The 51,381-nt window shown below is 46.9% G+C and overlaps 1 protein-coding gene across 1 annotated transcript; it reads left to right on the plus strand.

Moving 5' to 3' along the window:
- The first annotated feature begins 17,182 nt into the window (after positions 1-17,182).
- On the plus strand, positions 17,183-46,615 carry LOC111638173 (netrin-1-like). The gene is made up of 7 exons (XM_023383838.1): positions 17,183-18,206; positions 36,319-36,507; positions 38,041-38,190; positions 38,282-38,326; positions 38,394-38,462; positions 43,926-44,114; positions 45,182-46,615. The coding sequence occupies exons 1-7, from the start codon at positions 17,201-17,203 to the stop codon at positions 45,316-45,318; spliced, it is 1,785 nt and encodes a 594-aa protein (XP_023239606.1). The 5' UTR covers positions 17,183-17,200; the 3' UTR covers positions 45,319-46,615.
- Positions 46,616-51,381: the final 4,766 nt, after the last annotated feature.

The following is a 51,381-nucleotide window of genomic DNA, read 5'->3' on the forward strand; positions in this document are numbered from 1 at the left end:
CTTCTACGATTCACGATACATTCGCAATCGTGTATGCCACTAATGTCAAATGGGACTATTTTGTACGGGTAACTACACCACCACCGCATTTTTTATTAATTTTTTTTTCACACAACTGAATTTTGATCTTTTAAATTGAAATACCTGATTAAAGGGTGGCCGAAATTTTTCTCCGCCCCGGGCGGCTAACACCCACGGTACGCCACTGCGCATCTGAACTCGTCTATCAAAAAATTGGCGCATGGTATGCAAAAGGTTGGCCACCCCTGTAGTACAGTATTCTATAAAAAGGCTCACTGTGTTTAAAATTTTCAGTGTATCTGTTGTTTGAAGGACATTAAACGCATTCCTTTATGACAGACATTTCACACAGCTGACTCGAGTTGACAAGGTTGCAGCAGGTGGCCATTTCACTGAATTATGTTCTCCCTGAGCTGTTCTGACTCGAGTGCAAAGAGGTTTTGGAAATAGTGGCTATATCAGGATGCACATACGTATCTTCTGGATAGCCAACAGGATGAAAGATCGCCTGATCTTAAGACAAGTACAGTATGAATAGCTGCCAGGATGTCTTTGTCTACTACTCTAGGTGAATGCTTTAAGAGAATAATCAGGTTCTATAGCACCATTAGCAGTCGACCAGCCTGCTAATGGTGCTATAGAACCTGATTATTATAGAACCTGAACCTGAGAGAACCTGCTATAGAACCTAATACTGAGGTAAATTTGCATGCGTGACGACTCAAGCACTCTTCATTAACGGTCCAATATCGTCGACTTCGTTGCTGCGCTGTCGCAGCAGAGAAGCGTGGACTATTACGGTTTGGCAGCATAGTGTCAGGCAAAGAATTCCGGTTTTGTTTCACCATCAGTGCGCCCAGTTTTGTTACTCGGCCACCGGTAGTGGCCGAGTGAATAAAATTGGATAAAGTGTATAAAGCCTCTGAACACTGGTTTAGGGTTTGCGGCTTTTCAACCAAGTGGATGCGTGGAATTATCCGGATTTACTTTACCTGTCTATCACCCAAATAGGGGTCAGTTTGAGAGAGCTCCCGCAGGCATTCTGTCAGCACAGTGTTTCTCAACCTCTAACGAATCGTCGCTTCCTTCACTACAACATTCCGATGCCGAGGGACAAGGCTAACGCCAAATTCGTACTGCATCGAATAGACTAGTGACTAGTATAATGTTGCTTGTTTCATTATTGTACGATATAACGAATAAAATATCTAATTATTCTTAATATAATATTTTACTATATCGCCCAGAAAATTGTTTTTCGCCCCCAAAATATAAATTGTTACTAATCGCCCCCCCTCAACATGGAAAAACGCCCACACGGGGGCGATATCGCCCCCGTTGAGAAACACTGTGTTAGCAGATAGATCGCGCGTTATGTGTTGCACTGCCATATCCCGTCAAACTAATCAACCTATCATTGCGGAATACCGGTCTTGGGAGCTATCTCGTAAGACATTGTCATCTCTAATAGAGGGACATAGAGAGCGCAGTATGTTCAGGAAATCCTGCGCTCTCGAGTTGCCTTTTATGACAGGTTGCAAAGTGCCATTTTCCAGCAAGATAACGCTCGGCCGCACACAGCTAGGATTTCTCAAGGATGGTCTGTTCACGTTGCCACACTTACTTGGTCCAGTCGTCTCCAGATTTATCCGTCGAGCATTTATCGAGCCAGATGGGACGCCAGCTTTGGCACTCTGCGAGTAAGAGATCCGAAGCAACAATTGCAACATATGTGGATAAATCTGTCTATATGTCTGCGTGACCGACCGTATCGCCGCGAGTAATTTCGTATCCGAGATAATTCGGGCATTTCACACTTTTCAGAAATTCATATTCTCAACCAAGAAAAAAGGGGTAGAACGCCAAACACGTGTTCTAAGTGAAATTTGCTCTTTCATACAGAAAATGTAGGCTTGACTGTAACTGCTCGAATTCTGGGGCCGTATTCTGGTCATCGTCTGTCGTCTCTCACAAGCCGATCGCTGATTGGTTAATCATTTGTTTACGTCTCGAAAGATCATCGCGATTCTGGACAACTTTTTCTCTCTCCGATTCTCTCGTTTATCAGAGACGAGCGGATAGTTGTCTTTAGGCCGTTCTTTCGTCTTTCGCCTCGATTTCGTTATATCCAATATGGACGATTGGATACTACTCGCGCTGTACAATCGTATTACAGAACGTTCTCTATCTCGGGAAAGAATATTTCGACAGAGAAAATCCCGATTTTTTCCAGCGCCTACTAGGAAACGTCACTGATTCCATTTTTTTTTTATTATCCTGCATCAATTACTGAACTGTCGAATATGATGTTAATCTTACTTAGATAGTTAAGAAGAAATTAGATGGCAATATTTCGAAAAATATCTAAGAACTCACGCTTTTCTAACTTAGATTATTAAAATTTTAATTTGTTAAAAGAGATAAATTGACATTACAATCTAAAAACGTTATAAGACATTTATAAAAAATAATTACTTCGTCGAAAAATTACTGTACGTGCATTATTTGAACACGCGCTTTTCTTGCCACGTGATCTATGATTACATACTCCGCACTTTCGAAAATTTTACAATTTCATTGGTTAAAATTCTATACCGTGTTGCGCGCGCAGATAACCCGAACATGTATAATCGACCGAATAGAATCGTGACGTCAACAACAAAGACGAGATCGTTACGAACGACCAGAATCGCCACTGTGTATGAGAGACGAATTTCGTCTCTCGCTTTGACGTCATTCGTCGGCGAAAGAAGAGACGAGAGATAAGTGACCAGAATACTCTCTATCTCTCTGTTGTCTTAGTTACTGCGAAGTATTCAACATTTTCGGTAACGTGTTCTTTTTTGAACGCGTTAAGGCATTAGGAAAACAGATTCCCTAAAGCTTTAGAGAGAGGTTTGTGTATTAGAAAGATTGATACTATTAAATTTTGATGGTTAAAAATCGAGGAGGTGGGGAGCTAGAGGGTAGTCACGTATCGTATTTCGAGTGGAATAGGACTTTACTCGTTTTAGCGTTTACATGGTTTTTTTTATTATTATAAAAGTCATCTCTACCCACAAAATTAATCTTTCTGCCATTTTATATTATAAAAAGTTTAGAAATAAAACATAATAGAAACCACCGCACAGTTTTAAATTCTTTTTCCGGAAAAGGTACACAACTCGTAGGAATTTTAAAGCCGGTTTCAGGTTAGAAACACGTACGCGTAACATACAGAGTGAATGCGGACTAAAACAAAAAATATTTGAGTTCATTCCTGGTGATTATGAAAGCGTCTCGGGCTATTTGATTCCGTACTCGTTAAGTCTCCGTCTTTGATAGGTTCTAATACGAGTTAATAACAATAACAAACTCCTCTGACGTCTCCCAGGCTCTGTCTCCGGCACGACATTTATTAGAAAAATTTCATGGTAGTGTCCAAATAACCAATTTTCCGGCTTTCTCAAGGTTCCACCTTAAAAATATTCTGCATTGCGTAAGTTTTAATACGATTCGTTCCTAATTGCTAGGTTTACGGAAGAGTTTTAAATCTTCAACAACTTCATACGGTGGGTTATTAAAACAAGTTTACTGACAGAATTTTAAGTTTCAAAAAACTTTTACTGAATAATAATTGCATTTTAAAATAAAACGTAAACCTCGTTGGGCTGCAATTTGAAAAAAATTGTAGACCCGTAAATTCCCACTGTCGTTCCGTCCGTTTGTCTTTCCTTAATCTCGACAACCGAGTTAGATAGATGAAAGACGAGACCAGTTACGGAAACCTCCGGGGCAGGAGGCCCCGATTAAACATATAAGGAGTTCGGATGCGAACCGGAAGTCGTGTTGTTTCGATTCAAAAATTTTGCTCGAAAGGTGTTAGATGACCGTGGCGATTCTATCGTTAAAGGAAAAGTACGATTTACAGGGGCAAGACACTTATTTTTACGAAGAATTATTAACAAGCTCTACTCGGAGATGACGAAAAGCCATTGAATAAAGGACTCCATTAAAATGTAAGGCTTTCGTATAAAGAGATTAATTTTAAACATACTGTGAATTTTTCTAGCAAAACTTAAATAAGCCAGTGTCTTTAAATTGCGTGTATTAGTCTTTGTGAAGAAATGATGCTCAACTGCCAGAAAGGAAATACTGAGAAACGTGTTACGAATTCGAAAACATTAACGTATTCGAACATTCTGCGGGACACGGGAAAAACTCCCGAATTTCTCATCGAACAATAGCCAAATTTAAGGAAAATATAAATAGATAAAACGAGTTTTGGATACAATCTCGGATGAGATTTATTATATGGAGTGCGCCGCGGTTGCGGATAAATTCACGTTTTAAGTGGCTTCTGACCGGTGAAGCGGCCAAGGCCGTTACGGGTTTTGAACAAATGCGTGCATCCGAACGAAAATTTGCGTATACAGGTTGTAATTTAACACAAAACATTACAATGGATTATAGTATTTTAATACTTGCAGATTGAAAGCGTGGCCGAAGAAGGAACAGACATTCGATTCAATTCGAAGTTCATTTCGTAAGATGTGAAAGAATTGTCTCCAAATAAAAGATTTGTAATCTGAATTTAAAGATTATTTTTGACATTTTTTTTTTCATTTAGACGTAGTGTTCTAATGTTTTACGACATCCGAAACAGATTTCCAAAGAAGAGTTTATTGCCAAAATTCACTTCTGTAGAACTTAGTTAGTTAACAGCGCCACAAGTTAACCGACTTCTTAATAATCTCCGTTCTTCATTTATACCCGTCCGGATCCATTCGCTAATTTAAACTTCCGATCCAACTCGGTTCCTCCTCGTTAGCGAAGTGGTTATTTTAAAATTTCGGCCACGCGGCGATTGCAGCGGTTGCGCCATCCAATAATTGCACCTAATCCGTGCAAACGGGCGACCGAATGGACGAGGAGGTAAAGGCATCGGTCTGCCGTTCCGAGGTCCTGGGTTTGGAATCTGGAATTTTGTTGGCAATCTGTCGCAGAAAACTGAGGCTTAGACTGAAAAATGTGCGAAAATTAATGGATATTTCAGAGATCGTAAGCGCAAAACGATGTAAGAAAACACACTTGCAAAATAATGTGAATTTAACTAGTGATAAAATATATAAATTTCGACGCTATTTTCCTTTTTCTATAACGGTTTGCAAATGGGTCAAAATGCGTAGGCCGACTTAGATCCCAGTTAATACAATGCGTGTAATAATTAAACGGAGCGATATTTTCAAGTACAGTATCTGAAATCAGGGACGGCTGGAGGCATAAGTGTGTAGGCAATAGCCCTGGGCATAATAAATGTGTAGGCCGTAGGAGGAAAGTTGAAAGATTTGTAGCGAAAAAAGAAAACATAATAGCCCACAGAGTTTTATTTCGAGAGCCAAACTCGTACTATTTAGATGAAGTATCAACCAATTGATTCGTGTTCCTTAGAAACGCGTTAGTTTCTGACTAAACCGTCTTCATTTATCTTGGTGACAGTGAATAATGACTCCGGGAATTTTTCGTGGGCGTTTTATCCCGGATATTCCGGGCCTCGTTCCTCATCACCCTGCCGTCGCGGGCCTTACCAAGCTGTAGTAAAGGGTACGATTAAATGTGGTTTTTGTGTTCGCATTGCAAAACATTGAAAAAATGAAAAGTTATAAACAAATCTATGAAAACCATAAGTGAAGACTGCAACTAATGAAGTCTTCCAAATAATGGAATTTTTGCATAATATTTAATTCCTTGTAAATGCGGGATAAATTTGTGCGTAATAGTCTAAGAGGCTATTAAGCGTAGTGGTACGGGAACGATAAAAATATTTATTTTTCAATTTTGGGGGACTCGGCATAACTTAAAATATTATTGGGGAGAAGGGGTTCCGGTCTATGACTAAGAATATCTAATATGTATGATTGTGATGAAATGAAAACTTTCTATAAATTATCAGAGGGATAATACAACTATAAGTATCTATTTTTAGACAGACAAAGTTTTCTGGTAACCTTCGTCGGCCTACGCCTAGAAAAGGGAGTTGACAGTCGAAGGTCGTGGGGGAGCGATTTATATTCGATTAAGGAGAATTACGTAGTTTTTAAATTACTTACACGAAGTAGACTATCGGAAGAAGAAGGCGATGCTCGTTTTCTACTCTTCTTTACGTCTTCGTACTACACCTACTATTGTATATCGATTTGTATATTCTAATCCGGCATACTTCTCAGCGGATCGTCTTCGCGCTTCCGTTTCCATGAAAATGTTAGTTACATCACCAGTGAGGCCCTGGAACTCCCAAAACAAAGAAAACACTAGTGAATTTTCTAAAATTCCTTTCCTAATTAAATTTAAATATATATATATATAGTGTCGTGCCTTCTATTTCTATATTACTTATGAATTAACGGCCACATAAGGTAGAGATTTTATTGAATTCGGATTAAAACTTTTTTATCCACTCAATTCGGCTCTCCCAAAATTTAATCTAGAATGCCCCACTATCCGTCACACATTGTTTTCCGTTTACTCGGATTTCTGTATAGAGTACAACGTGTCAGTCGCCTTCAAAAAGGATTAGTAACGGAGGACGATGGGGCCTGTACAATGAACGTACAGTACGGGCCACATCGTTCATTGTCTTTAGGCCCGTACATTCTCGGTAATCCGGTATTCTTGTTTATCATACTCCTAACGTGAGGAATGGTTTAGTGCAGTGTTTCTAACGAATCGTCTCCCCCTTCAATAAAACCGTTACGTAGTATCGCCCCCTTCGCTTCGATAACAATTTTGTTGGGTTTATTAGTTTAATTTTTTACAAAGTATATAATTATCAAATAAACATTTATTTACTGAGAATACGTATTAGATTTTGATATAATTAACAAAATTAAAATTAAGCATTATTCGCTGCCAATCCCCGCTGCAGGCTTCGAAATTCCGATGGCGAAGGCCGAGGCTAAGGCCAAATTCGTACCGCATCGAATAGAACTAGTCACTAGTATAATGTTATTTGTTTCATTATTGTACGATATAACCAATAAAATATCTAATTATTCTTAATATAATGTTTTACTATATCGCCCAGAAAATTGTTTTTCGCCCCTCAAAATAGGCCTAAAAGTTATTACTAATCGCCCCCAATATGAAAAACGCCCACACGGGGCGATATCGCCCAGTTGAGAAACACTGGTCTAGTGTCTAATACCTAATAGGGGCGAGTTTCCCACTAGAAAGTCCTTAGCAGTCGCCCGTGCGTTGAGTCGCCTTATCCCATCAATCCATCCATTTATCCATCTTAAAATCAATTAGAATGTCTCCTCGAAGAATTTCCGTAATTATAAAATGGCGCAAAAACAATAAGATAATTACAATATTTTGTCGTCGAAACACTCTCGGGTGTTTATTAAACGAGGCGTTTTACGTGTCAGTTTACTTTTCCGTTAACCGAGAATGGCCGCGCCGGTGATAAATAACTTATCTTTCGTCACGCGTAATTTACTCGCTCATTGCCGTTAATATGTTTTTTGCTGTCCATCAACAATTCGCTTACTTAGCGGAAATAACTGACACTCAAATCGATTAAGTCACTAGATTTATACCGTCGTACGAAACAATACGAACCAATTCAAATTGAAGCGACTATTGGCAGAGACTGGTCTATAGGGGGACTATAGGGGATCGCTCCCCTAAGATCCGCTACACGAATTAAAAATCGCTCCGTTAAGGATGGCCTAGTTTTATTCGCAGGTATACCGACACGAGGCGATTGATGGAAGGCGTAACAGTTAATATTACAGAATTTAAGAGTTTTCGATTCAAAAACATTTTCAGAAATAATTCGTATTATGGCACTTAGACTAAAAAGATTACTACGTACACTACTAAAGATCAAATATAAGAGAACAATTGTTTAAGAGACTGGCGCTAGGTCTGATTTATTTGGTTACGGCCACGCAATCCGCCGAGGGGATACCTCCCGGGAGGAATTTTATGGGAAACGCTCTATTTAGGTGTTACAAACACGAAGAAAACCGGAAAACTTCACGTGGCAAGCCGGTTGGCCAGGCGCCAACCCACGACTAACTACCAGCGTTCGGCGATTTTATTCACTCGGCCGCAGCCAGCTTCTAGATCGGTCACCGAGAAAGTTCACTCTAATTAGAATCCACAGAAAATAATTCCCGCCAGCACAAAAAGACGTCTTCTGTCAGGTATAAATTTTTAAGTAAATAATTAGTTGTCTACCACATGTAAAATTTGTTGATACCGAGTGAAGTATGTTAATCATTATTTTGTTTTATCATTTACTTACGATGTTATTGTCGACGGAAATATCACACGTTTCTTTCTATTTAATTTACAAACACCCGTAAACAATTATTATTTGCTGGTCTGATTACAGGTTGGTTTTTAGATATAATTAAACTCTATTTAAGGTATGTAGTGTCGAAGACACTAGCGCTACACCTTTCAGACATATATTATTGACTCAATATTTTATATAAATACAATCAAATTTTGTTGTTGTTATCGAAACCGTGTTGTTATTTATGTTTGTATACTGGCACAATGAAGCCACCTTCTTTATCAACACTTGGCGAGTTTTCAATCTTTATTCAGTTAGAACGCCGTGCTACACATTTGCGTTTGGGGTGTTCTCCCCTCTTCAGCTAACTCACTCCAATACAGACACCCAACTAGTACGTAGCGGAACTTTAGACTACTTAAAGGTTTTCGTGACGACTACCATAAATGCCTTCTTTTTACACTTTTTTACAGTGACACAATCGGTTTTCTTCATTTTTAACACTGTGGGCCATTTTTTGACCACTATCACTGATTATAGTGTTTGCATGATGTCCTGCCGTTTTTGTTTGTTCTTCCGAGGATGTCGTGTATGCTTTTTTTTCACTGTTTTCATTAGTGCTATTTTTGGATTGCTTTGTTTGCGTGTTAAAAATTAAGAAAACCGATTGTGTCACTGTAAAAAAGTGTAAAAAGAAGGCATTTATGGTAGTCGTCACGAAAACCTTTAAGTAGTCTAAAGTTCCGCTACGTACTAGTTGGGTGTCTGTATTGGAGTGAGTTAGCTGAAGAGGGGAGAACACCCCAAACGCAAATGTGTAGCACGGCGTTCTAACTGAATAAAGGTTGAAAAGTCGCCAAGTGTTGATAAAGAAGGTGGCTTCATTGTGCCAGTATACAAACAATCAAATTTGTCCGAAGACCTAACTTAGGGATTGGGAGAGGATTGACGGGATAAGGTAACGCGACACGAGTAGTCTGCCAAGGGAGAAATTGAACCCGAGACCAACTACCGGTATTCAATGGCTTTATACGCTCGGCAACTGGTGAGTCGAAAGCAAAAAGTGTTGGAAATGAGTTGGCAGCTTTGTTCACGTCTAAAAATCGGGAAATTATCGAAGCGGCATTTACGAACTTGTATTTCGTTGAATAAAAATTATAGATTAAGCTGGAACTTTTTTTTTCCGAATAAAATATCTTTTATTCGGTGACTCACCGGCGGCCGAGTGGATAAAATTTGCGGTGGATTCGCCCTCGACCGACGAGATGGTGCGTGGAGATTTCGCGAGTTTTCTTCACCTAAATAGAGGCCAGTTTTGCGTGGAAAATATCCTCCCTCCGGGCGGGTGGTCCGTGTATCGCCTTTCCTTATTTCTATCCTTTTAATCTTAAACGTGTTATTTAACTGTTTTAATTTTTCAAGTTTCTCGTAAACGATACGGTTTCTTAAATCTTGGTCGCTCGTTGTTCTCTACTACGCGTATTTTTTTAGCGCAACGTCGCCGTCGAGAACGTATCACGCGGGAACACTTTCGGAGGAAAAAGGTTGTTTTATCGGTGCGGACGGATACGCATTTCGGGCCGAAGAGGGGTACTAAGCCCGAAATGCGTACGTTCTCAACAGCGACATTGCGCTAAGAAAATAAATATAGTTTCTCTTTTATTTATTAAGGATTTGTAGCAACGGGGACGGAGTCTTTATATTTTAACCGTAAGGCTACTGTAATAAAACGATTGGTCAATAACTATAACTTATTAGTAGGTGGCGGAATCCTACAGTTCTATAGCATACTTCGTCTTCGACCGAATAGTAGGAAATGAAACGATTTAAAAAATATTCTTTAAAAAAATAAACGTGGTTAGATTACGAGTCACGAGATCGTATCGAAGTATTAAACGTAATTGGAAAAGCGGACGAAAGGGACAACCAATACCGGACAACTTTCCACGTAAATTCTGGGATTCAATCGAAAAGAATTGCCGATCGACCGTCCATCAACGAGGGTTTGAAATCGATGTCCGAGAGAGGATGGTGGAAAAAGCCAGAAAAAAAAATGTCTGATCAAAACCTTCGCACTCGTCGCTCCCTCCGAACAGACCCAGCAAATTTAAGTTCGAGCGATCGACCAAAATGGGTATCTACGCTGATTAGTTGGAGTCGTCCCAACACCCGCCGAATTGTCTTCCACTACAAAGAAAAGAGAAGGAAACGTCGTCCAGAACATTTCTTTGGCAACTCCGACCGACTTAGACGATTCGACGGCGCGGGTAAAGAAATCGAAACTTAAGCGGGATTTAAGTTTCTGCGTGTAGCGTCTAGCGCGTAACAAAATGACTTGGATTTTACTTAATATAAAGCTACGATATACAAAGCTCGATGATGTACGACGTCAAAGTAATATGGTTTGGCCGCGCGCTAGATGTTACCAGCGAGAACTTAAATCCAGCTTGACGGCGGCGCCAGCGGGTACAAAATACGCGGCAATGCCGGCAAAGAAACAAAAACATCCGGTAATACGGACCACACTGGACCCTTTGGAAGCCGGATTAACCGACTCGTATCCTATTTTTTAAAATTTATAAAGCGTCGATTGGTCAATTTTCTGTTAATCGCGCCGATACAAATATTACATTTACGCAGTTTTTTAAATTATTTTACGCGCTACAAAATCTTCGAGTAAGTTAAGTCGTAACAATACGGAAATTTGTACGGTTATGACTTAAATTAAAGGACTTAATTTATTTATTTGTTTTCCATCATTCAAATAATGTAGAAATTTCTGAAAAAAGATATAACCGGAACGGATTCGAGCTTTGCTTCGAGATATTCTAGACGTTTAGCCGGTAGCCACCTTCTATTATTCGACGCACGGCTTCGCATCGGTTTTGCTTCTCAACACTTTCTCGCTCTTTCCGCCCCGTAGGCATTAACGTCTTTTTCTTTGTCGCGGCCCGGCCGTTAATCCGCGGCGGAGTGGCAATCGGGCCACAATAGGGAAGGGCGGAGCTGGACGCGCTGGGGGCGGGACCCATTTCGCGCGAAAAATTCCCGAAATTGAAGGCGACGGTCGCATTCCCGGGAAAAGCTAGGCGCGCGCGACTCCGAAAATTACCTGGCTGGAAAATAGTCGTCGGCGGCCCCACCCGCCAGGAACGGGATTTTCTGAACGCATCGTTACGTCGTCGATGTCTCTCTTAACGCTAATAGAAGCGACCGACCGTCGCCATGGTCGGTGGCTTCTATTAGCAATTCCATCTCGTACGACGCGTCGTACGAGATGGAATTGGTCTACTACTGAGCGAACGAACGAAATCATTTAACGTCGGTAGTGGGTGGTGGGTTGGCGGCTGACTAACGGGCTGGCTGCGCCAAGTTTTCCGAGTTTTCTTGGCGCGTTTAACGCCTAAATAAGGATCGACTTTCCTAGAGAGTCTGCTCCCGGCTGGAGACTCCGTTGTCGCATTGCCCTGGCTTTACGTCGTCTTCGTCGGTCGATCCGTAAGAAATGACTAGTAAGCCGGCGATAGGGGCGGCAAAGGCGGGATGGAAGCGCTGGCCGGCCATTCTCCGTACAGTAACGCGGTGGTCCGTTTTCGTACGTAGCGGGATTGGCGGCCGAAGACTGCCACTCCGTAGCGGTCCGCGCTTCTCCGCCCCGACACCGTCCAAGACGAATTAGACGCGTTGGGGTACTAATGGCCAGACGCGTAGCGGCGCGCGTAAATTCGCTGGAGTAGTCGTCCGCCGATGGTTGTACGGAACTCCGGCCGTTGCGCCAGGCTTTCCACCCGGAAGTAGAAAAAGACTCCGTCGTAGTTGTTTTTACTTCTCCGACGATCCCGCCTCCCGTTTGTTTGTTGGCCTCCGTATTTATCTTCTCCACCGCCTCCGGCGGATCTTTACCGCGCCAAGGTCGTCGGACGGGGGTTAGAACGGGCCCGGCCCACCCAAATTGTTTGGCGGGACACTTCCATCGCGCGTAACGTTACGGCGGGCCGCGGTTTCGGCAAACGCGCTTTTAAAAAGGTAAAACAAATACGAAACGAATAAGATTTTATTGTTATACCGCCAGTCGGTACTGGCACCGGCGCGTTATAACAACGACTCGCGCAAATTTTCATTTATTTAATCGTTTCGGTATAAACTTAACGGGAGACAAAAGTTTTAATAGACGTAAAATATCGCTTAGCGGGCCGCGCAATTTAACGCGACGGGCCGCGGGTTAGAACGACGAAACGGCCATTCCGTTTGGCTGGGGCCGACGACGCTTCTTTGCCAAATTTCGTCAACCGCCAGTAACGTCTTGGACCGCCTAGCCCGTATTCCGAACACCGAGCTCCGGAGTGTCTGTAGCCACTGTCCGCTCCGCGCAATCGGACCGGAACGGTGATGGTTCGTATAATATTATCTACTCCTTACATACGAAATACGTAGCTGGAAGTCGTTACGAAAAATTTTAAAATATACGACGACAACGTAAAAAGGATTTTAATCGCCGGCGTAGATAAGAGGGAAGGCGGTCGACCCAGCCACGGCCAGTGAGCGCCGGACATCGGGCCGCAAAATAAGAGCCGAATAATAGACAAAATACAAACGTTTTTTATTTATTAAAATGGCCACTTTTTCGTATCGATCCCGGTAAATTTACATAGTATTTTTACCAGACCAGTTTAATTAAACGATTTTGTAACCAACAAATACATATTTCTAGGCCTTACGTACATTAAAACAAAAGATATACGAAATTCCAAGCAAAATTATTTTAAAACGACGCGCTCTTATACGCCAACTAACGCGTAATTAACTACGCTACGGTAGACCTACGTTGGAAATAACGCTGGTAACTCGTACTTTATATTTAGGCTATATTCTACCAATATTTACAAAAAATAAATAAAAAACATCCGCCCCATCGTAGGCCGGCTAAGCGGGCAAAATTTTCCGTGGTGAAGAGGGCGCCACGCGCCTTCTCGTCTACCCGGTAAGATCGGAGGACGTCTGGAAGCGGCCGCCAAAAATCCTAAAGGTTCTATCTGGAGACGTATCTGCCGGGTGGCGTTATCTTTGTTAGGGACGACGTCTCTACCGCGTACGCCACTTTTACGGACTCTCGTACATTCTCTATTTTCCACATCCTCGGCAACGATAGAGAGAAGACGAAAGCGCGGTGGCCATCGCCTGCGAAAAAGGGACGGAACTGGGGAGTAGCCAGTGTATATAATGCTAATGATGGAAAGCGATAGAACCTTACAAGTTTTAGTATTTCTTTTTGCAACGTATAAAGCACTTTCTATTTATTATTCGTATTTGTTAGAAAAATGAATCTTGGTGAAAATAGCGTTAGTTTACTTTTATCGACTTCTCGCCGTGTAAAAAGTAGACACTTTCTAGGCAATCGACGGATGACGCGCGAATGTAAAGGTACGGCTGTCTGTCGATCCGCTGGTTCCGCGATATCGACCTCCGGACTCCTCTAAGAGTGGAGGAAGCTCGACCTTCGAAGAAAAATCCCTTCGGATGCGGTCTTAAAAGTTCTCTCCCTTTGGTTACGGAAGAGGTCGGGCCAATTCCATTGGCGGAATTTTCGTTCGGTAACGGAAAGTCGGTGGCGCTTCTATTAATCGTTTGCGTAGAAAATATAACTCGGGCCGCGCCATTTCCATTTCCGGCAAAACCATCGGCCATCCGCCACCAAACCAGCGTTTTAAACGGGGTTCCAATCGATTTAAATACGGATAAGTCGCTAATTGGCGTAAGGGAGCGTGGCCCGGATCAGAATTACCCACCCGTCTACTATCCGTATCTTTAACGTAACGTTAAAGGAAAAGATAGGATAACGTAACGATACTCTATCGAAATAAGGCCGTGTCCGAACCGGCTCTTCTCGCGTTACGTTACGTCCGGCCCATCCAAGAAAGCGTTATTTGTAACGACCGGTTGGATTGGCCGGACGTAACGTAACGCGAGAAGAGCCCGTTTGAACGCGTGGTAAGCGTCCGTCCGATTACTTCGTTTATTTTAATTACGCCACCTAATTACCAGCGGATCATTTCTTAAGAACCTTAGCGTTTACGCGTAACGGACAGTAACGCGAATAAGGTAAAATGAACTCCGATAAAGTCGCTATCCGTAGGTCCTTTGCGCCATATCTACGCCTAATTAAATAAGAAAAAGCGGACTTACCGTACTAACAATTGACAAATCCTCTTACCCCCGGTCCGAGTCGCCGTCCTCCCCTTTGTCCAACTCGCTAGTCAAACCTATTTTCCGGGTAACGACGCTTAAAAATCCTTACAAGAATCGTTTCCGTAAAAGTCGTCTCTGGCTATCGCCATGGGAATAAGCCATTACGCGTCATTTTGCTTTTTATATTTGTTTATCGCCGGATTAAATACGTTAAATTTTAAGCCCAAGTTACTTATTTTTATTTTTCGGGCGATTTCCAGATAAGAGTGCGATCGAATCGGCGAGTGAGCGACGGACGTCCAGCGATTAGTCGGTTAATAACCGATACGAGATAAAGCGTTTCATTAATTTTCGGCAACGCCAACCAAGCTTAAGGCCGGAATAAATAAAATTATTTTCGTTTTTGTTATTACTCGAGAAACGAACGGTTTCATCGCCGATGGCCACCGCTTTCCCCCATTATTCTCCGTTACAGTTTTATTTTTAAAATCGCAAATTCGGTCCGCGCCAAACACGCTTAAAGTCGTGGCTGGGAAATCAAACCGGTTCAGACCGGCGGAATTCGAACCCGCGCCGTGGGAATTTTGCTTCGTCGCTAACTACGAACGATTCGCTGGCCGGCGCAGACGCCAAGCGAAAATATTTCGGTCCGGTGCGGCGACTTTATGGCTTTAATCGCCGACGCCAGATGGCGCGAAGAAGGCGCTTCCGGTCGGAACGTTTAACTTCCCCGGCTTGGATTACGTACTTCCTAAGCCGGCCGAGACCGGGATGGAAGCGGGCGCGGGTACGACGTAATTAAGCCGAGGAAGAGGGAAGAGGGAAAGGGAGAGACTCGACTCGGAATATTTATTTACGGTCGCGCTCTCTTGGAAATTCGGAAAATCTCGGGAGACGTTTACTTCACTTTATTCGAGAGGAATTTATACGATTCTTTATCGAAAAGTTCCATTAGGCGGGACGCCATACAGGAAAGACGACTTAGACTCGGCCCCGGGGACTCGAATTCTCTTCCTCTTTTATCCTAATCTGGCGGAAAACGTCGGCCGATCCGGGCCAAATTAATTACATGCGGCCAATAATCGTCGCGCCCGTCGTACGTTTTCCGCTCGAGCGGCGGTGACAAACGACCCCGAAGAAGGGGATCGACGCGGCACAAAGAGGATGGCCCGATTTGTAAAGGCCCCGTCTTCCGGGACGTCGACAATACGCGCGGGAATGAAGACATTTTTGCTCTAATCCACTTTATACCGGCCATCGACACACTCCCGGGCTCCGTCCGCGCCGCGGCCCCGGCTCGACGGATTATCCGCGCCTCGCCCCTCCTCGGCCTTCCCGACTTTATCGATTTCGCGGCCTTCTTTCTTTCCGAGTACGCGCTTAACGGATAAAAGGAGAAGCCGAGTCGGCGATTTCCCCCCCCCCTTCGCGCATTCCTAAAAGTGGTCTAGATTTCGGCGGAAAAGGAAGGCGAGCCAGCGAGAGAAAAGGGCGGAGGGAGTAACGATAAACAAAGGGGGCAGAAGAAAAAAGGTATAAAAGGCACCGTTGAAAGGAGAAAAGGGACAAAGGGGCGGCGTAAAAGATGAAAAGAGAAGTGAGTCACGAGTCGGACGGACGAAAAGTATCGCGGGGAAGAAGGAGGCACGCATCGCGCCCGGTCGCCCACTAAGCCTTTTCTACCGACGGAAATTCCGCCGCTTTTAAATACGAGTCCCGTAAGATCCGGCCACCGACCGGTCCCGGGGCAAATTTACGAACGCGCCGGGGACGGGCGGAGTCGGACTTTATCTCGGGAACGATCCGTTTGTGGGTCCGACGGCGGCAAGTTTATTGGCCGGGCGGAATTTTTTCCAAGTCCGATATTCATCTGAAAAATGGACAACCGCCGGGGAAGACTCTGTAACGGCGCCTTTTCCCACGCGGTCAATTCCGATTACGCCGGAAGTGCTCGGCCAAAGAAAAACAGCGAGAATTAAAGCGCTCTTCTGGGGGAGGGCTAATCCTTCAATTACATTCTGGACGAGTTGAACTTTCTCGCGCCCAAAGGAAGCGATTTATACGGCGTATTTTGGTCAAACGCACGTTTCTTCTATCGGCAAAAATATTTGCAAAATTCGTCGGTCTCTGCTTTATTTCCGCGCTTAAATTTCGCTAAAACTGCCGAGTAGCGGCCATAACGCTCTTCTTTTCCCCAAACCCACCCCTTTCCTCGTATTTACCGAGGAACACGCCGGTAGGAAGTGTGTCGTTTGCGGGGAAAAGCGGACGAACCGTGCGGTCGCGCCATATTTAGGACGGGCGCGACCTTCGAATGGTGGAACAAATCGGGACGCGGGCGGCCCGAAAGTCGGCCTTACGTCATCGTTGGACGCGGTCACGTCGACTCAACAGGTCCGGCGCGGCGGAGGCGGGATGCCGAACTCCGCCTTCGACGGGATCCCCGGCCCGATTAACCGGGAGGGTGGGAGTTCCCGGTCGGCGGCGACGCCAGCCGTGGCCGGTCGGAGGGTTATCCGCGCGTCCGGCCAAACACGTGCTTCCGCAATCGATCCGCCGCGGTGCAGGGGGAGGGAACGGTTGGACTGCACCCGTCGTGTGCCACAATTGGTGCGGGGCGAGGCGGGGGAAGTAGTTAGGCGGGTAGCGCGCGAGCCGTCACCCTCTCGGCTCATTCGGAACGGGACCGCCGCGCCGTCGACACGCAACATGTCGCCCGCCGTCGTGGCCGCGCTCGTCGGACTGTACCTGCCGCTGTGTTTGGCCAATTTCCTGGGGATGTTCGCCGTGCAGCAGAACCCGCCCGATCCCTGTTACGACGAAACCAACGAACCCCGCAGATGCATTCCCGACTTCGTCAACGCCGCCTTCGGAAAGGAAGTCAAGGCGTCGAGCGAGTGCGGCAACCCGCCCAGTCGCTACTGCGTCACGTCCGGCGACGACAAGGGAGAGATCGTGCGGAACTGCCAGATCTGCGACGCCGGCCACCCCAAGCGACGACACCCGGTGGCTTACCTGACCGACCTGAACAACCCCAACAACGTCACCTGCTGGATGTCGGAGCCTTTCGGGCAGTCGCTACACAACGTTTCTCTGACGTTGAGTTTGGGCAAGAAGTACGAACTGACCTACATCAGTCTGCAGTTCTGTAACCAGAAACCCGATTCGCTGGCCATTTATAAGAGCATGGATTACGGCAAGACGTGGCACCCCTTCCAGTACTACTCCAGCCAGTGCCGCAAGATGTACGGGCGCCAGAACAGGGCCATCATCACCAAGGCCAACGAGCAGGAGCCCCTTTGTACCGACGCCCAGTCCAACGTGGAGCCCGCCTCGGGGGCGCGCATCGCTTTCAGCACGCTGGAGGGAAGGCCGTCCGCCTACGACTTCGACAACAGCCCCGTGCTGCAGGACTGGGTCACCGCCACCGACGTCAAAGTGGTCTTCAACAGACTCAGCGGATGGACCCCCGAACCCACCGACAACGAGTCCTACGCGCAGCGCGAAAGCCACTACTACTCCGTCTCCGACTTGGCCGTCGGAGGCAGGTGCAAGTGCAACGGACACGCTTCCCGCTGCGTCCACAACCGCGACGGACTCCTGGTGTGCGACTGCAAGCACAACACCGCCGGACGAGACTGCGAGAAGTGCAAACCTTTCCACTTCGACCGACCCTGGGGCAGAGCCACCGCTCACGAGGCGCACGAATGCGTCGGTAAGTAGGCTATCTTACACTCCAACGGTCGCCACATCCCGCGCTTACCGTCGCCCCGCCCGCGACGCGATTCTCGCTTCCTCCGTCGCACCTTCCCCGACGGAAGGCATGGTCGAAGGTAACGTCCGACTCGCGAAAGAACCGCAGTCGCTCTTCGGTGGGGAGTCTCGTCTCTTCCCCTTTTCCGTTCAAATATTACGAAACCCGCAGCAAAATGCCACCGTCTAATACCTGGGCAAAATCGAGATTAAGGGGCCGCAAAAGGAGCCTTTAGCGTCCACGGATGGAGACTCGTATCGGCGGTCGAGCGACTAAGCGGCGGAGAAGGGGGCCCCTCCGCCGTGGCCGGTAAATGTAGTTGGCGGGGGGGAGAGATGCGCTTATTTAAAGGGGGAAGGCGACCTACTTTTTCCCAGGAAACGGGAGTTTGGCGAAACGACGCGTCGTCCGCTAGAGACGGGCCACCGAACGAAAGGCGTATTGTTCGTCGACCGGTTTACAGAGATTTCGGGAGAGGTCGTTCGCCGGACCTTTCCGGGAGGAGGAGGGTAAAACAAACGAGAGGAGGGAGAGTCGACTACAAAAGCTTTTAATACCCGCGGGTCCGGGAATTCCGAACATTTCGGTCGCGGCAGGAATTTGGGTACGGCGCCGCCCTCCGAAAGACCGGGAGGCGCGAACTCCGCGGGACGTCCCGCCACCGTTCGCGCCGCGCTCCCCCGCGCCCGGGAGCCGGGGCCGCGGGTAATTAGGCGATTATTCGCGCCGCGCCCGAAAAAAGCCGAAAGAGACGACTCGTTTGGACGAGAGGAGAGGAAAATTTCCGGGGGACGAAGGCGATGGTCGACACTCGTTGGCCGATGTTTAACTGGATAGAGGCGTCCCGAAGAAAGAATTTTGCGCACTTTCCGGAGGGAAGAAAGAAGTAATCGGTCGACGCATTTTACAGGAACGCCGCTTTGTTTACTTCCAGGTGTTCGAGCTTTGTTAGGGCGGATCCCCTCCGCGGCTACCCGGGAGCCTTCGTCCTCTCTTTCCCTTTTCTCGGTGGCCGCCATTTTGCTCTTCCGACGGGCAACCTGGCCGGCCCGCCTAACTCCTACCGAACCTTTCCGTCGCCGGTGCCCCGGGACCAAGATTTAACCGGAAGCCCGGTAAATCGGAGGCGGGGGTGCCACCGGCCGCGCCGACCGCCGACGACGCGGAGCGGACGGAAGATCTCCTCTCGGCCGGCGGTTTTTTTTTGTCTCCGAGATTTCGGTCACGCGACACCGGCCGAAGAATCCGTCAAAATTCGGGAGAAAAGTAGCGGCGTCGCCTTTCAAATGCGCGTCCGAGTGATCGATGGCTCTCGTATAAAATTACGCGTCCGCCTCCCCTGGGATCGGCTTCTTCCTCTCCTCCCCTCCTTCCCCGCCACCATTTTGTCGCCGTTAATTACTCGTTTATCGTTTCGGATGGGGAAGAGATTCCTCCCTCCTCTTCCCAACTCTCTCGATACTCGTCGTTTAATATTTGGGGCGGAGTCCGTCGAAATTCGACTGGGACCCGGTTCTAGACATTTTCCGCCCGCCTATCGTCCCCGGCTTCTTTCCGCTGTTGCGAATCGAGGGAGAGTGGGGCACCGCTTCGTCGGCGGACAACCCGTCCTACGATTACGGAGTTTCCACCCAAATTTTACTCGTTACGCTCAAACCCTTACCGAATTTCGTCCTTTGTCCTAAACCCGTTCATTTTGCCTTTCCTTCCGGGGTTACCTTGGGTTATCTTCCAAGTTTTACCTATCCGTTTATTTCTCTTTTCCAGCCGGGAAGGCGGCGAAAGGGGTAGACGACCAGTTTTAAAGTTCGGCCCAGTCGGGTAAACGGCTCTTTTCTGCCACGTCCGTCGTGGCTAAACTTTCGCCCCGAAAAGTATTCTTTTTCGGAATTTCCTTCCCGGGCCACGGTGCCCGCATTCCGCCCGTTTATCCGTCCATTGGCGGAGAAACAAACCCGGACGATTGTCCTGGTAAATCGAATGCGGAATGTCATCGAGATTAAAATTTTTCGGTTCCTTGTTATCCGGCTTTATTTCCGCGGAAAGGAAAAGATAAGAGAGATTTTCTTCCAACTATTCCTTTCCGCCAAGAAGGCGGATCCTCCTCTTCCCACCACCGAATTTTCCGATAATCCCGGCCCGGACCTTTCTTTCCGCGGCTTCTGGTCGCGTGCGAAAACGATACGGTGAAAAATGCGAGCGTGTAAAATGGCGGGGCAAAATTCGGGACGGAGAAGGATTTCGAAGGTTGCGGGTTGGACGAACCGTGGCTTTTCTACGGAGACGGGAATCCAGTTACGAAACCTTTCCATCTTAGAATTTTACATTTACCGCCATTCTTTGGTTTTGGAAGAGGAACCCAGTTCGCCTCCGTTAGTCGACAAAAATGCCGTTCGTCCCACCCACCTTTACCCCGACTTTTTTCGTCCGGTTCCATTAAGCGACGTTCGACTCGAATTCAGAGTCGAAATTAATTAAGGATTTCTTCCCTGTCGGACACTTTCCTCGGTTTTTGCGTCGTCTTCGGTGTTATTTTCGTACCTTTCGTCTCCGATAGGACGTGTTCGTTCGAGACTTAATTGTACAAATAGATAGAAAAGCGCTAATGGAGTCGGAATTTTCGTCTTTCCTAAACATTCTACTCGAAGAAATAAATGGAAATTCCATCTCCCCTCCATCTCTCGGCCGCTGCCTCTATGTTGTATTTATGTTTTAAAATCTTTTATTATTATTAAATTAATATTATTCGCCTGGTTTAATCGGTAGTTTTCGCCAGTTTCAATCCTGGTCTCATTACTTACGTTTTCCGTAGCCGAAGCTAACTTAACGAAACTCTCGTTTCGGGTGTGACAGGCGTGACGTGGGAGTCGTCCTCCGGTATGGCGATAAAAGGAAAACCTTCTCGTACGTATAGTTAGGTTAGAGCGGTGTTTCTCAACGGGGGCGATATCGCCCCCGTGTGGGCGTTTTTCCATCTTCAGGGGGCGATTAGTAACAATTTACATTTTGGGGGGCGAAAAACAATTTTCTGGGCGATATAGTAAAACATTATATTAAGAATAATTAGATATTTTATTGGTTATATCGTACAATAATTAAACAAATAACATTATACTAGTCACTAGTCTATTCGATGCGGTACGAATTTGGCGTTAGCCTCGCCCCTCGGCATGGGAATTTTGTTGCCAAGGGGACGATACTACGTAACGATTTTACTGAAGGGGGTGATATTACGTCGAAGGGGACGACGATTCGTTAGAGGTCGAGAAACACTGGGTTAGAGGATGCCGTTAATGTTGCGAGAAAAGGGAGCCGACGAGAAAACAAGCATTGGCCGTTCTTCAAATGTCATTTTTTCTCCTTCGTCTACTCGTTACGCGCGAATCTTCCGGACTCGATTTTCCCAGCCCGTAAATACGGTGCGGGAAAGCGTAAAGCTACTTCTTCGACCGTCTTTTCATTTTTTATTTCCAATTACGTTCCCTTCATTTCGGCGGTTCTTTCTTCGTAAGTAAACCGAGAAACCAGGCGTGGGCTTTCGTCACTTTTCCTTTCCCGCCCGTCTAGGGGATTATTAGCCCGCTTTTGGTTAAAAGGGGCGGGAGAACCTATTTTTCGGACCATTTGGCTTCCGTCGTTTCTCCCTCCTCTTTCGACGCTCCGCGCAATTTTGTGTTTTATGCCGGTTTTTCCGCCGGAAAACATTTCTCCCCGTTACAACGAATTTATTTAAATACTCGGACGAAAGGACCCATCGAGGGGACTTACGAAATCTCGTAGAGCGACGTTTCGTCCTTGGGAGGAATCCGGGTTCGAGTCCCGATTTAATAAATAAATACGTAAATTTAGTCGGAAGAGAAGAAACGGCCGTACTTTGAAATCTAATTTATCGTCGAAGAATATTCTTAGATATAAAGATTAACACGAATTAATATGGTTATCGACGTAATTCATTAAGCTACGCCGACTAATGGCTGCGGAATTATTTTCCGTCAGCAAATATTTGTATACCGATAGCCACGCGACTATTTTATTTAATTAAACTAGCGAAAGATCAATGGCTTGCCCAACGAAAGCGACTGACAATAATAACGTCGGCGCGAGTCGTTACCTTATGGCCAGTACCGTACGGTACGTAGAGAGTACGATCCCCGAGAGACGGCCAAATGCCTCCACCGACCGTCGCTAACTTTTATCTCCGCAATTACCCAAACCCCAGACTTTCTATTCACCGGTCATTCTATAAATTAGACGGCCGAGGGTGGAGTCGAAAGTTTCGGAGGCTTTTCTACGCGAATTTGGCTCCCGTTTAGGTTTTAGACGCGCGAAGAAAACTCTAAAGTTCGCTCGACCCACCAGTATTCGGCGCTTTGGCTTCGTATTACAAACTTTACTAAAGTTATAGTAAAAATGTCCGCGTGTCGTTCTACTCCCTGGGAAATTAGAGCTTCTCCTCTAGCCAACTTTTTTCCCAAATTAGTTACACCAAAATCTAACGACCAAGGTGAACTATTTTCGTTAATAATTATATCTGGAATTAGCCGCCGTACTTTATTTATTATAGCCAATCGCTTACCCCTCCTCCACATCCCGATTGTCTTCCCCGTTTACCGCACTCCGCCCTTCGGCTCGGACGGAAAACGGAAAACGGAATATTTTGCCGGCATCGACGTCATTTCGTTTTAAAGTTCAGTTTTATAAGGTTAACGCGCGAGTTTGTAAAGAAAGGGAATAAAAATAAAATCGGTCGTACGCCGAGATTTCTATAGAGTCTCGGTGATGTCTAGCCGAGTGTTTTCGCCAAACTTCTAGTAATAAAACACCAAAATTAATTAAAGAGTTAAAAAGTGGTTCGAAATACGATACATCTATTCGGCTTGGCTGTATTCAGTGGCGGCCTTAGGGGGTGGCCAGCGGGGCAATGGCCCGGGGCCTCGCTCTTGGAGGGGCCTGGCGCAACAACCGAGTAGAAAAAAGTTGATATTTAAAACTTTTTATTTTATCCTTGGCTATTAGTTATAACAATAAAATAAATTTAATTTATAGTACAATATATCGATATATTAATATTAATAAGTGCTTACTATTTCAATTCACATACTTTGCACAAAGGACAAGGGCCTGGCAAAGATCTGCCGCCCAGAGCCTGGCAATGGATAAGGCCGCCGCTGGCTGTATTATGTTACTTTACGTAAGCGCTACGCCGATTATAATACGCGATGCGCGCGGTCTTACGCTCGATTTCAAACACGGATCTCGGAACGGAACTCGATCGAAATCCCGGGATTACGCGTATTTGAGTAGATATTTTAAAGGGGACGAAGCCGGACGCCGTCTTTCCGCCATTTTATACAACTTATACTCCGTAAGAGTAAATTACGCGCCACCGTTGGAAGGTTCCGGCCAACGTGTTTTGAGTATACACGTAGGATTCTCCACCTCTCTAATCGCTGGCTATACTCCAAATTCGTGACCCGGACGGTCGTTCCTCTCCTGGCGCGACTATAACGCGCGGATAGTCTTTCGACACGCGTCTATGGAAACTGCTCCTCTTTGGCAAGAAATTTGAGTAACTTCTCTCCTCTTTCGAAATTTGGACTAACGACGGAGAAAATAATTTAAAATAATAGGAGGACACCGAAGGTTTTCTTTTCCGTACCTATCGCGGTCGGGCTAGGTAGCGACGCTCGGTGCCCGTCGGGAAAAATTCCTAGGCCCGCGTATCATTTTTATCTATATCTATATATATTACTAGCTGCAAGGACCCGCTTCACTGGGTTTTTATTTGTGGGCAAAAAGTAACGATAGTGAAGATTAAGATAATTACATTATAGCCAATCTTACCCGTTTTCACAAAATGCAAGAATTAGGTCCCCCATTTCTAATTAGAGATCTGGTCCCGATTCTATTTCTGAACGTCTCCTGTTCGCGTCCGGTCAAACGAACTATTTTCAACGTTTCTGGAACGTTTACAATCGTTCTGTAATCGAACCAATATTCGAATTTTATGTTCGAATTTAATTCGAATATTGTTCGAACAAATTCGAACAAAACATTTGTAATAGAAAGCCACTTTCAACCACTTTCAGCCCCATATCTCCCGCACCCTTATAGCTATCGAGACGCAACCACCATAGTGCACAAATGGAGACTCGGGGCTACCACCACATACAAACACCATTGACGTGCGATGTGTAGTTTTTGCGGAAAAGTGAAATATAGGGACATACATGTCCATTTATATATATATATAGATATAGATAGATATTATATTATATCTAAATATATAAAATTGCTTGTCCTGACTGACTGACTCACTCACTGATTCATCATCGCCCAGAGCAAACCACTGAACCTAGAGAGGTGAAAATTGGTACACAGTTAGGGTACGTCAGGAAAACGCACACTAAGAAGGGATTTTTTGAAATTCCTCCGCGGGGAGAGGGAGAGAATTAAGGCTTAACCGGAAAAACGGCTTCTACTGTACTATTTTAGATACGATTTTTTGTTACGTTTAGTCTTCATTAAGTGTATTAAATTAATAACATTTCAGACATTGTTATAAATATTTTTATATATTTTGATTTTTTAACCAAATGTTCGAACCTTTTGAAATTCGAATTTGTTATTGCATATTGGTTCGATAATAGAACGATTGTAAACGTTCCAGAAACGTTGAATATAGTTGGTTTGACTGGACGTAAAAATTCTCTAATTAGTCTAGAAACGGGGGACCTAATTCTTACATTCTGTGAAAACGGGTAAGATTAGCTATAATGTAATTATCTTAATCTTCACTATCGTTACTTTTTGTCCAGCCAAGCGGGTCCTCGCAGCTAGTTATAAATAAGATGGCTTAGAAAGTAAATCGTTACCAATCATTCGCCGTACGAACGAAGTAAGATACGTAATCTACCTTCCTACGTAGCAACCTACCGCCATCAACCACGGACCGTAAATATACACCTACGTAGTTGTATATCCGGACTACCCGAGGGTACGCCGATTATCCGAATCGATGAACTTAATAATCGATCGATACCGTCAGCCATTAAGAATCCGACATTTTACCGCGCTAAATTTGGATCGGACGCTCTCCCGTCGCTGGGTTTTAATGCCGCGTATATGGCCATATCCCCCGCTAATTTACGTAAAGTATTTTTTATCCGGTTACATTTATTAAACGTAGAAATTTAATTTTTGCACGTTCGGTACTTAGGCAGCGCCGGTTATCGTTTGGTAATAGCTTCTATCGAGACAATACTTATAAATCGCGCGTTTACCAAATTACAGAATTATCGACGTATAAACCGAGATATAAAAGTAGTATGGAATTACTTATTTTACAAATACCGACGCATTTTATCGACGAAGTGGTAGAAAAGAAATTTCTCTACCCCCGTAGTCTACACTCGATAAAACTAAAACCGTTCGACGGTTGAATAAATAGGCCGAATTTTTCATTTTCGGCCCTCCTCGGCTTTTTCTACGCCCGGCCTATGGTCGACCAACGAGTAGTCGATATATCCGTATTAACGTGGCGTCCGTACGGCACGGTCTTAGCTAGTTTGTCGGACGACGAAAGCACAATGGTAGCAAAGAATAAAATGATAGACTATGACGTAACTAATAACGACCGAGTTGGCTACGCCAGTCGTTCTCCCTCCGAGACGGGATTCCATTTTGTTAAATGCAGATTTTTTTTACACGGCGTTATCCATTTTATACGCTTACCGACGCTCGGCGTAAATCTTAGATAAATCGATTATCCCCCGGCGGGTGGGCAATCCCTCCCTTCTACACGGTAATTTGTATATTTTAATACGGAAGCGGCATTACGTAACCGCCTTTCGTTAGCCAAAGTCTATCCGTCTTTATACGTAATATAAAAGAAGATATTTCGTCCGAGTGAGAATTGGGGGCCGACGTTACCAATATAAATAAATAAGTGGAGTAAGCGCGGAAAAATAGTTTAAACCTTTAGCTTAGACCAATTGGGTTTTACAGGCGACGAAACGTCCGGACCATCCGCCACCTCCCAGCGTTTAGTAGGTAATCCTTTGGAACTGGACCCCGGGATTTTTGAAAATCTCGACGTTTCGAGACTGCCCGAAGCTAAAAAGTAAAAAGGAGAAACATTTGGAACGCGCGCGTCCGCCAGGAAACGGTAAACGGCTGGAGAATGGTTAATAATTCGACCAATTTACGCCAACGCGTCGAAATTACGGCGGGTAATTTGCCATTCGAATTCAATTTTTGTTACGGAAAACGTCTATTTTCCTCCGAGTGGAATAATAATTATTCGCGGCCAGTAAGAGCCGAATGTCAAATTTTTCCCTATCCTATCCAACGGTTAAACGCCGTAGTTTCTCGCTCGACCCACCGTTAACCACCCTCTGGTTCTTAGCGTACAACCGCTAATTGTTTCTACCGGATTATACTTAAACGTTTGACGTATAAGGTATGGCGGTCATTTTCATTTACTTTAAACCGTAAAAATCCCGTAATCCCGGAATATTCCCCACAACTTCCGCTTATCGATATTCCGTCCCGCTTTTATATTTCCGGTAATAGATAATCGGGGGTGTTTTAAAAATTATACGGAATAAAAAGCTATCGGCCACCACGGAACCCCCGAAATTTCGCCAAATCTACTGGGAGAAACTGCCGCCACCGGGTTCGTTTTATAGTCGTCTTACTGGTTAGCGGCCAAACGGGTGAGAATAACTCTACGTATAAGTTTACGGCCGGTCGGCTCTGGTTTCCGCCAAAGATTACGAGTGGCGGAGCGAATTAAACCGCTGGACGCCGGCGGAGGGTGGGCTCCCCGCCGGCCCACCGGCCACCGGGCGTTTTTGGGTTTTCTTCGGGCGCCTTACGCCGAAATAGGTACTAGTTTCCCATAGAAAATCCTCCCGGAAGGTACCGTACCTGGCTTTCGTCGGATGGCGAATGTTACGTCGACTTATTTCGTCCATGGAAATTTGCCAAACTTTCCGATAACGCCACGTAGCGTCGATCTTTACCACCCGTCCCTTAATTCCGTAATTTGTATGTAACTTAATAAATACTTTGGCAAAGATTTGAACAATTTTTGCAAAGTTTACGTCGTTTTCCGGTCCTTGGCTTAAATAGGGCGGGAACCGTAATGGCTTTACTTATAATTTCTACGTGGGAAAATGTGAAAAACCAAGAGTCGCCAACGATTTTCTAAGTCCGAAATACTTAGATTCCGCAGTTAACTTCCAGTTAGAATTAACGTCCCAACTTTTTTCCAAACTTGTACGAAAAATATGCGGATTAAAAGGTTTGGACGAAATTTGTCCACCGGTGGCCGAGGTAAGGCCGTATCCCAGCCATTTGCCGAAGGGAGTGTCTCCCGGGAGAACTTTCTACGCCGGGTGGGTCCGTTCGGACCAAGAAAATTCCCAGCCACCGGCCGGTGGGAAGGGCCCCAGCCTCCTACCGACTACCGGCGTTCGGAAGTTACGGGTTCGGCCAAATCCGTAATACGATATGGTGGCGCGGGGCTGGGCCGCAAATGACCGCAGACTTTCCATCTCGATCTTCTGCAAAAATAGACTTTTGTAACGGATGAATTCCTTTCCGCTAGAAGCGGGATAGCATTATAGGCGAATTTCCCTACGTTTATGGAATTTTCTAATTTTCCTTACCTCTCTTTCTATATTAAAAATGTTGGTATTGTTATAGAACCTTTAACTACTTCTACGCTAATTGATAGTTTTTCCGGACGATTATCGGAGTAAAAAGATATGGAGGTGGTAAGGAAAAAAAGTATACTTTATTTCGATATTCGTTCGAAAATGATCGACGGCTGGTAGGTGAAATCATTTATATGTTACGCCGTAGATGGCCGGGGAGTCGAAATATACCTAAAAGTAAAACGACTGCGAATAATAGGGCGGCGATTGGCAAAAATTCTTCCATCCATACGGTCGTCCGATATCCAAGCGCGATTATTCGGGCCAATAAATTTATAATCTTCTAAACGCCGTACTATTTTATATTATGATTTTCTAATCGTCTTACGACGTATTAAATTAATGGAAAAAGCCCGAAAATTAACGCGATTAATGATTTTTCCGTTACGTCCATTACCAATATACGTATGTAGAGAAAAGGGAATAATAATATATTTACATTATTCGGAGCGTTTCGTCTGTCGGTCGACATTCTCAGTTTCGACTCTTTTTGCGTCTACCAACGGGGCTAGACTTAGCGGGCGTGGCGGTTCTAAACTATAACGTATAACGGGCCCTTCCCTTCTATCGAATAATGGCGCGCGTACGGCGTAAGACCAAGCCGGTTTGGCCCGTGCGGCAAATCCGCCCCGGCAATGGCCGCGGAACGGGGGAGGAAGACTCCAATTCGCGGGCCAAACTTATCGGGGAAAATGTCTTTCGTCGAATTAACAAATAACAAGCGTTCGACGACGGGACTGGCGACGATTCCCGTCGACTCTGGCCTCATCCCGTAATAATGGGAGGTTGGATATTCGACGTTCTCGGGGCCGAGCCGCGGTAGGTCCACCGGCGGCCGAGTGGGTGGCGGGTTGGCGCTGGGTGGACCGGCCGGCCAGGCGGGGTTTTCCACATTTTCCATCGCTTTATTTCGGTCTTTGGGCAGGAATTTCTGACCTTTAAAGGAGAAAATTCTCCCTAACGGTACGCTAGAGAAATCGATGTTTACGGTACTATAATTATCGCAGTATTCTATTGTTTATAATCGAAGATCGACCCCAATACTTAAGAACGAAAGGCTTCGCATTCCCAGCCAATCGTTCCGCCAAAAGACTAGCCGGGGACGTAACGAACGACCGTAAAACTAGTTCCGTAAGAGACCCGGAGTTTAATTCTCCGCCACTCGCGCCATAAAAACACAAAATTTACCAAAAGCACGTATTTAAATTAAGGAGAAGAAGGAAGGAGGCGTCGCACCGCGTGGCCGGCGGGCGGAGACGGTCGATCCGACGCGTGAAATCGCTTTAAAGTTACGAAGGCGCCACCAATCAACGCCTTCCGCGCCTCCGACGATTTTCCAGTCTTCCCGTGGCAAATAGCGTCGGCGTTAATTCCTCGCCAGCTCGAGTGTCGGACGGCCAAACGGCCCCTCGCTTTCGAATTTGGAATTGCCGGAAGTTAAATGGAAACGCGTCCTAACGCCGAATCTACGCGGTCCTTTTATACCAACCGCCGTCGGTGGGGCGAAAGGACCCGATTCCCTTCCTCGGCCGTTCGAGTCGGACCCCCACCGGGCCCAACGACGGGCCCAACGGTAATAAACGGAATTACGACGGTAAACGGAGAGGCCACCCGCGTCGACCCCCCGTCGGACGCTCCGACACCCTTGTCGGCTTTAATTCCCTCTTCCGCGCGTTCGAACGCCGACCCGAACCGGGTCGGAGGTCGACTCTTTCCGGTTGCCGCGCGACTCCCACGCTCCGCCGGGAAGAGCGACCAGGTGGGCGCGGATGGCCTCCGGATTAACCGGGTTAATAAGTCCCCGATTTTAATAAAAGGCCGCCTCCGTCCCTCCCTATTTTTCTATTAAGGCCGCGGCCCGGCTCCGGACTAATTAAACCGCGCGCCGGGAGAGGCTGGCTGGGGGTGGCCGGAGGTTAAAGGTCGACGTTCTTTACGGTTTGACAGAGATTTGTTTCCGGCGAAATTTTTATCCCGGGCCAAACGTCGTCCCGGAAGAGGAGCGGATTTTCTTCCGGGGATGGCGGGTGGTCGACTACCCGACGGGAGAGCGAATGGGGATTTAATTCTCCCTTTTGTACTCCGACGTTTACGTAAGGAGACGAGGCAAAAGGCGGGATTTGCGGAAAAAATATTTTTCTCGACAGAACGAAACCCATCGAGTGGAAAACCTTTCCCGGACTGCGGCCGGAAGCCACCTGGCCTGGCGGGAAAAACTTAACGCGGCCAGTTTTCGGTCGTCGCTCTTTGCACGGAAAAGTGCCGCTTTATCGGCGCGACGACAACAGATTGGTTCCTTTTCGTAACCAAGCCCGAAGGATATAACACCACGAATAGGGAGAAAACTAAATGTGGAATTGGTGCCTGTTACTAAATACGAACAAAGATGGAGAAGACGAAGAGAGATTCCGAAATATAAAGATAGAATATCGAATGAAAATAGGTGAAAAGGCCGGAATTTGGCTTTTGCGCGACGTTCTTAACGACAGTCGAGTAACCTGTAACGAGAGACGGGGTCTTGGCAATTCTTTAGAGAGTTGTGGCTAATCTCTTTTCGAAACTTTTTCCTTTCAAATAACCAATTTCCAAAGAGTTTTGTCACCGCCGCTTTCCTGGTTTAAGTAGCCCACTATATCTCGTCGCCAGTCGCTATCGCCGCCTTATAAAGCGAAAAGTCGGAAAATCGGCTGGAAGGGACTACCGCGATTTAGAAGGAGCCTGCCAGGTTCAAAAGCCGGTTACCCTCCGTCTGGATGTATCGGCGGCCGAGACTCTCGCGCTCACGTTCCTCCTTCTTCCGACCGGAACCGGAATCGGTCCGAAAGGATTTCCGGTAGATTTGCCATTCCGACTTTCTGACGAAAGTTTGGTCGGAGCGAGACGGGTGCCGTTTTGTCCCCGGACGAACCGCCCTAAAACGGGGTGGCGGAGGAGGAGGAGTAATTGCCAGTCGGGGTTTAAGGAGGCTCGTTAAAAAACGAGCGAGTCGGAGGGAGCATTAAAGTAAATCCAGGACGGAACCGGGCCTTAGAGACCTTCTAACGATATTTGTCGATGTCATGGGAACGGCGAGTAAACAAGCCGGCGCGCAAGTGCAGCGGCTAATGCAATTGCCCGTATTCAATGCGTCTCCCCGGCCGGTCGGGGGATCGTTACGTGCGACTGGAAATCGACCCGGCTTTCCCAGGCTCCGCGGGGAGTAAACACGGCCCCGGCTCCTGGCATTCTTCCTCGGGAATTGCCTTCCTTCTCGCTCTAATTTGCCCGTTTAACCTCCATTATTTCTCGACTCGAATTCCACCCCCAAAAACTCCTCCCGGCCCGTAACCATTCGGACTACGGACCGTCGGCGTTACCGCCGGGAGGAAATTCTTGCGGATTCCGTCGTTAACGGGAAGCGTAGAAAGGCGCGTGCCGGCGCTTAATTAAAGGAGAGGGGCGGACGCCACCGCGGCAAACGACGCGCGACAAATGCGGCCGGACGTATTGTCGGGAAGAATCGTGTCGACTCCATCGCGCCCGGCCCGATATTAGGGGGCATTTACCCGGTCGAATGGAACGGTCGGTAACCCAGGTAACGGGGAGTCTCCGGGGAAGCATCCCGCCACCGTTATTACCCGACATCCATCAAAACGTCTTCCCTCTGGTCTAGCGACCCCGGTTAACCGGAATACGCGTCTTTGCCGGACTCCCGAGTATCCGGTCGACCGCCCGGACCCGGACAAAGGTACGAACTGAGCCATTCCCGGGTTAGGTGGAGGCTAACGACGAATAAACCGCGGAGAATCCGGCCAAACCGCAACTTCCGTTGCCTCTTCGACGGCTTTGTCGGTCAGAATATTGCTTGGCGACGAAAGAAGACTTTCGTCTCGCGCTCCAAACGCTGGCGGCGTCCGACGCTCCCGCGGAAATGTCGGAGGTCGTCCCGGATTAAGGGACCGACCAAGGCGGGTTCGGACGGAGCGTGGATGGGCGGAAACCGACGGGAACGGTTTATCCGACCGCTAACCCGCGCCGACTAATTAAGCTCCCCGATCCCCCGTGATCCCGGGAACCGGCTGACTAACGGGAGGCCGCGCGCCCGGCTTCCCGGGGGAAGAAAACGTCATTAAGTCCGCGTAATCTCCGTCGAAGACCCGAGCGGAAAGAGACTATTCTCCGTCGTCCCCCTCCAGGATTGGTAATCCTCCCTCGGCGCGGCCCACCCGGCAACGGATCGACAGTTTCGCCCCGACGTCTACTTCCTCCGTCCGTCAGTCGACGGTCGAGCGTGGCTGGGCTCTGGCGTTTCCGCCGGAAGAACGGGGTTCGAACACCAGTTGCCGGGGAAAAGACGGTTTTTAATGGGAACGCCAAAGCGAAAACGTGGCGTCTCTTTCAGAAATTGTCGGAGAAAGCGTGGTCCATCCTCCCGTTACGATCGAACGCGTTACCCGTTCGATGGTCATCCTCATTGTACGAAGAGAGACTACGCCTTTCCGCGCTTTACGTCTGGCGTCACGGAACGATTCTCGATCTCCGCGGATACAAACGTCTGTCCTCGTGCCCCGTTTAATTCTTAAAGTAGAAGCCGGTGTCACGGGAACGTAACGCCGAGAAAGAAGCCATCGACGGGTCCGGGTCCGGGGACGAGCCGACAAACCGAATTGTAAATTCTTTGTGATTTTGCATTGGTCGTACGTTTTACGGTCCTTAATTAAGCGTCGGCGTTTTTACCAGGAAATTAGTCGCTGGCAACCCGGTGTCTTTAAACCGTTAGTCGGGATTTATAATTGTCCGTACGTCCATTGTCGAACTTCTAAGCTTTATACGCGTTTGGTTCGGAGTGGATTGACGGGACAGCGATCTTCTAAGGAAGGGTGTCGCCCGGTAGGTCTGGCGGGGAACTCGCCCCTATTTAAGCGTTTAAAACGTCGACTTCGCGCCACCGACTATTAGTGTTCGGTGGTTTTCGGTCACTTCGCTACTCCGTTGGTCCGCCGTGCCCAGGATGGCCGTTGGTGAGACGACGGATTCTCAAAAAAAACAGACGCTTCCGCACCCGCCGTTAATTTTGCCATAATTGTAGGAAATTAGGAAGTTCCGTACACTCAGTTTTCGCCGCTTTAGGTCTGGCCTAACTGAAAATCGACACCCGTGCCTCCGCTTCGGGGTTCTTTCCTCCTCGCGCGCAAAGATACGCCATTGCCCTCGACCTTCTATCCCGAAGCGAAGAGACGAGGGGCCGCGGGGAGGCGCTTCCTTTTTCTTCCGTCCCGGAAAGGGTTGCGGCGGGGAGAGAACGGTCAGGCGGCAACCGGCCCGGGTCGTCGGCCGTCGGACGATAAACGCGTCGGCGGAGCGTGAGGGAGGAGCGGCCGAGCGGAAGTAACCGCGTCTGGCACGCGACGGGAGAGGGCGGCCGAGAATTTAGGAGCGTCCCGAGAGTGGTCGAGAACGCGTGAAATGAAGACGGATGTCGACGGGAGAGGCGATCCCCCGAGGCGCGCGCGACACCTCGATTTACGCTCCGCATCACTCTTAATTCTCCGCCGGCTGCGTCCTCCACCGGCCGGAAAAGGTGGCGCTGGCGACGGGCCGGTGGTCGGCGGGCCGGCCACCCGGGGCCAAGCGGGTAACCCGAGAGAATAATAAAAGGATTTTCGGCCGGTCGATTCCTTCTTCTCTTCGCCTTAATTCCCCGGAATTAAATTTCTTCTCTTCCCAAACCCCGCCCTTTCTCTATCTCTCGGACCGTCCCGGCCCAGCCATCCCGGGCCACGCGCAGTTGTCCGGGTTTTCTTCGCCTCTTTAACGCCTAAATAGGGACCTTCCGGAAGGCGTCCCCTAGGCCGACGGCCCGAATGTCGCCTCGTCGTTACTATTGATAAAAGAAAACAGCCGGACTCGAATTAACGGCGAATTTCTCCCTTTCGGCGCGGATGGGCCCGCCCAGAAAGCCGCCTTTATTGATATTTCCTTTATTTAACAAAACCGAAAACGATTTTAAAGACTGCGACTGGCGCGAAGGGCGGACGACGACGTACGTTTTCGGCCGCAGGGTGTCCGAGTTTTACCACGTAAACGGCAAAAACTGCCAAAGTGGAATAAGAGAATCTGAAATGCCCCCGCCCGGTCGAGCCAGGCCGCGCTTTTGTCGTCGAAAGCGTCCCGTTGGCGCGGGCCACGTATCTATAAATGCCACGAGTGCGTTATTAACAAATAACCAAACTTCTGTAGGGCCTCGTCCTCTATCCGCAGTTTATGGCCATTCTCGACCGTTGTCGGTTAGGTCGGCGGCTGGCGTCTTAAACGCCGCCCCGGTGCAAAGATTCGATTAGAGACGGGGTGTGGAAAAGACGTAGCGCGCAAATTGCCTACACGCTCGGGTTAGGCAATTTGCACGCTAGTGTATCACCTCTTCCGCCTTTCGTCGGTGGCCACGTCGTCCCTTTCGTATTCCGAATAACAATCGAGGGTGGAGAAAATTCCGCGTGACACCGAGAAGGAAGAAGCGGAGGGAGAAGGGAGAGGAAGTACGAGTCGACCCCCCTATAACGCTGTTGATTTTTCCGTTTTATACGAATTCCGTGTCGTACGAATCACTTAGATTTTACAAATACGCCAGCCGTTCGCAGCCCGGCACACGTATTTGTAAAATCTAAGTGACTCGTACAACGCGGAATTCGTATAAAACGGAAAAACCAACAGCGTTATAGGGGGATCGTGTAATGCCGGGAGAACGGCCGACAGGTATTGGGATCGGGCCACCCTCCCCGGCCACCTCGCCGCCCGAGTTACGCGGAGGGTGGTTTACCGTTACGCCGAACCAACGACAAAAAAAGTCGTCCTTCGACGCCAACAATATCGCGCGTTGTTTTCCAGCGGAAACGGAAACGCGCCATCTGTCGTTCGATTAACGAAACACGAAGACGGAAATAAAGGGGCGACGCGGGTTAAGGTTTTCTCGGCGCGTTTCTTCTCTTCGTTCCTACGGGTGAAATTCGAAAATCCGAATTTACTCCCGGAAAGACCGGTTCCCAGACCCTTTTCCCCTCAAATGGGTTCCCGCGCCCACAATTTCCGGGTTTTTTTCCGCTTTAGACTCTGGCGGGGAAGACCGACGTCGAGTAAGGAAAAGGAGCGTGGACGCGGTCGACTCGAATTGTCCTATCGACCGGGAAGTTTGGCCCCGGTCGGAAGGATGGCTCGGGCAAAAAGATAGTCCGGGATAATTATTCCGTATCGGATTTCGGCGGAATTGCCGGTTCTCGTTTCCTTTCTTCTAAACTCCGGTCGGAACCCCGTCTCTTTCTCCGGAAGCGCGCTTCCGACGAAAAGTGGCGGTCCGCCAATTTCCGGAAAAGGCGGAAATCGACACCTCTTTCGGCCGTTTGTTTTCTTTCGTTTCTTCCGGTGACCACCGAGGGTCGATTTCCGGTTTACGGGAGGAACCCGAACCGTGTTAATGGTTCATTTGCCCGTACTACAACGGCGGCGTCACTAGGGAAAGAGTTAACGAGAAAGAATCCAAAACGATGTAATCCCGTCTCCGCTTAACACCAGGAATAAAAACCACGCTAAACGCTGTTTGAAATTTGTGTTTTCCACTGGCTTCCGGTGTAATTATTCTGGGTTAAGGACGGACCTTTCTCTATCGGCGCCGCTGTCTTTATTCCCGGGATTGGTGCTCCTCTTTCGTTCCACGCATTTAAATTACGTCCCTTTTTATCGACCACGCCCCGCTCGAAGACTAATTGGCCGGTCCGTCCTTTCTCGTCTCCCGTTTGGTGGCTCTTTGTCCTCCACGTTATTAATTAATATAACGGAAGGAAACCGAATTGCATTTTATTTTACGCCACTTGTCGACAGACCCGTCGATAAATTTACCTACAAGTAACCAACTTACTGGGATTTTGCCCTCGTTCCGCGGACCGGTTGTCCGTGTCCCGTCGTTTCGCCTCTCCCTTATCGCCCACAGCCGTTACGCCGGTTACGCGCCGCCTTATCGGGTTCGTAACTCGAGTTCCTTTACGGCCGCGGCTATATTCGACCGCCCGGGGCAATTAAGTTTTCCTACGTCGCCCTTCCAATTCGCTAACGCATCCCTTTTTCCGATTCCTTTGTTAAACCTATGTTTAAGAAAGGCCGTGGCCGGATCATCGATTTTTCCGTCCAACGCCCACTTTGTCGAAAGTTTGGCCTGGGCCGGATCCCGCCCTAAATCCGACGGCCCGGCCTCGCTCCCTCCCACCCATAAGAGGCCGAGAAGAGAGCGTTAACCGCCGACGCCTCCCCCTTTCCGTCGTCCGTTCACCCTCCGCGCCGGCCACCGACCGGGCCAAACCAAAACTTTTTTCTTTCGTCCGCAGCCTGCAACTGCAATCTGCACGCCAGAAGATGCCGCTTCAACATGGAATTGTACAAACTGTCGGGCAGGAAGAGCGGAGGAGTCTGCCTCAAGTGTCGACACAACACCGCCGGACGGCACTGCCACTACTGCAAGGAGGGATACTACAGGGACGCCACCAAGCCCGTCACCCATCGGAAGGCCTGCAGAGGTGAGCGCCGTCTCCGTCTCTAATCCTTCGGCACACAACCCACTGTCTCTCCCCGGGCTGGGTTAAACGGATACTAATTAATTCGCCACCTCGCCCAGTCATTGTGTATCTAATACTAAAGGTCACGGCCCGGTCCGAATTGGGGGAATTTCTATTTGGGGCCATGGAAAAATGCTTTACGCGCCTTCTCCAGTTGGATAAAAAGACGAGAAGGGGAGGCCGACGAATGGCGATTTGGTAGAAGGCCGTTTATAGACGGAAGGCCGCTCGGTGTCCAGTACGTCGCTAGGAGACTACTCGTTTGCCTCTGCCCCCAGTCGTTGGACCTTTGCCTCTTTCGATCGTCCGGATAGTCGGATCCTTTCCTTTTACTCCGGTAAGGGACGCCAGTTTTTCCAGATTGGACCCGTATATATCGCCCCTTGGCCACCATATACGGAGGTAAACCCGGGTCGTCGTCCCGATTTTGGTTCCGTCCGAAGACGGAGAATTTTCAAACCGGTAAAGTGTCTGTCCGCCTCTTTACTCCTTTCTCGATATCCGGGAGACGCGCCACTCCCCGCTATTCGCATCGACGCCACCCCCGACCTGGGTACGAAACACGCCAGGCGATAGTTTCGAAATATGGCAGGTGTGACTGGGACTTAAACGGCCGGGTCGAATGGCCCGATCGAGTCCTTCCACCCGATTTAGCCCAACGTTATTCTACGGATTTGCCAGGAATCGCCCCTCCAAAGTAGCCGCTCGTCCACCTTCCGATTCCACCGCCGGGGACAAAAGCGTCGGTCCAGGGTCAAACCCGGGTAAGCCGATTCTCTGCGCGGACCTCGCTGCCTCCCCCGCCCACCAGACGGAAATAAAAAAAGCACTCGACATCGGTCCGTGTTATTGCTGGCCGACGACGGTGATGTGGAGTGTTTGTCCAGACGCCTCCGCCCCCTTGGTGGCTCTTGGAGGACATAAACAATGGGATATTAAGGACCGCCGGAACTCTCGACCTTCCGGCGTCCGTCCGTGGATGGCTTACGGGCCGAGAGTCCTTCTCCTTCCGTCTTCTGTCCAAACGGAGGGTGGCAGAAAAAAGTATTTCTGAAGCCCAGGCCTTATTATCCAATAAGTGTGACTGAAAACTACTCCGGAAACAGAAAACAGAATTCTTCGTTTCCAGGAGCGGAAAATCCAGTTTAAAAATGTTGGAGTTTTCCTCGGTCGTGGGTCTCGGAATTCGAATTTCTGTTTCTCGTAAGAGGACGTGTCCAGATCCCACTCGTAAACTGAATTTCCGTTTTCCGACCCCGGACATTACATTACTTCCGCGACTTTACGCGCTTTTACAATTCGATTTTCGAAGAAAGCTGGAAAAGTCGTTAGGACTGGGAAATTTCTCGCCTAAGGTGTGACTCAGGGAGGAGGACGGCGCGAATCCTCCATTCGTCTGTTATATCTGCTGGCCATTTCTCGTTACCTTAGCGGGCTCTTTAGTTCGGAAAAGGTCCGTTACCGGAAGTAACCTCGGTCCGGTGTTTCTTTCAGCCTGCGACTGTCACCCCGTAGGCGCTTCGGGCAGGACCTGCAACCAGACCACCGGCCAGTGTCCTTGCAAGGACGGAGTGACCGGCGTCACCTGCAATCGCTGCGCCAAGGGCTACCAGCAGAGTCGATCTCCCATCGCTCCTTGCATTAGTAAGTATCCGGCCAGTGACGGATTCCACCTCTCGCCTTTATCCGCCGCGCCCTTTATACATTCTCCCATTTAATCTTCCGTATTTTGCAGAGATCCCGCGGATCGACGCGCCCAAGCACTCCGTCTCCTCTCAAGGTAACCTTTATCTCATCCACCTCCACCCGGGGGACTTTGGTCTAACGCCTCCGTTTTTCTTCGTCAGACAGGTGCGCCGGCTGCAAGGTATCGAAGAAGAGAGTCAACCTGAACAAATACTGCAAGAGGGATTACGGTGAGTCCCGAGCTCTTTACTCTTTCCGCTCTGGTTTCGCCCCATCCCACTCGATTTCCGTGTCCGGGCGCATCGGGCTGGGATGGTGCGCGGAAGCGTCTCGTCTCCTTCTACCCTAATTGATCCTATTTGGTAAGAACGGTGCCCGCCACCGAGTAGGCTGGCGTTCCCGAACGACTCGATAAGGTTGTTGGAATTGCAGTTAAGTGGGAGGGCCGGAACCGGGGAGAGAAGGGTCTTCCGCTTCCGGGATTCTCCGTCGCCAATCGGCGCTCCCGTTTTAGCCAAAGGAGGCTACTTCCGTCGTCACTTACGGGCGGATGGCTTCCTTTGACGATGGCGGGACAACCGGATGGCACGGATAAACGCGTCGAGGGGAAGTGGCTCGGCCTCTTCCAGCCCCTACTTCGAGAGGAGAGTAATTGAGGGATTTATGGCCAGACGGTAGCGCCTTGTTTTTACAATAAACACGTGTCCGCTCTTGCCTTCCTCCACCATCCTCTCTACACCATCAAACGATGTTATAAGGGAAGGACCAATCGAAGCGAAATTAAAAGGAAGAACTTGTTTGCTTTCCGTTTGCCACTCGCCTCGATTTACTTTCACGTCGAAATTTCCCAACCTCGTATAATGCCACCGATTTTTCTGGCGCATATTCGGGACCAGTAGAATATTTCGAGGCTCCCGTTTAACCGATCAGACCTTCCGCTATTTCGGGATGCAGCGGCTCTTATTTCTCCGAGACCATCTTTCGTTTACATTTTAAATTAAACTGACGAAGAAGCCACCCGGCCAGGTCGTTGATCGGGCGCGAATAAGCCAACCGATAACTGCGGTTAAATACCGCGGGTTTCAATTATTAAACCCGGATAAACGAGTTTAGCATCAGTTTAAGAAAGTTTCGTCTACGCTTGCCGATTAAGACCGGATTACAATTGTATCCCGGTTAACCGAGGAGGAATCTTTCCTTCCGATCATCCAACCGAAATGGAAAACTAAGGCTCCCGTCGGAGGGTTTAAAAGGGAAGCGAAGGATTCCCGGTTCGAGCGTGGCCCCGGGTCCGCCCCTACGACCCAGGCACCAGGCGCCGCGCTTCATTAGCCCCCGGGTGCTGCCCCAACGAGTCCAATAACTTAGTTTAATTTACGTTTCGGGAGAAGCGGGAGAATCGGTCCGTGAAGCCCGGGATATCTCGACTTTCCACGCGCGCCCTGCCACGGAAACGGGCAACCTTCCGACGTGTAATTTATTACGTAAAGTCCGTAAATCACGAAATTCTCCGGATATCCGGCCCGACTCGTTACCGGATTCCTCCCACGGGGCCGGAAAGAGGAAAAGGTTGCCGACACTTTATAAATCTTCCTTCCAACCCTATCGCGGACTTATCCCTCGGCCGCCCGGGTTCGGACCCTCCCCATTTCCCCACCCGATCGTTTCCGATTCCGGAGACGGCGGTGGGACGGAAGTTTCTCCTACCCGTTTCTTCCGCGTGAGTTCGACCGACTCGAAACTAATTTTGCCTCCTCTTTTTGAGGCTGGCTTTGGTTTTGTCCACGTTTGACCCTTTATGCCGGTGAGCGCCAAAACGGCCCTTTAATCCATAACTATTGATAACTATGTGATCAGAGCTATAACTGATATTCAGCTTTAATGCAATCTCTCTTATAGTGATGTACTGATTTTACAGATCATTCCATGTACAGTACTGTACATGCTGACCAATATCATCTATAGTCACATCTATAGTGTGGTTGACTGGACCAAGCATCATCATTCACAAACCCATTTACTCCATTCGTGCACACGAAATTATCTCAACCATTCTTTGGTGAGATTTCCAAACACCAACACTTTCATAAGTAAGTGCATAATAACTCGCTGCTTTACTCATTTCCATACTACATTTCTGATAAAGACTGACACTACCACAAATGCAATGCACACAGCTTACGTGGCCTCGCTGGTGTGACATCCTAGACATTGGTGGTATGGTAATTGCTTCAATGAATGGCATAGTACATTCTTAACAAGTGAGGTATCCAACTTGTTTAATAAAAATTTTTATTAAACAATTATATTACGTGACTAGACAAACATTATAAAATATGTATGAATTATGATTACATACATGGCACTCAAAAGAAGACCTCATAGTTTGCAAGCATTGAACATTTTATACACTTACATGCCCTATATAAATAATTGAAAAAGATTATCTTATTTTTTAAATATTAGATTAAGAAATGCACACAAACAGTCATACAAATGAATTAACTGTCATTAATTATTTTAAATAAATCAGTTCATTTAACTTAAATGCCACTTTAACTTCATAAAATACAGGCTAAACGAAAAATAGTTTTAACGCCAATTAGGTGGCTAACCATGTTCCTTCCAGCGAAATCCGCTATCGTCGCCGTCACCCTTTAATTTAAGGGAAGAAAGACAGAATCCGCGCGATTTCGGTGGAAAGAAACGCGAATTTCGAGGACGGGACGACTCCGACTTTAGTACGAAAGAGGTTTCGAGGTGGACTACCCCGGAGCCTTTCCTTCTGTGACGAAATTCGCTGGATTCGGGTGTGGCGCCGGAACCCATCGCCCTCCAGCAAATAAGGGCGGACCAACCTCCTCACCCGTTCGCACCCCGGCTATTCCCCGCTTCTCATTTTTACTTAAGTTCGTTTGTTGGCCCGTTCTACTTCCGACGCTTTTCCGATACTTTTTTAGTAGAAACTACCCTATTGTCGGAAGAGTGACGTTGGTCGGACAATTTGAAGGGAAACTTTGGCCCGGAACGGAAGCATCTATCGTCTAAAGCGGTTAATTTCCCCAGACTTTCTTAGAATTACGTGGAGAAAATCGCTAATTAATCCGCGCCCTGGCGTCGGAAATCCATCTGGTTTCGTAGACAAAGCGTAACGCGTGGCTTTAAATTGATCGTCTCTGTCGGCCAGACTTTTCTCATTAATAAAACAGTGGCGCGCGTCTCCAAAGCCACGTCATACTTTTTTGTCGCGCACCCCCTTTCGACTACGCCTAATCTTCGGAATATTGGCCGACTGCGGCCATCCGTTTTCTTCCACCCGAAATCGAAAGCTGTTCCCTAATTGCGTCCATAGAAACGCTTCCCCGTCCGGTTTCGGAGGTTTAGTCTCGGTCCTTCCCTCTTCCTAAGTTCTGTACTACCCCGACCTGGGTAGTAGGCCGGATCAGAAACGCCCGATAACTTACGCTTACGCCGGATTTGTTGTACCGTAATTCCGCCGCCAGTCTTAAGTGTTTCGAATTAGCAATTACATTAGTAGGGCGCGAATTAATCGTTTTAAAAATAAAATTAAAGACTCTTGGCGCGAACACTAAACGATGGTTGCCTACGGGTCCTCCATCTCACCGAGATCATTACTAGAAGGCGGAAGAGTCGGCCGAGAGATTGGGTCGAACAATTAACCAACCATTATCTAGGAAGCGGAAGGAATACCGGCAGAAAAGAGAAGCCGAGTTTCCTTTTCATTTACCAGCGCGGTACAGTATAGTACTTTTACCCAGCCGACGTCAAAACCCTCATCCCTGAGAGTCGATGAATGTTTTGTTTACGTCTTAATTAATATAGAAACGCCAAGAAACTGGTGTCGGAATAACTTTACCGGCGGAAGTAGGCTACGGATAATTCGTCGTGGCTTCCCGAGTACGGCCGACGTCATTTCCGGAATTAAACGATATTTTCGGTCGAACTTATAGAAAGCGCGATTAGGCGAGCGTCGAGTAAACGCCAAAATTTCAAAGTAGCCATTGCGCGCTACGCCAGTGAACAAAGCGCCGGCTGGCACGGACAGTACCCTACCCGCGCGCATCATACGTGGCGATGTAGGAAAACAGTTAAACAATAACACTGGCACGGAATCCCGAAAGTTAACCGTTTTACCCTTTCATTTCCGTGGAAATTTTGTAAAAATTCTTACGTTATACGGGCTTTAATTTACTCGGATATTAAACTGTTTATTCAACGAAGGATGGCGGAAATGCCATCTGTTGCCGGAAGCGGGCATTGGCTCTCGTTTTATTTCGTCGTAGATCTTACGGAAGAAATTAAAGGTCGAAAGACACCGCTGGCCGGAAATAAATCGAGACGACGTTTCGTATAAAGTCGTACTCCGTACGGCTCCGTTTTAATTTAACGTAACGGGTTACGCCGGAGATACCAATTAACGCCGCGTTTCTCCAGTCTCCGGCTAAGTTTTATCGTTTCTGCGGGCCGAAATCTTAAGAAATTTCTTCGTCCGGGTGGCCCCAAGTTGCCGACCGCGCGCTCTCCCCTGCCGGTGTCGTCGTTTTGTCCGCCGGGTGCGGAAGGCCTTTCTTCGTTTCTCCGGGATCCAGTAATAAGCAGATTTATCACTTATTGTAGCCTAATTTTGTGCCTAAAATTAAATGATAAACGCCAGAGGACCGGAAACGAAGGAAATTTTTTCCGGAGGACGGGAAGCCCGGGAGTCGCCGGGTAACGTCGGAAAGGGAATATTTGCCCAAAAATTCCGGCATATGGCGTAATTAGGGAAATTCCTTTATCCGAACGACCGAGTGGCCGAGAAGGACGCGTCGATTGGCGTAGAAGGGTGAAAGAAACGAAATAATCGTAACGCGAGAAATGGCGGACTTTACCAAGTATGTCGACCAAGGAAGTAAAAGGCCAGGCTGGGATGGGAGTCTTTCCCATCGCTTTAGCGAAATTTCGTATTTAACCCGCCACTCTTTTCGTCGATTTACCCACATCTTTCGCATCGACGTCACCGCACCGGAACCAGAAATTTGCCCAACTACGCCGATTGGCGGAATTGGAAGGGAAACGTTCTGTCGGAGCGTCGCCCGGCAACGCCAGCCGCCATCGATTCTCTGGTGGAAAAAGTCGCCCCTCGGACTCGTATTCCAGAAAGGAGGTGCCCTCATTTGGTCAATGACGACGTCAACGTCCGTTCTCGATATCACCTCCGGTGGGCGAGCGAATACGTTTCGTGGCATCGGATTCCTAGGCAACGGACGAGTTAACTACAAAAATCGTAGGTAAAAGCCAGTAGTCGCTTGTCTTTAAGCCATCGAAACTTTTCTGTTTGAAAAGTCCAGGGAGAGCGTTACGTAAATCCTTTGCCAATGTCGTACTCCAGAAGCGCGTATTAAGGAAATTCGGACTTACAAATGTTTTGCACTTTTATAAGATTTGCCGCGAGTATTCTCTTCCCAATAAGCCAAAGACGACGTTTGGCCTGGAATTGCCGATCTTTCGCTCGATTTACTGAGATTTCCTCGGACGCGAACTACGCGAAGAGGGAAGAAGGGCGATCTTCTTCCCTCTTGGCGTGGTTTTTCGCTTCTAAAATGGCGACGGAACCCTTTTAGGCGTAGTGTTCCGGCGCGGGCGTAATCCGCCGCATCGTCGGTTTCTAAAAGTATAAAAATCTTTTACAGCCATGCAGGCCAACGTCTTGTCCAGGGAGACCTTGGGAGAATGGGTGAGATTCACCGTTCACGTCATGCAGGTGTACAAACAAGGACCGAGTAAAGTCAGGAGAGGAACGCAGTTTCTCTGGGTCAGTCTGGCCGATTTGGCCTGCAAATGCCCTAAACTACGCGTCAAAAACACCTACCTCATCTTAGGTAAGTTCTGGGATTTACTTTTTTAAACAAATATTTCTAGCCACGCGTTATATACGGGCGAGACGCGGATTCGACGCCGTTTAATGACCTAAATTGGGGGAGAAGAAACGAAAGTGTCCTTAATAGGCCACGCGGTTCCACCCTCCGCCGGAAAATTGTAAACGCGCATCTTGAAAAAGTAAGGAAATGTGCCAGATGTTTGGAAGGACATTTTAAAATATTTTACCGATAGCCCAGAGACCGGTCGAGTTGGGGGTGGCCTTAATCGTATATGGCGCGTGTTTAGTGTCGGATTTGGTAATTACGTAGGTGCTTTTTATTTTCGGAAAGCCGTCTTTTTACGAAAAATACCCTAATCGAGAACGTAATTGTTTCTTCGAAATTTCCCTCTCGGCGGGTGCGCCCAATCGCGACACCTTGGTCAAATAAAAGTGAAAAACTTGCCTTAGCCCTTTTATTTACTTAAAAGTTTCGTCCGTAAAAAGCAATAAAAGCATTTTATTCTCCACAAAAATGCTCGAGTTTATTGTCAAGGTCGGACGAACGGGTGGGCCGGTCGATAGCGCCCTTAACCCCGTTCGCACTGGAGAAAACGTAAAGTTTCCCGTGGCCATACGCAAAAACGAAAAGCCTATAGCTAATAGACGGCCCATCTCTGACCAGCGGGACGGCTCGGAGACGTATCCGGGTCTGCCTGGCGCTACGGAGGCTCGTTGATGCCAAAATAGTTTTGTTACTTTAAAATACGGTGTAATAACGCCTAGCGAATGGCTTCAATCAGGCAACAAAGGTAATTCTAAGGCAATCGACTAACATTCTCCGAAAAACGACAAACGACACGCGTCTTTGTTCCCCGGTATTCTGAAAATGCCGGTCCCCTTAATTCCGTTTTCCATCCCGGTTACCTCCCGCTCCGTCCGACGGACACCCAAACACTCGAATATGTGTACCCGTTGGGTGGGTCGGTACACTCCTTCGGTCCGAAAAGGAGGAACGGAAGCCATTTGTTAGGAAAGGGGTGGGGAGGGGCGAGACGAACGAAGCGAGTAACGACGTTTCCGTTTCAGGTAAAGACGACAGACACTCGGAACATCCGGGTCTGTCGGCCGACGGTCGCAGCATCGTCATCGAGTGGAAGGACGATTGGGCCAGACGCCTGCGACGGTTCCAGCGGCGACAGAGGAAGGGGAGATGCAAGAACTGACGCGGGCGCCTCCGGATCTCTTCGGCCACGGTCGCGCGCGGATCACCCGTAGCCTTTCCACCTCCAAATTCGAGGCGACGTCCCGCCGACGGCGCGGCGCGGGAGGAGACGGCGTTTTCTTCCGTCGGCCGATTCCCCATCGTCGGTGGGGGACGCGTCTCTATCGAGTTCCTATAGCCTCTGTGTCGTGTTGGTGTGGTCAAGTCTTTCGCTCGACGCGCGTTCCGGTTCCCATCGGTCCGCCCATCTCTGGTGGTCGACCGCCCCCCTCCGAATAAGAATTACAGCGGTTGCGAGAAGCGGGGCGGCGGTCGTTCGGATTGCGATTTTTTTTCTCACCAGGTATTTCCAGGTTCGGACCGTCGAGTTCCGCTTTAAACGGACCAGACGGAACGACGGGAATATCGCTAAATCAAAAGACTCGAAATAACGTTTTTCTCCGTTATTTTAATTTGGCGCAAAACTCGGGCCTTTGGCGGGAAATGGCGGCTGGCGAAGAAGAGAAGGGCAATTCTTGTCGGTCCGGAGCCTTCCCAACGGCGACCGACCGAGATATAAAAACGGAAAGGGACCGCGGGCGACCGGCGGTCGGGACGATCCGGTGTTGCCACCGGAGACGCCTCTCGGACGAAACGGTTTGCGCCAGTTAAACGACAATGGCTCGATTCCAGTTTTTATATTATTATTATTTTTAATATTATTATTATTATTGCACTTTTGTATTATCGCACCTTCCTGCAATTTTGTATATAATTTTACTTAAGAAGGGCCTTTTATTTATGACGCGACGCCAAGGTACATTTTTCCATATTTTGTTCCGAGGAGTGGTCGACGTTACGACGCGCGCCGGACGGTTCCGTGGCGGGGTCGAGTCGAACGACGAGTCGTGGCTTCTTACGTGTCCGTGACGTAACCGAGATGTTGGATGTACATTCGATATATCGTTAGAAGGTAGCTTAATTCCGGTGGCCGAACGTTTTTGTACTCGGTCGAGTGCGGTATTGTCTTGGTTGTCGTCACCGAAATGTCTCCTTTTTCTTAATCTTGGACGTGTGTTTGGAAACGAGAAATTTCCGCCGGAAATATCGCAGTCTTTACTCTTAAAATAAGAATTATTCCGAAACGCTTACGACTCACGTTTCGTCTGGAAGAAATCGTCGGTTTGACAAAGATTTAACTCTAAGAGTTTGTTAAAGATTTTAAAAAAATATTTCTCCATAAAACTCATTTTGTTGCCGCTTTAATAAATTTTGAGTATCGAAATCCCGACTCTTTTCTCTTTCTTTACCGTTTTCGGTTCGGCCTTAACGTCTAGGCGGACGGTACCGCCCTTTGGCCGGTTCCGTCGCCTGGCGTTAAAAACACCGACCCAAACTAAGCCTTTCGCCCTCTCGTTCCTACCGACGACTTTTCAATTTTCCACGATCGATGCCCGAAAAGTTATTAACGTCGTCCAATTTCAATGGTTCGACTACGATATCGGTAAACTATTAATATTTGCATATTAAAACATTGTCACTGCGAATAAACGACGAAAAATGCCCGTTTTTACTTTTTTTTTATTATCGTAGACGTTTTTTACACAACTAACATTCGTTCGTACTCAATTAATTGCTTTTTTTGTTTTGTTTGTTTACGGCCAGGCGACGCGCCGAGGAAGGATGCCTCCCGAGACAACTTTTTATGAAAAACTGGCCCGTATTTAGGTGTTACTAGGCCTAACGTAAAAGAAAGCTGGAAAACGTCGCTCGATCGGCTAATTGGCCAAGCGTAAAGTCGCGTCCAACTACCGGTGTTGGCCGGTTTTATCCACCAGCCACCGGCCAGCCAAAAATATACTTTCTTCAATTTTTAACACTCCGCGCCCTTTCGATGCTAAGATAATCTTTATATCGAGCCTGGCAAACCGAAAATGGGAGGGCCGAGTGGTAAGAGACGGGTTTTGACGTATCCGAGACCAACCAAAAATTCCTAGGGTCTTTGATTCGTCCGGATTCGTTGCCAGGTCACCGGGCGGTAGGTCGATACCTCGACCCACTCGGCCATCCGTCTCTTTCGAGAACCGAAACATTCAGGAATTTATTTTCGGAAACGTTGAACAAAAATACGAAATAATCTTTAAAGTAAAAATACGTTTCCAAAAAAGTCGAGGACACAAATCTATTCCTAACGTGGCTAAGACATTGAAAGTTTCGCATTAATGGAGATCCGTCGTATCGGAAGCGGTTCTCTATTAATGGCGGCGGAAGAGCCATTCGACCAGATAGAAACCGAAGAGTATTTAAACTGCGAGAATTTCCAGTAAAGTTTCTAGAGTAGAAATTTCGAAACTTATACAATAAAGTAAACGATATAAAATATTCTGTATATTTTATATTTCTTCCGGACTAAGCGCAGCTTTACCATAGGTCCTTCGTTCGTTTAGCTACGCTCTCGACGAGTAAATCAACGTAAGTTGTGATAATGGCTCTAATATATTTGGGCCAAAATACCCGTAAAAATTTTTGAGAATTAACCAGATTTATGTCCTGGCAGCGGCCAGTCGACTCCTTTAACATCTCCATATTTTGGCCCGCCAGGTATATATTAGGCCGGGGGTGACCGACAGTTTTTGCCCCCGGGCCCAATTGGAAAGAAAACTTTTTTTCACGGGCCGAACCAGAGGCCGCCCTAGGAAGATTTTCAGGTGGCGCGAGATCTCGTTGCGGTGTCGCACCGTAGAGACTAAATTGTACGTAGAGATTATAGATACATTTTTTACACTATCGTGCTTTATCTACATTCTACGCTGTACTTAAGAGATTTGTAATGGAGGATTAACTTTAAACGCGCACTGAGGTGTTGACCTTTTTTTTAGGCGTCAGAACTTTTCGTCGATCTTTTCGGACTCGAGTAGCTAATATTAAAAGACTAATCGCGGGCCGCATAAATTCGTTAGACGGACCGTACGTTGGCCACGCTCGCATTAGGCCGTAAGTAGTGTTCTGGCTCATCGCTGAGAAAGAAAGAAATCTCGTGCCGGGAAAGCGACTGGCTATTCTCGTGTGTAGTGTGTACCGAAAAGCGCTCGAGATTTTGTAAATTTTTTCGAGATCACTCACGCGCGAAACAAAATGTTTTTTTTCGAAAAATTCCAACTAGTTTTCGGTCCATCCGAAGAATTCCAATCAAATTTCCCAAAGGCAATAAATTCTAAAACCTTTAACCTATCAATCCGCGACTTTCTCGTGATATTAAACGTTGCAAACACCAACTACCTTAACAATAAATACTTATAGAAGTTATTAAAAGATATGTTTGCAACGAATGTGTTTAGTATTCCTACTCCCATTGAAAGTTGTGTATGAACTGCGTTTTCTTTCATAACCGATACAACACCGTGGAAAATGTATACCGCACTTTTTAATAATATTACTGTATAAAAAACAAATGGATTAGATTAGATAGACGACAGGCGACGATGCAACCCATTGAGTTTGTATCGTCATCTAGAGGCCGGGAGAGTTTGCCTTACAATACTTTCGATGGAAAACTGAACCTTTGACACACGTGAAGAAAACCAGAAAAACCCGCACGGCTGGTACTAATAGTTGGACCACTAATAACCGAACACTAATAGTTAGACGCGAATTCGCCTCCAACTATTAGTGTTCGGTTTATCCAGTCGGCTATTGCGGGCGTAACAATGAATAAGTGGATAACCTATTGTAATGAACTGTTAGCAAAGATTTAAGGAAGAACTCGTAAGATTGTAATGGAATTTTGTGATATAAATCCCTAAACATAGAACGCAAAAAAACACGCTGGGAATGTAGTCGCTGGCTATTTCTCACTTTTACTAGCGCGATTTTAGAATTTTTCACAAATGCGATTCGCAATAATCAGGATTATTCGACTCAGATATTTAAGATTCTCCATTAACTCACAGGTTTTTGTTTGAACCTAATTAAAAAGCATTCTCCGGTCGAAACGTTCAACTGTCACCACCTGGAGCGGAGACGGTTGACCATTTAACGATGTGGACAAACGAACTAATTTGGAGAAGAGCTAAAAAACACGGGAAAATACTGTTTATCCGGAATCACCGATAGAATTTCAAAGAGCACAGATTATAAAAGTAATGGATTAAAGTCAAAAACATTGTTATTCTTATGTATTGTTTTCATTGCAATAGGTATTAATACAGTTTTATTTTATTAGGAGACGATCATTTGTCCATTGCAACCTGGCAATAAATGGGACAAATAAGTAAATACTGTAACTATTCTATTTTCTAAACTTATAAAATTCTACTTTTAATCGATGATAGAATATATAATCTAAATATATAAAATTGCTTGTTCTGACTGACTGACTCACTGACTGATTCATCATCGCCCAGAGCAAACCGCTTAACCTAGAGAGGTGAAATTTGGTAGACAGTTAGGGTACGTCATGGAAACGCACACTAAGAAGGGATTTTTCGAAATTTCCCCGCTGGGGGAGAGGGAGAGCATTAAGGCTTAACCGGAAGAACGGCTTCTACTGTACTATTTTAGATGCGATTTTTTGTTTTCAACTACGTTTAGTCTTCATCGAGTACTTAGGTGTATTAAATTGATAACATTTCAGACATTGTTATAAATATTTTTATCTATTTCGATTTTAATTAAAAGTGTTCGATCCGTTTTAAATTCGAATTTGTTATTGCGTGTCGGTTCGATTATAGAACGATTGTAAACGTTCCAGAAAATTGATCAAATTGAAGATAGTTCGTTTGATTCTAGGCAATTCTCATCAGCGGTAGGTGTTATATAACAATTACTATGGTTATTGAAATATTGAATGTAAATGGGGTTTGCTTGCAAAACCTCCGCGGACGAAGTTGCGGGTAACAGCTAGTGTTTAATATTTTAGCTAAGCTAAGTTTGTGTTCTCCGAAGAACACATTAGAGCGCCTGATAATATTCTGAAGGTTTACCAAATATCTTCTATTGATACGAGGCGTGAATAAGGACGTAACTGATTTATACGTTTTCACTATCAAAAATTGTTCAAGTTATTCAGTTTTAAAAAAGTATTGTAAATATACCAATAGAGAGTCCTCCTCGGAAGACTTTCTAAACTATAAGTTTCCGATGGTATTGCGCGAAGTGAGGAAATCTTTTTTTCTTTCGTCCTATGTATGAGAGTTGTAGGCCCGCGTTAAGACATTTATCATTAGCGGTGAGAGTGCGTGGAGATTGATTTTGCCGAGTGTTATCTATGACTGATATCTACAGTTGGTACGAACTGCCAGTCAAAAGACTCTCTTCCCGTATTCTCTCCATCCCTCTCGCTCCTTCTTTAAACTACTGTATTTCTTTTAATTCTGGAAAAAAACAATTTTTTTCGGTGGCTTTGCCGACTATACGGTGGAATTTGCCGACATTGGGGACGCAACCTTCCCAGTAGCTCCGTCTCTGGATAGAAACATTGTCGAGCGTAATTCTGAGTTGATAGAATTATTATTTCATTAACGCATGAACGGACTTTTTGATATTTTTTTGACATAAAACAGAATAAATTAATATACCGACAGCATTCAATCATTACGCTGTGTACTGTGTGTAGTTGAATCTCCAATAACACTCTTACCGAAGCGGCCATTTTTCGGAACAGTTTTTTTGTTTTTAACAAAAATGTATTCAAATTAATCTCCAAATAACGACCACGTTTTATGTTCTCATCAGTGGCCGTTATTCAAAAGTTTGACTGTATAAACTAGGGTTTCTCATTTCCCGGTCTTTTGCTCGTCCCGGGATCCCGGGATAAAAGTGAACTGTTTCCCGGAATCCCGGGAAATCCCGGGATAGAATTAATTATTTTTAAGGTATACAAAATATCTCGAAATCAAATGATATAATTATTTTCCATTTTTTAAAGTAATTTTAAAGTTCTGTAACCTCCAAAACCATATTAATAATGCTGTGTAAGGTCTATAGGCCTATAATAAAAATTACCTTTAAATAAAGTAGAAATTTTCACAAATAGAAAAAAATTTAATTAAAGTTTGCTGGAAACTGCATACAACAACAAAAAATG

This window comes from Centruroides sculpturatus, unplaced genomic scaffold (genome assembly GCF_000671375.1).
Source record: "Centruroides sculpturatus isolate CEXI.00-Female unplaced genomic scaffold, Cexi_2.0 scaffold1178, whole genome shotgun sequence".
Lineage (NCBI taxonomy): Eukaryota > Metazoa > Arthropoda > Arachnida > Scorpiones > Buthidae > Centruroides > Centruroides sculpturatus.

What these genes read in the sequence shown, in the direction of transcription:
- LOC111638173 (XM_023383838.1), top strand. Translation starts at nt 17,201, where the DNA reads ATGTCGCCCGCCGTCGTGGCCGCGCTCGTCGGACTGTACCTGCCGCTG. An exon ending in TCCCATCGCTCCTTGCATTA is followed by an intron (nt 38,191 to 38,281) that starts GTAAGTATCCGG and finishes CGTATTTTGCAG; the next exon opens with AGATCCCGCGGATCGACGCG. An exon ending in ATACTGCAAGAGGGATTACG is followed by an intron (nt 38,463 to 43,925) that starts GTGAGTCCCGAG and finishes AATCTTTTACAG; the next exon opens with CCATGCAGGCCAACGTCTTG.